This window comes from Equus przewalskii, chromosome 5 (genome assembly GCF_037783145.1).
Source record: "Equus przewalskii isolate Varuska chromosome 5, EquPr2, whole genome shotgun sequence".
Lineage (NCBI taxonomy): Eukaryota > Metazoa > Chordata > Mammalia > Perissodactyla > Equidae > Equus > Equus przewalskii.
Window position 1 is genome coordinate 73,184,150 of NC_091835.1, and position 72,089 is coordinate 73,256,238.

Genomic DNA, 72,089 nt, shown 5'->3' on the forward strand with positions numbered 1-72,089 from the left:
CCCCACAAAGAAGCCCAGCTCACCAAGCATAGCAGCTGGTGTGACCACAAGAAGAGATGCACATGTTGGTGCAAATGCATGCCTGGCCAACACGAGCACCCATAGTACTGCTGCATCCCAAAAGTGACAATACATCTTGGCGTGACCATAGGAAGAGGCAGTGGCAGAACTTAGCCCAGTTGTGATCACTTTCCCTGTGATGGGAGTGCCCAACATGCCACTGTGACCCCAAGAAGTGGCCCAGTCTCAGACCATGTGAGGAAGCCCCATCCACCAAGCACAGCAGCCAAAGCAACAAGAAGAAGAAGGAGCAGCAGATCTACATATGTGGCCTAACACTTTCCTGGCTGGCACAAGTGCCCATAGTATGCCAACAACTCCCAGCAGATGGATGGGATCAGAAACATAGCTCCCGCTTCCCCCTAGTGATAACACGTGGAATCTGATACCTAATACTATGATAAATACACTGACAAAAATTAGTTCATCAAACACCATAAGAAACCACAACAACACCTCAGACCAGAAGGAAAAACACAATTCTCCAGAAAACAACCCTGAAGGCACAGAAATTTACATTCTAACTGGCAGAGAATTCAAAATAGCTGTCATAAGGAAATTCAGTGAGGTACAAAAAAACTCAGACAGACACTTCAATGAGTTCAAGAATAACCTTAATGAGAAGAAAGAATACTTCACCAAAGAGATTGAAACTATTTCTTAAAAAAAAGCAGAAATTCTGGATATGAAGAACACAATTAATGAAATAAAAAATAATTTAGAGTCCTTAAAAATAGAGATGATTTTATGGAGGAAAGAATTCATGATTTAGAGGACAGAAATATAGAAATGCTACAGGGGTAGGAGGAGAAAGAACTAAGATGTTTTTAAAAAGCTGAAGGAATTCCTTGAGAAATATCCAATTCAATTAGGAAAATCAACATAAAGATTATAAGTACTCCAGAGGGAGAAGAGTGAGAGAAAGGAGCAGAAAGCTTGTTCAAAGAAAAAATAGCTGAGAACTTCCAAACCTGGAGAAGTAACAAGATTCATAAATACATGAAGCTAATAGAATTCTCAATTATTTCGATGATAAAATATCTTCTCCAAGGCATATAATAGTAAAAATGGCAAAAGTGAATGACTAAGAAAAAATCTTGAGGACAGAAAGACAGAAGAAAATAACTTACAACACATGAAGAAAAACATTTTTTGCAAAAGTCAATTACCATATAGAACTAAGCTTCCCACTTATGACCAGAGCCCAAATGTGATCCTTACCTCTCAGTGCACAATTCAATACTAATTTGGTATTTATCATTCCTGGTAATTTTTAATATTTGTATTTAAAAATATTTTTATTATGAAACTTTCTCATTTGTGTATTTTACCCACAATTATGATATTATAAATATTGAGAAGAAATTTGCTTGTATCACACAATGAGACAATTGAAGTTTGTCAGGAATCAAATTAATTTTTATATACAGAGTATAAAAAATATTCTATGGAAGTCATCCACATAACCAGAGGGCAAAAGAAAGCAATAAAATCTAAACAATGACAAGCAAGTAGTGGGTAAAAAGAAAGTAAAAACTACATCAGTAGTAACAAGTTCAAAAATATAAAAAATAAGAAACTGTTATATTTCTGATCTATATTTTATTATATTATCATCTACTAAAAATCAGAGAATGTCAAAATTTACTTGGGAACAAAAAGGAAAAAAAAAAAAGAAAAAACCACAGAGCCCACCTGTGCATAGTTTATAATGTTGAAAATATAACCAAATTAAATATTAAATGTATGAATAATGGGATAGGAAAAACTGTACTAGTAAATGTTCAGAGAGGTACAAGCATCTATCTTAACGTTAATACGATGGCTAACAGCAAGCAAACAACAAAGTAACAGAGGCATTTCATGTTAATGAAAGAAATGATTCCACAGGCAGATAAGTAAACAACAGAGACAATCTGGAAGCATAACAAATTTGGAAGACTTACTACAAATCTCAAGAGTTATTATAAAGCTACAGTAATTAAGATGCTGTGGTATTGGTACAATAAAAATTAAACAGTGAAATTGGCCAGTGAAATAGAATAGAAATTTCTGTAACAGATCTAGACTTATTTGATCCCCCGAATTACAGCAAATTTACAGCTGTAAGGGGAAGGATAGATTCAATAAATAGTGCCACGTCAATTGTATATTCCTCTGGGAAGAATGAAATGCAATGTAACCGCTACATTATACCTTAGTGGAAGTTAACCCAAGTGGCTGTACTGATCTATTCTCCCACTGGCAGGTTAGGAATCACGTTGGCAAACAATTGCTAGTTTTGCCTGTTTTAGCCAGGCTGGTACTCATTGATCAAGGAATGAATAAGGAGTTCTGGCAGTTACTAATGTGTCCATCCTGATTTTTAGACGCTCAAGGTGCAGAGAAATGATTACTAGGAGGGACTGTGGATCTATTGCATCTACTGCAAGATGATTAGACAGGATTCAACCAGCTGGCCTCCAAACACACAAATTCTAACAGCATTTGTGTCCTGTGTTGTCAGAGTCAGTTCCAACAGAAAGTGAAAGGTCAGTTTCAACAAACCTCACAAGACTTTGAGAGTCCCTTTTTCCCAAGTCTATGGTTACTCTGATAAGTGACCACACTTCTCTTTGAGGAAGAACTGAAAAACTTTTCTCAAAATTTGCTGTGGCATTGCAGGGTCCTTCCATAAGAAGACATGGCTTCTCCTTCAATGCTGGGTTTGACAGTTGAAAACTGGCTCACATGTGGAAACTGAGCAAGGGACTATGAATTTTCATTGTGATGGCTTCCCTCAGCCTTCTTTTTGAGACTTCTTGATTGTTTAGATCAAATAAAATCCTTTTTTGCTGCCCATTTCAGTCCTACTCTATTAGAGGTTGTGAAAGTCTTCTGTGGGTCAGTGACTCTGGATTTCCATTCCCAGGTAAATGAAAATCGGGAAAATGGTGTCCACCTTGTCATCAACAATTAAGTGTTACTGCCTGGCTTTTCATACTCGGAATCTTTCCACTGAGAGATTGCAGGCTCCCCTACCAAAACCATTGGTCTACAAACAACAGCCACCACTAAGCTCCCAATGACGCTGGTGTTGCCTCTACTAGAACATTGCCTATTTGTTTTGTGAAGGGAATTTCCTTTGAGCTCTCACAGCTAGAGAGTTCTCTGGTTTCAGGCCATAAAGCCAGTCTAGTATTCCTAACGCTTTGAGACTTTTCCAACCTTTATAAACGCCGTGTAAAGCTCTTCCAGATTCTCTACCTCATTGACTGTGGGCTCCAAAGTGTCCAGGCTTTAAGGACTCAGACTAGCAGTATATTAGGACTGGCTTCAGGTGTTTTCTTAAATACTGAGTCACTTACGAGTATCCCTATATCGATAATATCGCCCTTATTCAGCATTTTATTTAACCCTCACTCAAGTCTTGACACCTCACGATCCATTCTTATATGTGTTATCTTGATTCCTGCAGTGCCTATTAGCCATTTTGGTGAATGATTATTTTCCTTCTACAGAAGGGTAAGTATTTCCTTAGGAAGGGCATGTTGAGAGTTGATCCTAGGTGTTGTTATAGAAACCAGGATTTGAGGTGAGGACAGATGTTAAGGAAAAAAAGTATCATCTTCCAGTGCATTTGCCTCACATGAGGACTTTTTGTATATTCCCCAAGCAGGAGGAGGCTGTGATGGTCTAGCAAGGAGGAGTGGACCACTCCTTCAAGTCGGAGAGAGTAGTGGAGTCTAAGGGTGCAAGATTCTTAAGAACAGTCATTCAGATGTTTCCATCCTACTGTGGAAACTCTGGTGACGAGGGTACAATGCATGCCTCAGAGTTCTTCCACTTGTGGGTCAAGGGAGGAGGGATATTTTTACACCAATTCATCATAGTCTTTGGATCCGTGCTCCTCTTGAGGGGTTTTGATTTTAGGCACTTCTGGCCTCCCTCACAGATGGGCAAAATAGCCCTTGGTGGTCGGAAAACAAGACTTTAACCCTAGGTGGCTTCTGGTAGTTGGAAGTCAGGAAGTCATGTGGGTGTACATCACAGCAGGAAGAGTAAGAAGATACGAACAGGATACTGCAGCATCCCCTGTGGGTGTCACTTAACTGTAAGTGTTCTAACAGTGTATATGTACATGGGCATTTAGGAGCGAGACATTTAGTGCAAGCTACAGAGAAACTCTGGCCAGGAATTCCACCGGCTTTTATTTTATAGTATTTGCACATTAATTTGAGTAAGAATGAAACTGCCTCCTAAGAGAGTTTATCTCAGAGAAATTCCTAGAAACTTTTCCAGAAACTGTTGACTTATACTTCCTTCTTAAAAACATATGTAAATATTAGAATATATATACATATACAAGTACATATTCTATATTTATATTGCATCTATCTATAGTCTTTATTTTATAAATATTTATATATTTATTGCATAAACCTTATCTGAGAAGATGGAATGAATTTGAGAGTTTAAGCAATTAAAATCCTCAAGTCTTTGTTTTTTTTTTTAATAATTTCCTAGTCCCTTTCTCTGTAGATAATGAAGTATTTCCACATTTTCTTAATGAATTTTTATTATACAAGTTGAGGGCTGCTTCCTCAATGTATTGACGTATTCGTCGAAAAGAGGTATGGAGAACCCTTCTCCTAAACCTTCTAAAAGTTTGGAGAAAAGCATGACTTGTGTATGTAGAGCAGCTGAGTGACATACCTCGGGCTTCAATGAAGTCTCAACTGGTTCCCCAGTTTCCTTTCCTTGTTTTCTTAAAAAATTAAGTTAAAATTAATGTCTACCTACAAAGTCATTGTGGATATAAAATAAGATAATCAATTTAGACTGCTTAGTCCAAGGAAAGGCACAGAATAAATATACAAAATATATTAGCTATTAGCATTAGGATATTTTTTGCTCTTTTGGACAGTTTAAAAAGAATTAGGAGAACAAGTAAATGGGTCTCTGGAAGTTAAAAACGCAAGAGTTCTAGAAACATGTTTATAGACCTAACTGTTGTCAGAGCTGAGCATCTGGGCCCACCAGGCTACAGTTCCTGCAACTGCAGGATGGACCCACCTCCTACAGCACACTCAGAGATGCTTCTGGGCCCTCTTTGGTCCATGGTAGGTCAGAGGGTACCTGCAAGCTTTTAGAAAACTTAAGGATAAATTAATAGCAACAGAGTAAATTGTTGATTATAAAAAGTGCCACTTCACACCATTAGGGAACCCAGAGGTCTGTCAAATTATTGATTTCCATAAAGGTAGCCAGTCAAGGAAATGTGTGGAGTTTTGGCAAAGGAACCAAAGTTAGGGGGAATTTTGAGTCAAGAGAATTTTGGAGCAAATATATCAAAGTAGATAGAAGAAATGATAATAAAAATATTGGTGTATTGGCTATTAGAGAGAATTCTTCCTCTATTAAAAGAAGCTATCTGAGAACATGCCAAATTTCTTCCCCCCCGCCTGTCCTGTCTACCTGATTGCAACGTCTTGCTATGGGAATCAGCATGGTCCTGATATTCATAATTCCTTCACTATAATTGTTCATGGTTAATTGAATTTTCCGTACCCTTTCAAATAATGTTGGCGCTATACTGTTAGGCTCATCTCCATTCCAATCTCTATTCGTTAATATGTCATGATAATCTAGAAAAAAATTTTTAATCGTGTTGTGCTTATAGCACATAGTCAAACAAAATTACTGCTGTTTTAACAATGCAAATTTTATATTAATATGATGTATTACATTGACTGCGGCTTTCATATATTTTGTTGGTTTGATTTTCTTAATTTCTTCATGAGTACATCAAGTTTCCCTCGATTTGCTGTCACTTGCTTGCTTCCTTAAACTACAATTTGGATTTGAAGATTTAGTACTAGCTTCAGGTTTTTGGATGCTTTTTGCATTACCAATAATCACACTGATTCCTTAAACTCAATTACCATTTTTGTCTTTTTCTTTATAACTTCTTATGTCTTTTGAGAAGAGCTTTTATCACTTTCACTTAGGAAACTTACTTGTGATTTTAATAATTTCAGTATTATAGATTAATTCTGCATGATCTATACTTGATTTTCATGATTGTTGTTTTGGTTGTCTTTCATTTAAATTTTGCCTCGTGATTCCTAATAATGGTGTTGATTTATTTTTACACTTTAGGTCGACATTTCTTCTGCGATACATGCTACATGCAGGCAGGATTATTGTTGGTTTTGTTCTGCATTTCATTGAAATTATTTACCATGAATGAGGCACTCAATGAATGTATATTTAATGAATCAAGGAATTATTTGAGAAGCTATGGATAGAACAAAGTGAACACTATTATTTATTTGATTGATTGAAAATCTACATTATTAATATCCACATTTTGTTGTTCAAAAATTTTATTTGGTTTGCACCTTTTTGAGGCTGGATATGGTGTTACATTTTTGTCCTTTATAGAAAACTATGAATATAACATCAATAAAAGAGGTTTATTTTCTACAAGTGACCTTATTAAGTAAGGGAAGTGCTGGATACAAGAATGATTCTGAGAAATTTAACTTGAAAGGACTTCAGATTAGGAGGGAAAAATTATTTTAGGAGCTTAATGATATATGCTTTGGGGAGGCCAATCTCTTAAGAAAACTTGAATCATCACCTTTAGTGTTCCTTTACTTCTTGGAAGATAACATAATTCTTTTGATTGACACATTGAAGGCTTGTTTTACTTGCTTGTTTCTCAAGGTGTAAATGAAGGGGTTCAACACAGGAGCGATGGAAGTAGTGAGGACTGCCACACCCTTATTAATAGCTGCTGATTCCTTTGCTGAAGGTTTGACATAAATGAAGATACAGCTGCCGTAGGTGATAGAAACCACAATCATGTGAGAAGAACAGGTAGAAAAGGCTTTTTTCCTTTGCTGAGCAGAAGGGAATCTTATGATAGTCTTGATTATGCATATGTAGGAGAGAACTACACAAAGAAGGGTTGTGATGAAGGTCAACACAGCACAGACTATAACCATCTGCTCAACGACCCACGTGTCTGAGCATGAAATCTCCAGGAAGGGAGATACATCACATAGAAAGCCATCAATGACACTAGAGTCACAGAATTCCAGATTTTGGCTCAAGCTAAATGGTGGGAGTATGATTAACAAGCCAGCCATCCAACAGCAAAGGATGAATGTTTTGCAGACTGTGCTGCTCATGATGGTGGTGTAATGAAGGGGTTGGCAGATGGCAATGTAGCGGTCATAGGACATGGTGGCCAGGAGAAAAAATTCAGTCACTCCAAAAAGATCAGCAAAAAATGCTTGAATGGCACAAGCACAGTAGGTAATAGTCTTGTCACCTGTTGATAGGTTATATAAGTATCTAGGAACACACGTCGATGTGAATAAGATCTCTAAGCAGGAAAAATTTTGTAGGAAAAAGTACATTGGTGTTTTAAGGTTAGAATCCACTAATGTGAGTGAGACAATAGTTAGGTTCCCAGTTACACTCAATAAGTACGTAAAAAATAAAAATATTAAAAGCAGACCCTGAAGTTGTGGATCATCTGTTAATCCCAGGAGAATGAATGTTGTTGCTGTATGGTTTCTCATATATGGACTCTGATTTTTTCCAACATTCATGAAAAATCAGTTATTTTATTAGAATATAGCGATGGCAAAGTTCAGTAGTGATAAACATTGACAAGCAAAGTCACGCAGATAGCTGGTTCACTTGAAATTTATTCTTTAATTTGGTGATTAATATTGTTATCATACTGGAGGACTTAGTTTTTAAATATCCTTTCTGTAGGTTTTGAAGAGAAATTTCTTATAGATCAAACTTAACTGTGCCACGATCCAATAATTTATAGATTCTATATCTCAATTATATTTTTCAAGTTTAAGTTTTTGTCTATATTCTGGCTTGGTTTTATTAACACTGCATTGTTACGTCATCAATATTAAATTTTTCTTTTACTGCCATGAATTCTTCTCTATTTTCAAGCTGAAATCTTAAGTTCATCACCAGTCTCCTATAGTTGCTTGTAGCTTGGTCCTTGATAAAACACAATTATATAACAGATAATTTGGTCTTGCTATAGAGGCTCTCCAAAATCCATTAACCAATTATAATTTTATGTTGAACCCCAACAACAAAATAATGTTTGTGACATTGTGTGTAATGTGTATATTAACTTTGGGGGGTATGTCCATCAAGTCCCCTGATTTCACATGGAATCTTTATGTGATAATCCTTCTGTCCGTATATGTAGTAGTGATCTCTTTTCTGAAGTTCAGTTATATACAGCCACTCACATCTCATCTTGAACACATGCAAAGTTGATTTCACGGACTCTGTATTCCCATCCTCTTCTCCCCATGTGTTTCCTCTAATAAGGCTAATTGGTTACAGAAATTCAGCTCACACAAGATACCACGTGTTGTATAATAACTTCATTGGAAGCAGTTTTCTGGAATAATCCCACATCGAACCCTTTCCCCTTTTTCTACTCTATCTTTCTTTAAAATTTCTTGAATTCATTTTGAGGATACTGATTTCTCTTTGATTTTCAGCCTAAGCATTATTTCTTTCGGGAAGTTGTTTCAAACTCGGTAGCTGTCTTGGATCCCCCAACCCCTATTTCTGCACCATTGCCAAACAAAGCATATTTCCATCATGGTACTTACCCTGACAACATAAATTTGTTGAGGTTAGGAAATATGTTCTTTTACTGGGATAATGAGGGAGACTAACACATCCAAAGCACGTAGTCAATGCCTAACAGTGGTTATTGGTTGGATGTCAACGTCAGTATTTTTCTTGACACATAAAAAGCTTTCATCTTTCCTATTTTCACTTCTTCTTAATATTGTTCTATCACTGAACTTACTCTATAAAAACTTTCTATGCCCATGGTTTTCATATTTTGTGTTTTATTTACTGTTTTTTTTTTTTTTTTTGCAATAAAGTGGAGTGAAGGCTACTGAGTTAAGTCACGCCATAAAACTGCTAATATTCATTACCAAAGAAACAACTGGCTTCTTCTCCTTGTCTTATCTCCTGTGTAAATGAACATTTTAATCTCAATTTTGTTTCCTTGGTCAACTCTACAATACAAATTTTGAGTCAATAGCTCCTGTATCATTTTTTTTCTGTTATCACAAGTTAATTACAATAGCAATCAAATACTTTCAGTGTCTTTAGGGCTTGCTATTTTTCCTACATCAATGAATGAAAATAAATTTTCTTGGGAGACTCCAATTACATAGTTGCAAGAATGGATTTGATGTATTGATTAAAATATCCTCTTCTTACGGGTGGATACAGGGTCAACTCCAACCACGCGTCCAGTTCTCACATGTATGCAACTATCTCAGGGAAATTTCGTTAACTAGGCTTTTGGTTTTCTTTCGAGCTGTAACTCTGAAAGGTAGTAGGATCACACAGGGGATAACCTCAATGAATCATATTAAGATGTAGTGAAGATCCACCTCAGCAACTCACCTCCTTTGAATCTCATTATTTTCAGCTCACAGACACCAAATGCTTCACCATGGGATTAAAGCCAACTCTGCACACTTTGGAAATATTAGAGGCTCTAGAAACATAATTATCTTACTGCAATTACAAATAACATTATTCCATGAAAAAACATCTATAGAGTAGTAAGTCAAGTTTTGGAAAAATAATTGACTCTGAAGTGTGACTAACTGATGTCTTTTATTTTATCTTTCTAACGTTTCACATTTATAATGCATGTGGGGATCGCTAATATAATGATATAACTTAAGGTCCTCTTTAGTTTGAAGGTGTAGCACATGATGCTACTGCATGACAATCAGTAATATGACATTTTGATGACTTCTCTTAATTACTAGCAGTAATGATTATGACGCATCCAACGGTAATGTTCTTGTGCTTTGAAAAGTTACTCGTTGCTTCTGTTCACTGTGAAACCAAAAAAATTGTTAAGGATACAAAACTGAAAACAAATGTGAGTCTGAGACTTCTATGTGAACTTACGGACAGTATTGTAAACACATTCACACACAGCCCTTGGAATTCATGGCGTTTTCTATCTCCAGTGTCATGCAAAAGCATACCTTCAGTGGCTTTTCTGTCATTATATGTGTAGGAAGATTTTCTTCAGTATTTTCCAGTATTGTTCATTAGTGGAGTGAAAAACTTTTCAAGTGAGTAATGCTAGGAACAATGTCTTTGGGAGGAAAAGCTAATGTTTGAAATTCTCTGGATTGAGAGGTTGTTACAATACCAATTTAACATTTGTAATCTGTAATTAAGTTGAAAGATTTGAAGATATCTTATAACATAGGTTCAAAAGTTACTAACAGATCTTCCGTGTATTGAAATGTGAATAAAATCCCTAACAGTAACCAGTGATGACAGCATCTTCAGAAAGAGGAGTAAGCATCAATGACATCTGACATAGGTAGCCAGAGCAAAATTTTAAAGTTTAACAATTATTTTCATACGTTCTAAGACAGTTGGAAATTGTAACACCTCCCATTTATTCTGTGTCTGTTTTTATTGTATGGATAATTTAGAAACTAGAAAAGTTCTGTCTGATATGTAAAAAGAGGAAAAGAATGTAGAATATTATAATAGAGACAGCAAATAATTTGGAACGTATGCTTTTAGATTTTCCTCCTACAAGTATACCTATATATTATAAATAATACAGAAATATAAACATTAAATACAAATCTTGTACAACGGAATATATAATTTGTCATATGCCGTTTACCTTAAAATATCTCATAGATCTATTTGCACAATCCACTTGATAGCTTAGTCATAACACAGAAACCGAGGAACAGAAGGATACCTGGGTCCTTCTCCCTGTCTTAGGCAAACATATCATCTTCCTCTTATTGTTGCTATTTATACCTCTTCAATTCAGCTTTCAGTAAGATATGAATATGAGCCTAAGGACTTTATGTACTGAGTTTGTGCCAATAGCTCGTCCATAATTCTTTCTCAGTAATTACCAGTTAACCACATTATAATCTCAAATATTTTTAATCTTAAATCGGTGTCTATAAATTCTGAGATTAGTTAAAATCAATAAATGGAAAAGAATTTATCCCTGGAGGCCCTGACAAGATTGGAATGAGAATAGCTTTTCTTTCTTTAAAGTCTTTCCTTCTTTTAGAATGGGGAGCAGGATAAGCTGCCAGATGTGTCTAGTCCCCAGTAAAACCCCAGAGTAAACAGTCACCATCTAAAGAAGGAATACTGTTCTGGGACTTTCTGGGAACCTATGACATTCCTAGTGATTGTAGGCACACATTGGGAATAGCTAAGTAGATCAAATTAGGACGTACCGAAGGATTATCTCTACAGCCCACCTAGCCTCCTGTCAATCCCTTTTCTTCATCTTACAAGCACTTAGTGCAGAATGTGCAAACACTGCCCTGGCCACATGGAGCAGAATCCCTTCTTCTAAAATACTGGTCTTTTTTTCCAATCCTTAATCCTCTCCTCTTGTGCAAAGCACTGAGACACAAAGTTTGAGAAAATTATTGAAAGGGAATTGTAATTGACATTTCTGTTTTCTCTATATGTCTTCCAAGAATTTTTTTTTTTAGTTTTAAGAGTATAGAGGCCATTCATTATATCATTAACTTTAGTTAATGTGTCATGTTTGGAGGTAGTTTTTCATTCTGAAGCGGAGGGTGAGTTCATGTCAGGCAACACTCAGGTAATCGTCTAGATAACACTCATTGTACACTATCTTGGCTAAGCTATGTATTCAAAGGTCATGCTTCCTACAGAAAATACAAGTATGATATAAACAATTATTTTTACAATTTTTTAAATAGCTATATGCATCGCTGATTTTGGTAAATGCAAGTCAAATTTGTTCCTCTAAAGAAATCCTGATCTAATCTCTCAAAAAGTGAAATCATAAATGTATACTTACTCCTCTGTGAGTCAATTAATAGCATCCACTGGAAGTTTAAGAATAACTTTCCCTCAGAGTTCTAGGAAGAGTGTCCCTTGTTAGCCAAGGCATGTGTTTGGACTCCTGGACACTCTTGCTTATGGACCAGCACTCCCCTACAGGCTCTGGGCTCTGAGATTGTCATCTCCAACACATCGCCAAGACTTTCTCATCAAGGAATTCCTGTCATTTTAAAACCCTAATATTGAAAGTGATATAATATTTAAAGGTTTTTGGAATACCTGGAGCTCTCTCTGCTTGTAAAGGGGTTGATATTCTGATTCCTATGGGCAGAGTAAGAAGATTTACATTAACAAGATTAACAGCTGCTTTATTTGACAAAGCTAAAATGAAATGAATAAACAAAAGGGACTTCGGTGACCCAATTTAAAAAGTCTCTAATGAATCTTCTGTGTAATGAACTTGGCAGAATTCCTGAAAAACGTAGCAGTGAGGACAGTGGCCTCAGAGAAAGGAAGTTGCAACCATAACATCCAATACAGGCAGTCATACAGCATTAAAAATCAGATGGTAGAGGACATGTCTGTCTTTCCAGCATTTGTTCCACACCTCCTGTGGCTGATATAAGTTCACCAGGACCCAGCTTTCTTCCTTATGTTTTAATTAAAGGAAGTAAAAAATTGACACAATCATAAGAAAATAAACGAATAATCACTTATCTAGAGATAAGTACTTTTACTATGTCTATACCTAATCTTTCCAACTTTTCATTTGCACAAATATCAACATTTTACATATATATTTAACATTATATAAATATTTCTTACATAATTTTTATAACTTGCTTTGTCACAAAAAGCAATTAACGTGAAACTATTTTCAAATCACTAGTGGTTGGGAGTCATCATTTTGATAACTGCAATATGTCATATTTCAGGATTCCACGAGTTTTTCATGCCACTGCTAACTCTTGAAAATTTGTCTGCAATTGTTTGTTATTATCAAATAGATGAATGCTTATAAATAAGTTGTATGGTTGCACAAACTAACTTTTAGAAATTTAATTTTTTCAGCAAATCATCCTTCTACAAATATTTTTGCAAACAGTAGTTTTAGAATGTTAGAAATAAAGTGTATTCACCTTTCAAGGCTTTTATATAATATAATAGAAATTCCTTCCAAAAGGCCATATTGATTTGTATACCCAATTTTAGTTTATCAGAGTGCTCCTGTGTCAACACTCGGCTAAACATTGTGTATTATTATAATTTTCAAGTTTTCAAGAAACGCCTCTATTCTCATATATGTTGAAAATATTTTCTTTATCATTATTATTGGTCTTTAAATTTACATTATTTTAAAAATTATGGTATCTCCTATTAACCCTTGAAGAATTGTCCTTGTAATCTTAACCTATCTTATAATTAGTACATTTAAAAAGAAATCTTCTATTATATTTTTCAAATTATTTACATCCCCTCCAACAGAAAAAAGTTTGCTTCTACTCTTAGTTTGCTAAGAATTTTATTGAAAATAAATTTTAAATGTTATCAAATATTCCATATTCATTGGGATAATCAAATACATTTTCTGTTTTAATAGTTTTATTTTATTTTTAATTTTTGTTTTATTTTAGTATTTATTATTATTAATAAAAATAAATTACATATTTTCTTTTAAATGTAATCCAAATATATTCTTAGAGCAAATTCTTTTTTTTGTTCTTTTTTGTGATGAGTATACTAATATAAGATCTACTGTCTTAGCAACCTTTAAGTATCCAATACAATATTGTTAACTGTTAACTATAGTTACTATGCTGTACCCTGGATCTCTAGAACTTATTCATCTTGTGTAGAGACTTTGTACTCTTTGGCTAAAGCCTCCAGTCCCTCCCTTACATCTCTGGTAACTACCGTTCTACTCTCTGCTTCTGTAAGTTTGACTATTTTAGATATATCATACAATTGGCATCATGCTGTAGCTGTCCTTCAGTATCTAGCTTATTTCACTTTGCATATAGCCCTCTAGCTTTATCCGTCTTGTTACGGATGTCAGGATTTCCTTCTTTTTTAAGACTAATATTCCATCATATATAAACATGTCACATTTAATTTATCCATTTGCCTGTCAATGGACATTTAGCTGGTTTCCATATCTTGGCTGTTGTGAATAATGCTGCAATGAACGGGAGAGTGCAGATATCTATTTGAGATTCTGATTTCAATTCTTTTGCATATATACTCAGAGTAGGATTGCTGGATTGTATGATAGTTCTATTGTTAATTTTTGAAGAAGCTCAATGTGTTTTTCAGAGTGGCTGCACCAATTGACATTCCCACCAACAGTGTACAATGGTTCCAATTTCTCCACATCTTCACCAACACTTGTTATCTTTTGTCTTTTGGATAATAGCCATCTTAACAGATGTGAGGTGATATTCTATTGTGGTTTTGATTTGTATTTCATAATGATTAGTGATGTTGAGCACATTTTCATACACCTGTTGGGCATTTGTATCTCTTCTTTGGAGAAATATCTATTCAGTTCCTTTGCCCATTTTTAATTGGGTTATTTGTCTTTTTTGCTATTGAGTTGTAGGACTTCTTTATATATTCTTTATGTATTAATACCTTATCAGATATATGATTTGCAAGTATTTTCTCCCCTTCCATAGGTTGTGCTTTTTATTCTATTGATTGTTTCCTTTGCTGTGAAGAAGCTTTTTAGTTTGATTTAGTCCCATTTTCCTATTTTTGGTTTTGTTGTCTGTGTTTTTGGTGTCATAACCAAGAAATCATTGCCAAGAAATGTCCTATTTTCCTAAGTTTTCTTATAAGTTCCAGGTTTTTGAGTAGATTTTCATATATAGTGTAAAATAAATATCCAAAATCATTCTATTGCACCTGGATATTTCAGTTTTCCCAGTATCATTTATTAGAAAACCATCCTTTCCCCATATGTAGTTTTGGCACACTTGTCAAAGATTGGTTGACCTTATATGTGTGAGTACATTTCTGGGCTCTCTATTCTGTTCCATTGGTTTATATGTCTGTTTTTATGCTAGTCCCATTCAACTGTGATTACTGCAGCCTTGGCAAAGTGCTTGGAAATCAGGAAGTGTGATATCTCCAGCTGTGTCATTCTTTCTTAAGATTGCTTTGGCTATTGGGGGTCTTTGCGGTTCCATATGAATTTTAGGATTGTTTTTTATATTTCTCTAAAAAGTGCCACTGAGATTTTGATAGGCATTACATTGAATTGATAGAGTTTTTGGGGTAGTATGGACATTTTAACAGTACTAAGTCTTGTAGTCCACAAATATGAGACGTCTTTCCATTTATTGATGTCTGCTTTAATTTCCTTCATCAGTGTTGTATAGTTTTCAGTATACAAGTCTTTCATCTCCTTGGTTAAATTTATTTCTAAGTATTTTATTCTTTTTTGTAGAAGACTTTAAGGAGAATTGGTATTAATTCCTCTTCGAATGTTTGCTTGAAGTCACTCATGAAGCCGTCTGTCCTATGCTTTCCTGTGTTGGAAAGTCTTGGATTACTGAGTCAATCTCTTCTTCTGTTTAGCCTTACTATGCTTCTTGATTCTGTCTTGATGGGTTACATATTTCTGGGAATTTATCCGTTTCCTTTAGGTTGTCCAATTTGTTGGTGTATAATTGCTCATCATAGTCTTTCATAATACTTTACATTTCTGTTGGCATCATTTGTAATGTCTCCTCTTTCTTTTATAATTTTATTAACTTGTAACTTCTCTCTTTTTTTCTTGGTTGACTAGCTAAGGGTTTGTGTGCTTTGTTTATCTTTTTTAAAAATATCATCTCTTAGCTTCATCTTTTTTTTCTCTTCTCTATTTCACTTATTTCTTCTCTAATCTTGATTATTTACTGCCTTCTGCTAACTTTGGGCTTAATTTGTTCTTCTTTTTCTAGTTCTTTGATATGATATGAACTGATTGCTTATTTAAGATTTTCTCTTTTAATGGAGGCGTTTATCACTATAAAATTCCTACTTGGTGCTTCTTTTGCTGCATCACCATAAGCATTGGGATGTCTTATTTTCAGTTTTGTTTGTCTTGAGATATTTTTTAATTTTCTATTTGATTTCTTCTTTGACCCAATGGTTGTCAGGAGTGTGTTGTTAATTCCCCTATTTATGAGTTTTTCCATTTTCTTTTTGTTATTGATTTCTACTTTTATTCTTATTTTGTCAGAAAAGATACTTGGAATGATTCAATCTTGTTAAATTCTTAAGACTTGTTGTGTGACCTATCATGTCATCCGCCTGGAGAATGTTCAATGTGCACTTGAAAAGAATGTGAACTTTGCTACTTGGGTGGATGTTCTGTGTGTGTCTGTAAGATACATTTGTTCTACAGTGTTGCTCAAGTTCACTGTTTCCTTACTGATTTTCTGTCTGGATATGCTGTCATTGTTAAAAGAAGGGTATTTGAAATCTCCTTCTATTATTGCATTGCTGTATATTTCTCCTTTGATTCTGTTATTGTTTGCTTTATATATTTAGGTGTTCTATAGTTGGGTGTATATATATTTATAATTGTTATATGTTCCTGTTGAATTGACCCTTTATCATTAAAAAGTGACCTTCTTTATGTCTTGTGACAGTTTTCAACTTAATGTTTCTCTTGGCACTGTGCTGTGCCTTGTTGGGTGGTGTGATGTGGGTAAAGTGAACTGTTCCTCTTACCCTTTCAATGCATCTTTTTTTGTTTCTCTGCATCACCAAGATGCTGTAACCTCTCACCTGAAATCAAGCTGTTAATGGTCTTTCCATCTGTAGGTGATTGTTAAATCTGTGTATGGAGATGAGGGCTGGTACCTCCCATTCACCATTTTTCTAATGTCCATGTCTGTAACTTTGCTTTTCTCAGTAATAATTAATGATGATATATTATCATTTTCATATATTACTGGATTCAATTTGCTAATTTACTAATATTTTAACTAGGATCATTGTGTCTATCATCATGAGAAAGATTGGCCAGTATCTTTCTTTTAATGTCTTCACCAAGTTTTTATATAAAGATTATTCAGTGTCCTGCCTGGTGGCACAGAGGTTAAATTTGCACATTCTACTTCAGTGGCCCAGGGTGTGGATCTATGTGCCGCTTGGCAAGCCATGCTATGGTAGGCGTCCCACATATAAAGTAGAGGAAGATGAGCACGGATGTTAGCTCAGGGCCAGTCTTCCTTAGCAAAAAGAGGAGGATTGGTAGAGGATGTTATCTCAGGGCTAATCTTCCTCAAAAAACAAAAAAAATATTATTCTGGGCCTAGAAAATGAGTGTGTTTTGCTCTTTTTTCCATTCTTTGGACAGCTTGTATAAGATTGATAATATTTGGAGCAATCTGTTTGGAATGCCATTTGGGCTTGGCATTTGCATTACGGAAATATTTTTCTGGTATTGAAGGAAACCAAAAAGAGACGATGTAGTAGTGCAGATATAGAAACATAGGGAACCATTAATACTCCTTTGCCTGAAGGGAAAAGATGAGGAAGCAGTTACTAGAAGATAGAGAAAGAGACTCCAGTTGTAGGAGAGCTGTATTACATGAGTCTGGCTTTTGCTAGAAGGATGCAGGCAACCACAGGCAACTCCAAGAGGAATAAACAAACAAAATATGTACCCAACCTCACTCTCTTTCTAAACTCTAATCTCTTATTAGACATTTCCTTTAGTTACACTTTCTTTGAAGCCAGAGGTCAAAGGAACCTATTTATGAAATCCATAAGGAAAGTCTCCTGAGGCATAGAAAAAAATGGAAAATGGTTGAAAGTGGATCTGGATAAGCATAGAGAAAATATCCAAAATATTCTGGAGGGTCAGATCATTTGCCTGTTTGAGTACTGTTGCATGTTTAGCCAACCTCAATCATTAAGACTTTTTGGCAGGATGATAGGGCTCAGTTCCACCCAACTGTCCAGACCCTAAAATATATGTACACCTGAGGTAGTGGTGCTGGGTCTTCATTTTTTTTTAGATTCTGAATCCAACTTCTCTATGGTAGAGTAGTGTCAATTTGTTCTAAACACATCTCTAATAAATTAGGCACTAATTTTTGTTTTGTTGTGTGTTATATTTATTTTCCATCATTAAAAAATTTGTAGTATTATCTAGTCTTGGTTAAACTGGATAGAAGCTAAAGCAATTAATTATTTAATTATTAATAATAATAATAATTAATTAATTATTTCCTATGAACATATGTTTTCTGATAAAAGATGTTATTTCAATAGAGGTATATATATAAGAAGAATAAGAATTAACTGAAATTTGGGCTTTAAGATGTTTTGGGGGAGTTAACTTGAATTACAGCACAGATGAGGAAAATAAAATGATTCTGTAACAAAGAATTAAGTTTAGGAATCTCTGATCTTTTGAAAACTTGATTTCTAGATTTCAACATTCTCTTACTTCTTTGAGGGTAATGCAATTCTTTTGAATGAGTCATTGAAGGCTTGTCTCACTTGTTTGTTTCTTAAAGTGTAAATGAATGGGTTCAACATGGGAGCAATGGATGTCATTAGCACTGTCACACTCTTATTGATAGTCACTGATTCCTTTGCTGATGGTTTGACATAGATGAAGATACAGCTTCCATAGGTGATGGAAACCACAATCATGTGAGAAGAACAGGTGGAAAAGGCCCTTTTCCTTTGCTGGGACAAGGGGAATCTTAGAATGGTTTTGACAATGTACATGTAAGACATGACAACACACAGAAGGGTAGTGATGAAAGCCAATACAGCACAGACTATCACCATCTGCTCTAAAAGCCATGTATCTGAGCATGAAATCTTCAAGATAGGAGATGAATCACAGAAAAAATAATCAATTACATTAGAATCACAGAATTCTAGATTTACTATCATGATAAGTGGTGGCAGTATGATCAACACACCAGCTGTCCAGCAGCAGAGGACAAGACTTCTACAGACTCTGTTGTTCATGATTGTTACATAATGCAGAGGTTTGCAGATGGCCACATAGCGGTCATAAGACATGACAGCCAACAGAAGAAATTCTGTCACTCCAAATACATCAATAAAAAACACTTGAATAACACAGATATTATAAGTAATTGACCTGTCACCTGTTGCTATGTTGTATAAATATCTAGGAATACAAGCAGATGTAAATGCAATTTCTAATAAGGAAAAATTCTGTAGGAAAAAGTACATGGGTGTTTTAAGATGAGAGTCCATTAAAGTAAGAGATATGATGGTCAAATTCCCAGTTATACTCAAAATGTAAGTCAGAAATAGAAACACAAAAATTAGAACTTGAAGCTGAGGGTCATCTGCAAGTCCAAGGAGAATGAAGGATGTTATTGTGTGGTTTCTCATCTTTGATCTCCAGTTTTTTTTAGTATTTTCAAGAAAAATTCAGATACATTTCAAATGCATAGAGTAATATCAGAGGTAAGTAGTGTGATATCCTCTCTTGTTAGGGTGTAGAGACTCACTCTCTGTTGCTCTCACCTCTGCATCAAAAATGAACCAGATTAGTAACAAAATCATAGTCTGAAAAATTCTTTCAGAGATCTGAGGATCCAAAGAAACCTAAATGAAATAAACCACATAAAGTAATACATTCTTCACAAGAGAGAAATGATTCTCAACTACTCTCATCTATAGCAGAGAGGATGAAGGTGGAAGGATTTGCCACAGTTAAGACTATAAAGAAACTAGCCAAAATGTTAATGAACTTTTAGTGGCTGCATAAGGGCTTTTGTGACAGATTGGAATTCCAAGGTTCCCCAGCCAGTGAATTTTCGCTTGCAATTCTTTCCCACAAGTCCGCCCCAGGTACTCAAGGTAGTATATCAAAGCTTTGGAGAAGGAACAAATATGGTCCCAAATACAAGTCAAGTGTCCTCTGAATAAATTTCAATATTTCAAACAGAGAAGGATGAGGCATGGGGCAGAAAGCCGAGAGAAACCTTTCCCAAGCATTCTAAATCTACACAGGATGCAGGATAGACAATCTCCAAAGATGGGAAAGTCCAGTAGGGCAGAGAAAACCTCTGAGGATCCAGAAAGCTGGGAGTGGACTGAAAAGCAAAGAAAATTCACCAGACAATGGAATGACATCCTTATAATCCTGAAAGGAACGACAACAAAAAACTCCTTTATTCAGCAAATATGTCTATTGGATATCAAGGCAAAATAAGATGTTTTTATACAGAAAAAACTGAGATAAATTATTTCCAGTAGAGCTACACTTAAAAGAATGCTAAAAAGTTCTTAATGCTGAAAATATATGATGCTAGATGGAACCCAGGTATGCAGAAACGAAGAGCATCAGGATTTGGAAATATACAAAGCTCTATTTTCTTAGAATCTCTCTTTCTCTCTCTTCATCCATCCTTCTATCTATTTATTTATTTTCTTTAAATGATTAACATAAAGATTAGAAATAAAGAAGTACAATTGTCATTTCCCACATATAAGATCATATTTTACTTAGAAAACTCCTATGGAAGCTATACAAGAATAACTTTCTTGAATTAATAAGTGAATTTATCAAAGGTTCCAGAATGCAAGGTCAATGAACAACTGTAATTTTATTTCTATATACTAGCAACGAATAATTGGAAATTTTTAAAAAATGCTGTTTAAAATGACATCAATAACAACAAATACTTAGGAATAAGGCAAATAAAAGATATGCAAGGCTATAAATCCTAGCTGCAGAAATTAGTGAAAACCTAAAATAGATATATCATGTTCATGAATTGGAAGACTGTTTATTGTTAAGATGAGAGTTCTTTCCATATTGTTCCATAGATTTGATGGAATGTCACTGCAAAATACAGCAGGGGTTTTGAAGAAATGGACAAACTAATTCTAAAATTTTATAAGAAAATGCCATATATCTATAAGTGCTAGATTAATATTGAAAAACTGAGAACTAATTACATGTCCTTTGCTACTTTATTTGAAGATTTGCTATAAAATCAAGCCTATACTGAGGATAGAAAATAGATCAGTGGGATAACCTAGAGATTCCACATTTACACCCATGTGGACTCAGTCAATTAAGTGAGGAAAGAAAAAAGAATTTGAACAAGTAGTGCTAGAAAAATTAGATGTGCATAAGGGGAATAAAAATAAACAACTTTGATCACACTCCATTTCCAAGAGGTAATTTAGGATGTATAACAAAGCTAAACCTAAAATATGGAATGATAAACTTTTATAAGAAAATATAGGAGAAAATCTTTATGACCTCAAAGTAGGCAAGATTTCTTGAACAGAACACAAAAAGTGCTAACCATAAAGGAAAAGAAAAACACTATAAATTAGGTAACATCAAAATGATAAATTTTTCCTCCACAAAATACATCATTAAGGAAATAAACAGGCAAGTGAATTTGGGAAAATATTTGCACCTTATATATCTCACAAAAGACTGCACTGAGAATATATAAAGAGCTTCAATATATCAAATATCAAAATACAACTCAATCAAAATGGGCAAAATACTTGGGTACACCACAACAGACGACACATGAATGACTCATAAGCACATGAAAAATTGCCAACATCATAAGTCACCAGAGAAATGTGAATTAAAATCACAATGAAATCCCCTTTCACACTCACTAGCAAGGCTAAAATCTTACAGACTGGCAACACTAAATGTTGATGAAGATTTACAGTAACTGAAACTCTAGCATTTTCTCATTAGAATAGAAATGGTACAATCACTTTGGGAAACTCTTTAGTAATATCTTATAAGGTTAAACAAATACCTAACATACTGCCCAGAATTCTTCTCCGTGGTTTTCACTGAAAGAAATGAAAATATTTGCCTATAACACACTTGTACAAGAATACTCATAGTCACCTTATTCTTAATGACCCCAAACTGGAAATTTCCTTCCATCCAAAGGTGAGTGTATAAACAAATAGTGGTACATTTGTACAATGGAATATGCTCAGTAATTTAAAAGAAGAACCTACTGATATATGCAACAAAACTGGTGAATCTCAATACCATTATGCCGAGTGAAAACACTGAGTCAGAAAAATACCATATGATTCTATTTACATGAAGTTAATCAACAGGCAAAACATATCTTTGGATAACAATCAGGACAGTAATTGTCTCTTATGGGCAGGTGGGAGACTGCTGTCAAAACAGTGGCCTGAGGGAGCTTTCCCTTGTGGGAGAAGTCCATATCTTCTTTTGGATGATGAGTTGCTTTGGTGTTTACAATAGTCAAATCTTATACAAGAGAACACAATATACTTGCATTTTATTGTATATGAATTATAACTCAAAAAAGCAATAATTTAAAAACTCCAGACATGACAAGCAGTGATTAGTAAATCTAAGCAAACTTTCCCTTATAATTTCTTCTTTAAATTTCTAATTAATATTGCCTATACTGTTTGACTTAATTCCTCATTGTGCAAGATTTTGTGTAGTTATGGGAAAGATATCTTTACAGATGTTTAGCTATAAATATTATAAGGCATAAAATATAGAATTTTTTCCTTCACTATATTTCTTGCTACATATTTGCATTCTTAATGTACATCTTAGATTCAATTATTTATACAATTAGTATTGACTCACACATGTACTGTAATACCACTTGTATTTATACCCAATAAACTTCTCTATTTACTAGTTGATACTAAATCTTCATTAGCTATTTTGTTCCTGCTGGAAATTTTGGAACTTGAAAAAATAAAGCTACATGACAAATAGTTGCATTGCCATTAAACAGTCTTTCTTGATCTATTTTTAAAGTGAGGTGTCTGTTTCAGCACTGTGACCAAGATAGTTTTGTTTTCTAAAAAGGAGCATTGAGTTTCTGGCTCCCTCCTCTGCCTCTCTCTAATGGTTCTCTGATACTATATAATATACACAGAAATCATTTCAGTTCATAATTTACTTCAAATAAGGAAATATTGAGTGTGACACCTTACTAAAGAGCAAAAGAATAATTGCCTACTTCTTCATGAATTTTCTTCTTCAATAATTGGAAAATTTTCCATTTTGGTTGACTTTTTGCAATTATAAGTCTATAAATAATTTCTTATACCCTCCATAATTTAAAAAGAAGTTTATTTCAAAGGGCTTGGGGACATGGTAAATTCTCTTGATTTGTAAATGTTGATATTCTTACAATATCAAATTTAACATTTGTAGTGTTAAACATACGAATAAACTAATAACCTTATTTATATGTCTTTGGAGACCCAGATATCAAAGACATGATGAAACATTTCTGTGTTTCTCAGAGAACAGTAGGAAACCTGTTCTCAAATACAGGAGGATGCAATGCAAATAGCAGACACAAGTTCCTAGGGCAAAAAATAGGACCATATTTTTAGATGAAAGTGTAGGTTATTCTTTCTATCAAGTAAAATATTTGGAAAATTACAAGGCATCCTTTTTCTTCTTTATGATTCTACTATGGAAATAATGTGTATCATTGAAAGGCCTTAATCTCATAAGCCAAAAGAAAAAGATGTACAATCACATGGGGTAGAAATAACTAATCCAAATATTTTGGGGCATATCTTTTCCAATTTTGTCTTCTGTGATTGTACCCAGAATTTTTATACACTAAAGTGATTAATAAATCTGTAACATGTAACCGACTACATCACTTGTCACCTATTATCCTTAAAACATTTTGTGCCTCATTTACATCTCAATAGTGAAAGATATGCATCTATTCAACTTCAGGTTTTGTGTATATTTATTGTCATATTTTACAACTCATCTCCATTGTGTTTCTGTGTTTTTCTCCCACAAAATCTTCATTTTTAATGTGACAATGCACCTGGTTTTTCCACCATGACTAATTACAGTTTTTAGATTCCCCTTTGTTTTAGCCTCTAAAAATTATACAAGGAGTTTTTCAATCGCGTCTTTGTACAAACATTTCACATTTGTCATAATATCAGTGGAATTTCTAGGCCAAGAATGTGCTTAATTTTTAAAAGCTTTGAATGATGTTACCAAAGTGGCATCCATAATATTTTTTTATCAATATTATACTTCAAGTTCACTGTATGACTCTTTGATTTTGCTTACAAGAAAAACACTAATGTATTCTACTTCTTTTTTTTTAAGTTTTAAAAGGTATTGGAACTTTGGTGTAGGAATTTTCAGTGGCTCTGAAATCACCCATGAAAAAGTTACCAGTTCAGCTTGTGCATAAGATTTTCACATAAAACATAATTATTTTTCTCCTCCCTGCCTTATGCAGATAAAGTTTTCCCTAGGGAGTTTTCTCGTTGTTGTGGCCTATTATACCTTATCAAGGTACACCTTTTGTAAGATACTAATAAAAAGAAGCTTAAGGACTTTGTAAATCCAGGTTTTGGACCATAGCGGCTCCATAATAGTTCCTAGGTTATCATCAATTATTTATAATAGCATCTAATCAAAAATTTCAGTCATGAATAAGTGTCTCCAGGGGTCATGGTTTTCTTAAATTGATGAGCTTAAAGCAATTTTCCCTGGAGATTCTATTTAGTTTGTTATATGAATGGTTTTAATTGGTTACTTTAAAATGTAGCCTTTCTATTGATATTGGCCTGTCAATTTCCACTCTGTCTCTAGCTCCCATAGTTAAAAGTGCTGTTACGTTAGGGAGGGAGGACTGACCTAGGGGCATAGTTTTCTGCTGAGCTGTCACACTCCCCAGGCCACTCTGTGATGTACTTGAAGCTCCTAGCTCTACAAGCCACTCACATTCTCTCCATCATCTTGTCCTCAACCTGCAAGTTCCTAGAGCATCATGTGGTAACGTTTTCAGCCCTGAATGGTCTGGACAATATCCAACAAAGCTTTCTTTTCCTTTTCTTTTCCTTTCTTTTATTTTCAAACTTATTTAGAGGCAACGTTTTGGAAAATGATTGACTCTGAAATGTGACTGACTGAATTATATGTGCTTTATCGGCTTTCAGAGATTTTTTTCATTCTAGAAGAGCTCATGGGTCACTAAATAGATTTGAGTTAGGTAGTATATCATTAAATATCTATATCTATATCCATATTTGTCTATCTAATCAAATTATAGTATGGTGACCTATCTACACAAATATTATGCACCTTTAATGAAAACATTTTAATCAGTAAAAACTTATGACTTCTTAAAATTATTTAAACAGCTTTTTCACCACAATATTGGTCAAAATAGATCAAACCTGTTACTCAAAGGAAATTGTCATCTAGATCCCTCAAAGGGAAAAATAGTGAAATCAAAAAATCACACTTACCTTTTTGAGTACCAATAACAGCTTCAGCTGATTGATCAACCACACAAGTACTGAAAGTTAAAAAGGTGAAGAGGAAAGTGCTAACAAAAGCTTGTATGTGGCTTTCTGGTCTTTCTTATTCATGGCCTCATAATCATCTTCTCTGGTGCTCTGAGATGGCTAGATCTCTGTGAACTTTTGACTTCCAAAACATTGTAAATATTTTCTCACTGAGGCCTTTTCTGTTTTTAATGTGGGAAATATCTTGTAGTTCTCTCCCCGCTTGGAAGCAAAATACTACTCAAAAACTTCTAGATGATGAGGAACTCTCTTTGGTTTGAAGAATTGATAATTCTCATAACTTTAATTTTACCCTGATAAAATTGCCTTTTTCTGGCAAAGGGTATTGTTGACAAGACTGAAACTAGGCATATAAACAAAAGGGTTCTTGGTGTCTCAGGTTAAAAAGCCACTAATGAATCCCTTGTGTAAGTCACTTCAGCAAGATTCTTGAAGGATGCAACAGTGCGGACAATTCCTTAGAGACATGCAGATTCAACAACAACGTCAGACACACTTTACTTCAGAACAATGAAAGTCAGTTGGTAAGGAACCAATAGATCTCTATTTTGTTGTCATTCTTTACGTCAGCTAAGTGATCATAAAATATCATTGTCTTTAAAAAAAATTATTTATATTAAATTTACTTAAAATATAGATAACCAAAAAAAAGAAAGATATCAATAATTACAAGTTAGTATGCTTACTTTTAATATTTTGAATATATCTTTTCAATCATTTCAGGTAAATGTAACACTGCTTTATATGAAGGAGTTAAAAAAATATAATTGCCCTTGTTTAAGGAGAAAAAGACCCGACCACTGAGAATTTCATATGGTTCAACCTAATGTGCTTCTATATTTGTATTAAAATATAAAATACATATAAATTGACTTATTAGATATTAGACTATAAATATATAATCAATTTCTTGTTTCAATCGCATATATTTCTATGTTTATAGGACTAATAAGTGCAGAAATATATTTTACGTTTACTTTTTCATAACAATATGCCATAGTTATTTTGATGAATTTATGAATATACATCATTTTGAGTGTTTTGCTTTATGTTTCTTTGATTATTCCATGATAATTCCAAATAACTGTAAATTTTAAAATTTAATAATAATTTTCTCTATTATTAAAATGTCTTTATAATAAGTAACCAGATGGTTATACAAAGTTTTAAAATTGATATTTTTCTCATTTTTAAAAATTATGAATAAATTTCACAAAAACATTATTATAAAAATATGTTTATGAAAATCCAAATTCCCAAAGGTAGAATTTCAGTTAGAATCTACTCACATTTTGAAGGCTTGTGTATTACATTATCAATACGCCCTCTAAAATGTAATATATCCCTGTATATACAAAACTCTAGTCCATGGATTACTGCACTTTCTTATTATATATTTCAAGTCATATTAAACAATTTAAATTAAATCAAAATGTATATACAAGGAATGCACAAATCTCAAGTGCACAATTCAGTGAATATTACAGTGAAACCACCGTGTATCAGGTAAGAGGAAAGTGATATAGACGGAAATATAGATCTACACAAGGAATGAAGAGCAACAGAAATTTTAATGACATTGATAAAAGCAATATTTTTATTATTTAAAACTTTTAAAAAGATGATTGACTAGCAATAATATAAAATATATAACAATAATAGCACAAATGCTAAATTGGGAGAAATGGAATCATGTTGTCAGATTCTTATATTGCATGGAAAATGATATAATGTTATTTGAAGTTAGAATGTGGTAAATTGAAGATGTATACTATAAACCCCAAATCAACCACTAAAATAACGAAAAAAGAAAGGGTTATAGTTAGTAATCTATCAAAGGAGAAGTGGTAGATGGAGTAAATCTCCTCCCCATTCCCACCATGCTAAAAGATGCCCATTTCTTAATCCCAAAACCTGTGAATATATTAGCTTAAGTGTCAAAGGAAAATTAAAGTTACAGACGACGTTAAGTTTGCTAATTATCTGCCTTTAAAATAAAGAAATTATCCTGGATTATCTAGGTGGGCTCAAAGCAATAACAAAGATTCTTAAGTGGAAGAAGGAGGCATAAGAAGAGAGTTAGAGGAATATTTGACCAGGGAAAAGTGTTCAGAGAGATACAATGTTGCTGACTTTGAAGATGGAAGAAAGCATCCATGAGTTAAATAATAAAGGTAGCCTCTTGAACCTGAAGAGTCAAGGAAATGGATTTTCCTCTGGAGGCTCCAAAAAGGAAAACCTTGATTTTTAATCCAGTGAGTCTCATGTTGGACTTCTAGCCTACAAAATGGTTAAATGATAAACTTGCATTGTTTCAATCCACTAATTGTGTTATTTGTTACAGCAGTAGTAGGGAACTAACATAAGAGATTAAACCAAAACATAAAAAAAAATCACTTAATTCTAAAGTAGGTATAAAAAAGAGAAAAAAAGGAAACAAGTAATATATGGTAAAAATAGAAAACACTTAAGGAGATGATAGATTTAAACTGGGACATATAAAAATTTCATTAACTGTAAATAGTCTAAATACCCCAATTAAAAGGTAGAGATTATCATATTGGATAAACAAGCAAAACATTACTACATGCTATGTATAATAAATCTTTATTAAACATAAGGAGACAAATAGGATAAAACTAAAATGATAGAAATGAATATAACTTGCTAGCACTACTGAAAAGAAATCTGGAGTGGCTATATTAATATTAGGCAGACTAGATGTTAAATTAAAGTTTACCAGGAATAAAGAGATTCATTTTGTAATGATTAAAGAGTCAGTTTATTAAAATGGAATAGAAATTCTGAGATTTTATACTCTTAATAACAGCATTTCAAAGTATACGATGCAAAAACTGAAAGAATGCAAGGAGAAATAGATAAATATACAACTATAGTAGGATATTTTGATATTCCTCTCTCAATAATTTGGAGAACAAATAAACAGAAGATCAATAAGAATATGGAGGACTTGAGCAACACTTCAATAATAACCGATAGAATGAATAATCAATAGATCAACAAGGTAATTGAGGATTTATAAAACTATAAACCACTGCAACCTAATAGACATCTGCAGAACATTCTACCTAACAATCGCAAAATACACATTCTTTTTGAATGCGTAGTGGATGTTCGTCAGATTAACTATATTCTGAGCCATAAAACAAGTCTGAGTGTAAAAGCATTCAAATTCCACAAAGTGTATTCTCTGACAACAGTGGAATTAAATTACAAATCAAAAGAGAGACCTCCAGAAAAAACTCCAAATATCTATAAACTAAATAACACTTAAAACTAACTCATGTTTCAAGGAATAAATCTAGGGGGAATTGTAAAGACGATGGCTCCACTGGTGAATTATACGAAATATTTAAAGAATTAATGTCAGTCCTTCTCAAAGTCTTCCAAAAGTTTTTAGAGAAGAGAATACTTCTAAATTCATTATTACACCGTTTCCTAAGCCAGATAGAATACGTCAAGTAGAGATAACTACAAGCCAATATTTCTGATGAACATAGATTCAAATATCCTCAATAAAGTACTAGCACACAAAATTCAAGAGCACATGAAAAGGCTCATCCACTATGACCAGGTGGGATTTATCCCTGGGGTGCAAGAATGGTCCAACATGTGAAAATCAATATGTGTTACACCACATTAACAAAATGAAGGATGCACATCACATGATCATCTCTTTAGATGCAGAAAATGCATTACCAAATTCAAACCCTTTCATGATTAAAGTCACTCAACAAACTGACTATAAAAGGAAGCTGCTTCACATAAGAAAGGCAATATATATGAATCTCACAGCTAAGCTTATCCTCAATGACATAAAACAGGAAGATTTTCCTTTAAGATCAGGAACAAAATGCAACTTCTATTCAAAATAGTATTGTAAGTCTTAGCCAGAGCAATTACACAAGAAAAAGAAATTAAAAGGCATCTAAACAGAAAAGGAAGAAGTAAAAATTGTCTCTCTTTGCAGATGACTTGATTTTATATGTAGCAAACCTTAGACTCTATTAAAAACATGTTAGAACTAATAAACAAATTGAGTAAATTTGCAGGATAAAAATTTAATATACAAAAATAAGTTACATCTCTATATACTTAAAATGAACTACCAGAAATGGAAATTAGGCAACAGTTTCATTTATAATATCATCAATAAGAGTAAAATACTTAGGAATAAACTTAATTGAGGAAATCAGAGACGCATATTTAAAACTGTAAAAACCAATGGAAGAAATGAAAGAAGATATAAATAATTGCAAAGACATCCTATGTCCATGGATTGGAAGATTTACTATTGCACAATATCCATACTCCCCAAAGTGATCTGTAGATTCAGTACAATCCCCATCAAAATCCCAATGTCTTTTTTTATAGAAGTAGAAAAACAATCCTAAAATTTATATGGAAACAATTCAAAAGACCCCAAATAGCCAAAGCAAACTTGAGAAAGAATGACAAATCTGGAGCCATCACACTTTCTGATTTCAAAATATATTATAAAGCTACAGTAATCAAATATTATGCTACTGGCATAAAGACAAACACACAGACCAATGGAATGGAATAGAGAGACCAGAAATAAATTCACACATATATGATCAACTAATCTTTGACAATGGTGCCAATACACAACGGGGAAAGAATAATCTCTTCAACAAATATTGAGAAGAATGAAATTTGACCCTTATCTCACACCATATACAAAAATCAATACAAAAGTGGATTAAAGACTTAGGGATAAGACTTAAAACAATAAAAGTTCTACAAGTTTCTTGACACTGGTCTTGGCAATGATTTCTTGGATATAAAAATAAAAGCATAGGCAACAAAAATGCAAAAGTAGACAAGTATGACTACATCAAACCACAAAGCTTCTGCACAATAAAGGAAACCATAAACAAAATGAAAAGGCAGCATACTGAATGCGAGAAAATATTTGCAAACCATGTATCTGATAAGTAATTAATACCCAAAATAAATAAAGAACGCCTGCAGCTCAATAAGAATAAAAACAAATAACGTGATTAATAAATAGTCAAAGGATTTCAATAGGCGTTTTTGCAAAGTAAAGGTACCAATAGCCAACAGGTATATGAAAAGATGCTCAAAATTACTAATCATCACAGAAATGCTAATCAAAACCACAATGAGATATCACCTCATACCTGTTAGGATGGCTAGTAATAAAAAACAAAAGATAACAAGTATTGTCAAGAATGTGGAAAAAAATAGCACCCCTGAATACTGTGTTTGAGAATGTAAAATAGTGAAGCCACTATGATGAACAGTATGGAGGTTCCTCAAAACCTTAAAAATACACCTATCCTATGACCCAGCAACCCTACGTCTGGGTATATATCCAAAAGAATTGAAATCAGTGTTTCAAACAGATATCTTCACCCTCAGGTTTATTGCAGTATTGTTCACCATAGCCAAGATATGGAAGCAAATTAAATGTTTATTGACAGATGAATAGATAAAAAAATGTGGTATAAACATACAATGGAGTATTATTCAGCCTTAAAAATAAAGGAAATCCTGTCATATGATACAACATGAATAAAACTAGAGGGTGTTATGTGAGTGAAATAAGCCAGTCACAAGCACTGCATGATTCCACTTATATGAAATATCTAACACAATCAAACTTGCAGAAGTGGAGAGTAGAATAGTGGTTTCCAGGGGTTTGGAGGAGGGGAAGTGGGGGGGTTTCTGGTCTAAGGGACAGCAATAGTCTCTCTTTTGTATACACAATTTAGTGGACTTAGTATTTTTTTCTGCAGAAACTTCTTCATATTCCTCCATTGCCTGGCAGTGGAGAGGGCTGACTCAATGCATGGGTGAATTTGTTTGGTTATCTGATTAATGTCCAATTTTCAAATAGTCTGAGTTTGAGAATTCCTCATAAGAGCTTTTCCGTCTTTTTTCTAGTAGGATTAATTGTCTCACTTTGGGAGGTCCAGGTATAGAAAAGTTAGAAGTCTGACACCAAGGAGTAGCCTAGAAACCAGTCCTCACTTTTTATCCCTCTTTAAAGATGCTTTATTTGTTAATCCAGAGTATCATGCTTCACCTTTGTAGGTTAATTTTCAGTAAGCCTTGCCTGACAACCAGCAAAATACTGATACTCATTGTTTTTATTTCTTCATTCCAATTTTTAGCTCTTTCCACTCTAAATTGCGTTTTTAAGGGACATTTGCTTCTTCCTTATTGATGCATATTAGAGTGTTAGATTTCTTTATTCAATTACATATTTTAAAAATTACATAGTTTTGCAAGATGGTAAACATAAGTAATTGCAATCTTAGCATAAGTTATCACAAAAATAATGATATTTTTTATTTTGAGTACATAAATTTGTCCAGTTATAAAACTATCAACCTACATTTGTTAAAGATTTTCTTGATCTAAACTTTGTGTGTTTTAAATAAAATAAGTTTTCTTGAGATGTTCCATGAGGTAATTTTGATGATTATGTGTGCAATTCTGGAGAGGCAGTGCCATGAACTATATAAATTACAGGCCAGTTTCAATAACATGAAACAGGATTGAACCCTGGCTCCAACACTTGCTATCTACTTAACATTACCACATCTCAATTTACCAATCTGTGAAACAAAGATTTTAAACCACTCCAGGGGTCTTTGGGAGATTATCCATTTTAAAAAATATAATTTATATACTTATCTATATATGCATATAGATAATATTATAGGGATAGGTAAAGTTAGCCTAAATTGATATCTCAGTAAACAACAGCTTTTGTTAATTTTTTCCATATCTTAAAATATAAATTAAATGCAGCAGGGTAGTTAAATCTTGATTTAAAATCTCTTACAAATATATAGCAGGGCCCAGCCTTGTGGTCAAGTTGTTAAAGTTCCGTGCGCTGTGATTTGGTGTCCTGGGCTTGCGGGTTCTGGGTGTGGACCTACGCCACTCACCAGCCATGCTGCACAGGTGCATCATATACAAAAAATGGAGGGAGATTGGCATAGATGTTAGTTCAGGGCTAGTATCCCTCAAGCAACAAAATAAAAAAAAGAAGAGAAATGGCAACAGATGTTAGCTCAGGGCAAATCTCCCTCAGCAAAGAAAAGAAAATATATATACATATAGACAGAGCATATTTTACACTTGTGATTTTTCTATGATTGTTTTCCTATCAGAAATTAGTATTTTTCTTCAATATAATTATTCTCCATTTTTTCATGGGTTGTGAGGCTTTTGTATTCAATATGTTTGAAGGTAATATATTTAGCATCATTCATTTTCTAGGTCTTATATATACTCGGGTGTACATAAAATAAAGTTTTGCCTTCGTGGCGGATTTTTAGATACAGAATTCAACAAAATGTTAGTGAAATTGGTGGTACAGAAAAGAAAGCTTAAGTTAAAACGGCAGGTAGGAAGACAATTTCTCCAGATTTGGTTTGTATGTTTGTGTGGTGGGAGGAGAAAGAAACAGACAATAATTGGAAATGAGAATTAAATTAAAACCTAAATGAAAAAAAGAAGTGGAATGGAAGAATGAGGGAAAGAGCACTTTTTTACAGAGGCAACAGCAAGTGCAAAATCCTAGAGATATCAGGAGATAAACCAAAGGATGGCCAGGATGCCTTCATCCCAGAAAGAAGGGAGAACACCTACCAGTATGAAAATTTATTTAGTAGTTTTATGAGCTCCCTTGAAAAAATTGATGAACATTTTCTAGTCTTTTAATCTATAAGCCATTTATTTAATGAAAAAATTAACTATCATTTAATTATAATGTTAAATTTGGACTTCCTTTTCAATTATCTTAGATCCCTGTATATTGCAAGCTTGGTTTCCTTGATTTCTTTTAAAATTCTTTTCCCATAATACATAAAAATTTATTTCTTAATATAGCAAGATTTTGAGTTTGGATATTCAAGTTCCATTTTAGCAATTGAATATTTTTGACAATCTTAACAACTTCTTTGTTTCCTCAACTGCAACATACATTTTGACATTCTACTTATAATTTCATATCCTTTTAGAAAAGAGCTTTTCCTCACATTTATTTAAGATGTTATTTATTCTGTATAATCTGTGAATCTTTTAATTTTAAAATTTCAACATTTAATGTGTGTGTGTTTTTATGAATAACCTCCAGAATCCTAGATATCAAATTCTGCTTTCATTTAAAACATGTTTACTTGAACATGTATTTATTTTTGTTTTCTTTACTTTTAAATCATATCATGTTACTTCTTGCTAATGATGCTTTTTAAAAAAATTAGGAATTTTTTAAAAAGGATTTAAAAGGATTTTTTAATAGGATTAATAGTAAGCTAACTACGTTTAGCATATTGTTAATTAAAAAAATATATATGCCTGGAACTTGACCTGCCAAGATTTAGAACTCAATAAATTTTGATTTAATCAATTAAAATTTTCAGTAACATTTAGTTTGGAAGAGTACTTTAAATAAATCATTTTCTTGAAAGTCCAAGAAAATATATGCTAATCTATTTATTTCCCTGGTTGATTTGCACTTGTTTTATTTTTCTTCATTTCAATTTTCTTTGCTAGACTAAAGTAAAATCAGGCTTACATTGACCAGAAAATTATTATCAAGTCTTCTGATTGGAATCTTGGCCTGAAATGCATTTGTTTGGAGGATTACTGGAGTATTCATGAAGTGGAGGATGTTCATTCTGGGTTCAATAAATAAATGTTTGAGAAATTTAACCTGAATAGAGATCAGGTCAACAAGAGGCAAACAGATTTAGAACTTAGTGGTTTACGCTTAGCTTGATATTTTATTTCTGGATGTGAACATTCTCTTACTTCTTTGAGATGAGTGCAATTCTTTTGAAGGAATTACTGAAGGCTTGTCTCACTTGTGTGTTTCTCAAAGTGTAAATGAATGGGTTCAACATGGGAGCGATGGATGTCATTAGCACAGTCACACCCTTATTAATAGCCACTGATTCCTTTGTTGAAGGTTTGATACAGATGAAGATACAGCTTCTATAGGTGATGGAAACCACACTCATGTGAGAAGAACAGGTGGAAAAGCCCCTTTTCCTTTGCAGGGCAGAGGGGAATCTTAGAAGGGTCTTGATGATGTAAATGTCAGACAGAACAACACACATAAGGGTCACAACGAAAGTCAGCACAGCACAGACATTAACCAACTGCTCTATGAGCCACGTGTCTGAGCATATCTTCAAGATAGCAGATGCATCACAGAAAAAGTAATCAGTGACATTGGAGTTGCAGAATTTCAAATTTAGGAACAGAATAAGTGCAGGAGTGTGATGAACAAGCCAGACATTTGAAAGCAGAGGAGAGCCTCCTGCAGACTCTGCTGCTCATGATGGTCACAGAACACAGAGATTTGCAGATGGCCACATAGCGGTCACAGGGCATGGTGACCAAGAGAAAAAATTCTGTTACTCCAAAGATATCAGTAAAAAACACTTGAATATCAAAAGTATTATTATAACACATACTATAATTATAATAACACATACTATATGTAATTGTCCCGTCACCTGTTACTATGTTGTACAAATATCTAAGGATACAAGCAGATGTAAATGAAAGTTGCAATAATTCAAAATTCTGTAGGAAAAAGTTCACGGGTTCGTTAAGGTAGGAGTCCAGTAAGTGAGGCATATGATGGTCAAATTTCCGGTTATATTCAACATGTAAGTGAGAAATAGAAAAATGAAAACTGGAATTTGAAGTTGAGGGTCATCTGTCAGCCCCAACAGGATGAAGGTTGTTATTGTGTGGTTTTTCATTACTGACTACTGAGTTTTATTCAACTTCACATAAAATTTAGAAATATTTTATTTGAATAGAAGGCTATCAAAGCCAGATAGCACGAAACAGTGACTACCAGAGACAGCAAACTAATTAGAATGTAGTTTCTTCTATAAACTAGTAGTTGATATTACCAATATTCTGGTGGGCTTGACTGCTAAATTCTTTGTCTCATTTTATTGTTTTGGCAGTTTTGTGACAGATCTTTAAATGTATTTTAATAAACTATTTTACCATCCCATTTTCCTCTCTTTAAAATTTTAATTAATTAATTAATTAATTAAATTTATTTTGGGGGGAAGATTAGCCCTGAGCTAACATCTGCTGCCAACTCTCCTCTTTTTGCTGAGGAACATTGGCCCTGAGCTAACATCCATGCCCCCGCATCTTCCTCTGCTTTATATGTGGGATGCCTGCCACAGCATGGCTTGACCAGCAAGTGTGTAGGTCTGCACATGGATCTGAACTGGTGAACCCTGGGTAGCCGAAGAGGAACGTGTCAACTGAAGCGCCGTGCCAGTGGGCTGACCCCCCACCATTTTCCTCTTTTATTTCACTGTTTTAATCTATACCCAAGCCTGGATTTTCTCATGTGATTAGACTTGACCCACAATGTGTTGTGCTTTAACAAAATTATGATTTTTGTCTTACATCTAAAGTTTCTTCTTTATTTCAAAGGTGAGCATTTAAAGGTAATAATTTGTTTTGTTGTTCCTTGAAGGATTAGTCATGATAAAACATAAATATGTAACAACTAATCTGGGCTCCATCAGGCTTTGTTGATCCATCTGTAACTTATATTTTACATTTTGCCACTAAGACCAAGCATGTGCTTATGTCGTTTGGTTTTGTTTTGTGTTTTAATGGGCAACTTCCACATTGTTGGGTTACTCCTCTGACTCTCCTTTTGTTTCTCTGGACATGTGTAATTGACACTCAGTGTCCACTGGATACACAAGGCAGAGAATATTTCACTGCACAATTTATTTGCTACAAGTGAAGAAACGTTTGGCCTAACAATATACAGCTGGAAAAACCCATGTATTTCTTTTATGCTTTCAATCTGTTCAGTTAAGCATGGAAAACGCTTTCGCACCATGTTATCACCACGACTAAGTACAGAATCGAATTTAAAGTGCTAAATATCCTCTCCATGCACCTGGCTTTACTCTCTCACTCAGTCTTAGCTGGGGTGGCAGCACCATGTTAAGAGCAGACCTTCTGTAGCGAGATCTCTATCATTCTACAGCTGGCTTTCCCAGCCAACATCTGTTTGACCTTGGGCAAACTTCCCAATCTCTCAGGTCTTCAGTTGTTTAATCTATAAAATGGAGATAACCATAGGATCTACCATATATACTTAAAATCATAAGAAGAAGTAATATATTTACAATGAAATCTGATGCATGGTGTGTGCTTCATATATGTCAGCTGTTATTTTCTGGATTCCCACAGATAATTCATGTGATATGAGCTCAAAACTACAAAATCCTAAATGGGACTTATGCTTTGTGTAACCATTATCCTCTTCTTTCTACTTTACGTTCCTTACAATAAAAAGAATAAATTGTATTTGTTGAGAATTTACCATGTGATAAGTCTTGTAGTAAACAATTCACATGGGTTATCTATCTGGGAAATAAAAAAAAATCTCTCTTCCTATCTCCCTCCTTCCACATCCCATCCTTCCTTCCCGGTCTCCCAAATGACCGATAAAACTGTTTGTTTGTGATTTTCACTTTGAGCATCACTTCTACTGGAAAGTCATCTAAAACTCACTTGTCCGTGTTAACTGCTCCTCATTTCTGTCCCCATAACAGATAATTGTTACTTCTGTCTCAGCACTTAATCTGAGAAAGTAAATTTGTTGAAATCAGAGACTGTTGCGTTTTTTACTGGGATAGCTACCAAAACTAACAATCTTAGATTTAGAGTCAATGGTAAGACATGTTGTAAAAATACCTATAAATCTTACTCATTTGCTTACATGTTCAAACCTATCTTCTGTCCTATTTGGGTTTAATCTTGAAAGTGCTTTGTCACTGATTTTAATTATTTAAATTTTATATATATTCCTGTGTTTAACATTGAGAAGTTTTTCTTTTTTTTTTGGACTTGAAACAGCAGTTTTGCTAGTGGATAAAGTCATGCATACCAGGAAACTCTCACCCTCTTTCCTTATGTTATTACCTTCCACGCTGGCCAAACTGTTAACTGGCATCTCTTCTTTGCTTTAGCTGTCAAGTATATAAGTACTTGTATGTTTGTTGGTGGCTATTTTTGTTTCTTGAGGAAAGTGTGAGTCAGATTTAAAACTAGAGGTCAAGGAATTTGCACATCTGAATACATAATTTTTCACATGTTATTCACCTTAAAATATATTATAAATATTTTACATCTATATAAGATAAATGTATTTAATTTAATTCCATTTAGTTTCAACCCAATGTATTTGTATAACTTCAGTTTTTGAATCCCTCTTTATTTTTTAAAATTGTCATTATTTACAAATTTGATGTATATTGAAATAGTTTTATGAATGTATCACAAGTTTTAAATCAATTTCCAACACACTTTTATATATCTTCTTGTTTTCTACAATTGCGAAAATGCCTGAAAAAAGCATCTTTTAATAAAAACTATTGCATGATTTCATAATAATTCCTGGAAATAAAATTTCAAGGAAAGAGGAAGTATCTGTTTTAGAACTTTTGTCTACATTTACCAAGATATCATTATAAACTTTGTATCACGTTTTCCTTCATATCACTGTGTGACTGTGTAATTGTATCCACACTGAAATTGCTGCAATATTTCATGCCTCTTTTTTCCAGATTATTGACACTTTTATTTGTTACAGGTTTTGGGGCCGTTGGCTCTTAACTCACTTAGCACTTTACACATGGAATAGTCACCTGTTCGGTCTATACTTAAGGCTTTCATTCTTGTCTTCTGCAGATAAATATTTTTCCCCTAAATTTTCCATTTGTGTCTCTTCAATGTATATTCTCACAACATTTGAAAACCAGAATTTAAGAATTCTTCTTGCTTTGGCTTAATAGTCATTCTGCAGTTTTTCCTTGGCTAGCACACTTAGTCCTACTAACATGCACAAATAGCTTTTAGTTCTGAACTGGTATCTCCAGGATTTGAGTGTCTTTTTCATAAATGAAAGGGAAACACTTTGCTTTTCAATTTCTTAGCAAAACTCAGTTAGCTTCTTATCTGGTTTATTCCTCTAAAATATTCACTTTCTTCAGAGATTAGGGCAGGATCATCTCTCACTGTATGACCAGTTACTACAGCTAAACCCCAAGGTTACTGTCACCATCATTGGAAAGGAAAGACAAAAATGATTTTTTGAAGAACATTGATGTTCCTAGGAACTGTAGGGACATGCCATAATAACCAAAATAGATAATTTTAATTAAAGCAAAGGATACTCCTGTCAGTCTTTATACCTTCCTTAATTCATTACTCCTCAATCCAGTGGCTCCTGGGGCTATCCATGGTAACACACTCTTTCCTGCACCCTCTGGGTGGTAGCCCTTGTTCCAAAATATTCTTCACTTATTCCATTCGTTAATAATCCTAGTTTTTTTTTTTTTTAACTTTAGTTCTTTTTTTTTTTTGAGGAAGACTAGCCCTGAGCTAACTGCTGCTAATCTCCACCTTTTTGCTGAGGAAGCCTGGCCCTGAGCTAACATCCATACCCATCTTCCTCTACTTTATATGTGGGAACCTACCACAGCACGGCTTGCCAAGCAGTGCCATGTCTGCACCTGGGATAGAATCTGCGAACCCCAGGCAGCTGAAGGGAAATGTGTGCGCTTAACCGCTGCACCACCACGATGGCCCCAATAATCCTAGTTTTTAAGAGGTAAATTTTAAGAAAGTAGTTTGCATCTTTCAAAGATTTTTTTATTTTAAAAGTGTACAAGGAGAGGGGCCATCCCTGTGGCCAAGTGGTTAAGTCCATGTGCCCTGCTTCAGCCGCCCAGGGTTTCACTGGTTCGAATCCTGGATGCGGACATGGCACTGCTCGTCAGGCCATGCTGAGGCCGCATCCCACATGCCACAACTAGAAGGACCCACAACTAAAAATACGCAACTATGTACCCGAGGGGCTTTGGGAGAAAAAAGGAAAAATAAAAAAAATAAAAATAAAAAGTACAAGGAGAACTAATTTTGTCAACATTATCACTTGAGTTGTCATATCAGGTGATTTTAAAGTAGAGAAATTTTTTTTTCTTTTTAAAGAGGAAAGTGAGAGTGTGGCAGAGATAAGTTCTCACTGCATATAAATTCACAGTGCCTTTATGTAAACTATACAACCAGCATTCAAAAAATACAACTCAGAAAGTTCTGTAGATCTTTATATAATAATTCAAATATTAGTTACATCTGATTTGGGTAAATCATATCAAATTTGCTTCTCAGAGAAAAATGACATATAGATGTACCAAAGTTGAAAGTGGATGAAATGGCCACTGTACTTACTCTTTTTTTTTTTTTTTTAAAGATTTTATTTTTTCCTTTTTCTCCCCAAAGCCCCCCGGTACATAGTTGTGTATTCCTCTAGTTGTGGCATGTGGGACGCTGCCTCAGCGTGGTCTGATGAGCAGTGCCATGTCCGCGCCCAGGATTCGAACCGACGAAACACTGGGCCGCCTGCAGCAGAGCGTGCGAACTTAACCGCTCGGCCACGGGGCCAGCCCCACTGTACTTGTTCTTTTGAGAGTTAATAATAGCTTTACCTGACTCTTTAACAAGCGTCCTAAAGGCTAATTTGATGAAGAGGATCTATTAGAAAAGGTTTGTGTGGGATCTACTTGGTTCTCAGCTTGTGATTCCGCTTACCCTGACTGGTGCTCTGGGAGGGCCTACAACTCTGAGTTTTTTCATTTTCAACACAATGAGATTTTCAAACCAAGAACTTTGGTCCCCTTGATGCCCAGGAAATAGTTTCTAGCTACCTCTTGGTTGGAGGTAAAATGTTCAACTATTTCCCCATCTTGCCTTGAAATCGATATTCTGACTTCTATGGATAGAGTAAAAGACTTTTACACTATTAAGATATATATATTTGGTTTATTTGCTAAACCTGAAACTAAATAAAAAATAAGTGGGTCCTTGGTGACCTGGGTTCAAACGTCACTAATGAGTCCACTTTGTAATGAACTCAGGCAAAATTTCTGGAAGACACAGGTGTGGTGACAGTGTCCTTAGAGACACAAAGATGCATCATTAGCAACAGACACGGGTCAAGATACAACAGTAAAAAACAGGCAGCCAAGAAGTAGTACGCCTTTCCTGCATCTCTTCCTTCTCATCTGTGGAAGCTGAATGATCACAACTCTATCCTACCGGCACTTATTCTTAGACATTAAAAGAGATAAGAAAACAGGAAAATGTTAGGAAACTCAAAGAAAGTGACAATTCTTTTTAACATTCTAAATAAACATATGAATAGTGAAAAAATAATAATTATATTTCCATCTTCCCTTTTCAGCACTTCCTATGATGTGCTCATATATGGATTCATGTAGATAGTTTCCTTATAATTCATGTAAAGATATATTTTCTTTCTTTGCTGTTTGTTTTGTTTTCTTTTTAATTTTCCTTCTTTATTTTTATTGCAGTCACATTGGTTTACAACATTATATAAATTTCAGGTGTACATTGTAATAAATTTCGAATTCTGTGTAGATTACATCATGTTCACCACCCAAAGACTAATTACAATCCATCACCACACACATGTACCTAATCACCCCTTTCTCCCTCCTGCCTCCACCTTTCCTCTCTGGCAATCACTAATCCAATCTCTGTTGCTATGTGTTTGTTTGTCAATGCTTTTATCTTCCACTTATGAGTGAGATCATATGGTATTTGAATTTCTCCCTATGGCTTATTTCACTCAGCATAATACCCTCAAGGTCCATCCATGTTGTCACAAATGGCTGGATTTCATCAATTCTTATGGCTGAGTAGTATTCCATTGCGTATATATACCGCATCTTCTTTATCCATTCATCCCTTGATGGGCACCTAGGTTCCTTCTAAGTCTTGGCTATTGTGAATAATGCTGCAATGAACATATGGGTTCATGTATCTTTATGCCTTTGTGTTTTCAAGTTCTTTGGATAAATACCCAGTAGTGGAATAGCAGGATCATATGGTAGATGTGTTCTTAATTTTCTGAGGAAACTCCATGCTGTTTTCCATAGTGGCTGCACCAGATTGCACTCCCACCAGCAGTGTATAAGTGTTCCCTTCTCTCCACACCCTCTCCAACACATATGGTTTCCTGTCTTTTTAATCTTACTCATTCTGACTGGAGTGAGGTGATATCTCCTTGCAGTTTTGATTTGCATTTCCCTAATAGCTAATGATGTTGAAGATTTTTTCATGTACTTTTTGGCCTTCTATATATTTTCCTTAGAAAAATGTCTGTTCATATCTTTTGCTCCCCCCTTTTTTTTTTAAGATTGGCACCTGAGCTAACATCTGTTGCCAATCTTTTTTTTCTTCTTCTTCTCGCCAAAGCCTCTCAGTACTTAGTTGTATATTCTAGTCGTAGATCCTTCTTGTGGCGCTATGTGAGACGCCACCTCAGCATGGGCTAATGAGTGAGGCCACGTCTACGCCCAGGATCTCAAGTGGCAAAAACCTGGGTGGCCAAAGCGGAGCATGCAAACTTAAAAACTCGGCCACAGGGCTGGCCCCTTTTGCCCATATTTTAATTGGGTTGTTTTTTTGTTGCTGTTGAGATGTATGAGTTCTTTGTATATTTTGGATATTAACCCCTTATCTGATATATGGTTTGCAAATATCTTCACCTAGTTGTTAGGTTGTCTTTTGTTTTGTTGATGGTTTCCTTTGCTGTGCAGAAACTTTATAGTTCGATGTAGTCACATTTGTTTATTTTTTCTATCATTTCCCTGGCCCAGTCAGACATGGTATTTGAAAAAATGCTGATAAGAATGATGTCAAATAGTGTAGTGCCTATGTTTTCTTCTAGAATTTTCATGGTTTCAGCATTTACATTCAAGTCTTTAATCCATTTTGAGTTGATTTTTGTGCATAGTGTAAGATAATGGTCTACTTTCATTCTTTTGCATGTGGTTGTTCAGTTTTCCCAACACCGTTTATTGAAGAGACTTTCCTTTCTCCATTGTACATTCTTGGCTCCCTTGTCAAAAATTAGTTGTCCATATATGTGTGGGTTTATTTCTGGGATCTCGATTCTGTTCCATTGCTCTGTGTGTCTGTTTTTGTGCCAGTACCAGGCTGTTTTGTTAACTATAGCTTTGTAGTATATTTTGAAATCATGGAGAATGACACCTCCAGTCTTGCTCTTTTTTCTCGGGATTCCTTTGGCTATTTGGGGTGTGGTGTTCTTACATATAAATTTTAAGATTCTTTGCTCTATTTCTGTGAAAAATGTTGTTGGAACTTTGATAGAGATTGCATTTGCATTGACTCTCTAGATTGCTTTAGGAAGTACAGACATTTTAACTATGATAATTTTTCCAATCCAACACCATGGAATATCTTTCCATTTCTTTGTGTCTTCTTCAATTTCTTTCAACAATGTTTTATAGTGTTCAGTGCACAGATCTTTAACCTCTTTGTTTAAGTTTATTCCTAGGTATTTCATTCTTTTTGCTGCAGTTGTACGTGGGATTGTATCCTTTTTTGTTTTCTTTTCTTTTTTTTTGAGGAAGACTAGCTCTGAGCTAACTACTGCCAATCCTCCTCTTTTTGCTGAGAAAGACTGACCCTGAGCTAACATCCATGCCCATCTTCCTCTACTTTATATGTGGGATGCCTACCACAGCATGGCACGCCAAACGGTGCCATGACCACACCCGGGATCCAAACCGGCAAACCCCGGGCTGCTGAAGTGGAACGTGTGCACTTAACTGCTGCACCACCTGGCTGGCCCCTGTGATTGTGTTCTTAATTTCACTTTCTGCTACTTTGTTGTTAGTGTAAAGAAACACAACTGATTTTTGTATGTTGATTTTGTATGCTGCAACCTGACTATATTCATCTATTATTTCTAAAAGCTTTTTAGTAGATTCTTTAGATCATCTATTATTTCTAAAAGCTTTTTAGTAGATTCTTTAGAGTTTTCCATGTATAAAATCATGTTGTCTGCAAATAGTGACAGTTTCACCTTGTCCTTTCCTATTTGCATCCCTTTTGTTTTGTTTCCTTGCCTGATTGCTCTGGCTAAGACTTCCAATACTATGTTAAATAAGAGCAGTGAATGTAGGCATTCTTGTCTGGTTCCTGTTCTTAGAGGGATAGCTTTTAGTTTTTCTCCATAGAGAATGACATTACCTCTGGGTTTGTCAAATACGGCCTTTATTATGTTGAGGTATTTTCCTTTATACCCGTTTTACTTAGAGTTTTTATCAAAAATGGATGCTGTATCTTATCAAATGCTTTCTCTGCATCTATTGAGAGGATCCTGTCATTTTTATCCTTCATTTTGTAATGTGGTGTATCACGTTCATTGATTTGCAGATATTGAACCATCCCTGCATCTCTGGGATAAATCCCACTTGATTATGGTGTATGAGCTTTTTAATGTATTGTTGTATTTTATTTGCTAGTATTTTGTTGAGGATTTTTGCATTGATGTTCATCAGTGATATCGGCCTGTAATTTTCTTTTTTTGTGTTGTCCTTGTCTGGTTTTGGTATCAGGGTAATGTTGACTTCGTAGAAAGAGTTAAGTAGATTCCCTTCCTCTTCAATCTTTTGGAAGATTTCGAGAAGGATAGATATTAAGTCTTCTTTGTTTGGCAGAATTCACCAGGGAAGATCTCTGCTCCTGGACATTTATTTTTTGGGAAGTTTTTGATTACTGTTTCTATTTCCTTACTGATGATTGGTCTATTCAAATTCTCTACTTCGTCTTGATCCAGTTTTGGAAGGTTGTATGATTTTAAGAATTTATCCATTTCTTCCAGATTTTCCACTTTGTTGGTGTATAGCTTTTCAAAGTATTCTCCTATAATCTTTTGCATCTCTGGGGTGTCCGTTATAACTTCTCATCTTTCATTTTTGATTTTATTTGTTTGAGCCTTTTTCTTTTATTCTTGGTGACTCTAGCTAAAGCTTTGTCAATTTTGTTTTTCTTTTCAAAGAACCAGCTCTTGGTTTCATTGATTTTTTCTATTTTTTGTAGTCTCTATTTCATTTATATTTGCTCTGATTTTTATTATTTCCTTCCTTCTACTGATTTGGGGCTTTGTTTGTTCATCTTTTTCAGTTCCTTTAGGTGTGCTGTTAGGTTGTTTATTTGGGATTTTTCTTGTTTGTTGAGTTAGGTCTGAATTGCTATAAATTTCCCCCTTAGAACCTCTTTTGCTGTATCGCATAGATTTTGGCATGTCATATTTTCATTTACATTTATCTCTAGGTATTTTTTGATTTCTCCTTTGAGTTCTTCATTGACTCAATTATTAATCAGCAGCATTTTGTGTAATCTCCACGTATTTGTGGCTTTTCTGGTTGTCTTCCTGTAGTTGACTTCTAGTTTCATACCTTGGTGGTCAGAAAAGATGCTTAGTATTATTTAGATCTTCTTAAAGTTACTGAGACTTGTTTTGTGGTCTAATATGTGATCAGTCCTGGGGAATGTTCCATGAGCATTTGAAAAGAATGTGTATTCTGAGTGTTCTATATATATCTACAAGTCCATCTGTTCTAAATTGTCATTTAAGGCCAATGTTTCCTTATGGATCTTCTGTCTGGATGATCTATCCATTGGTGTAATGGAGTGTTAAAGTCCCCTACTGTTATTGTATTGTTGTCTTTTTCTCCTTTTATGTTTCTTGGTAATTGCTTTGTAAATTTAGGTGCTCCTATGTTGGGTGGGTAGATATTTACAAGTGCTATATCCTCTTTCTAGATTGTTCTCTTTATCATTATGTAGTGTCCTTCTTTGTCTCTTACAGTTTTTGTTTTAAACTCTATTTTGTCTGGTATAAGTATTATCACCCCAGCTTTCTTTTCTTTGCTATTTGCATGGAGCATCTTTTCGCATCTCTTTACTTTCAGTTTGTTAGAGTCTTTAGGTCTGAGGTGTGTCTCTTGTATGTAGCATATATATGGGTCTTGGTTTTTTATCCAGTCGTCCACAATACGCCTTTTGATTGGAGCATTTAGTCTACTGACATTTAAAGTAGCTATTGATAAATATGCATTTATTTCCATTTTGTTACTTTTTCCTGGGTGTTTAAGTAGTTCTTCTCTGTTCCTTTCTTCTTCTCTTGCTCTCTTCCCTTGTGGTTTGATGGTTTTCTTTAGTAATATGTTTGATTTCTTTTCTCTTACTGATTTGTTTATTTATTATAGGTTTCTGGTTTGTGATTACCACAAAGTTCATATATAATATTCTGTGTATATAGCAATCTATAGTGAGTTGATGTTCTCTTTAGCTTGACCTCTTTCTAAAAGTTCTACTCTTTTACTCCCCTCCTCCCATGTTTTTTGTTTTTAAAATCATATCTAATCTCTTATTAGATATGTGTCTATCCATTCTCCTCTTATCATCGAAATAAGTAATTTTAGTACTTTTGTCTTTTAACCTTCATATTATCTTCACAGGTGGTTGATCTGCTATCTTAATTGTGTTCTTGCCTTTACTAGTGATTTTATTGCCTGTTTTGTTTTCTTTTTGATAATTTTCTTATTCATATTTGTGGGCTTCTTTTTCCCATTTAAATAAGTCCCTTCAGCATTTCTTGTAGAACTGGTTTCTTGGTGATAAACTCCTTTAATTTGTGATTATCTGGGAAACTCTTTATCTCTCCTTCCATTCTGAATGATAACTTCACTGGCTAGAGTATTCTTGGCTGTCGGTTTTTTGTTTCCAGCACTTTAAATATATTGAGTCATTCTCTTCAGCCTATAGGGTTTTGGCTGAGATGTCCACAGGTAACATTATGGAGGTTCCTTTATACACTTAAAACTCTGAAATTTTTTTGTTTTTAAAGATGTGCGTATGTGTGTGAGGAATGTTTTCCCTGAGCTAATCCCTGTGCCAATCTTCCTCTACTTTGTATGTGAGATGCCTCCACTGCATGCCTGATGGGCGGAATAGATCCGCATGTAGGATACAAACCTGTGAACCTGGGCCACTGAAGTGGAACACATGGAACTTTAAGCACCCAGCCACAGGGCCAGCCCTAAAACTGAAATATTTTTGAAAGTAATTAAGCAAGACACAAATGGTAGTGGTCTATACCATATTTTAATGGATTAGAACTCTCAATGTCATATAGACCTTAATTTTCCCTAAATTGGCTTCTAAGTTCAATGCAATCTTAAAACAGCTGAAGAGAATTTTTCGCTTGTTTGCAGAAATGCCAAAGTTTTTAGAGTTTTACAAAAAATAAACGGACGAGAGGACCAATGCTAGCTTGAGGAAGTAAAACAAAGTTGTTTGAATTACACTGCTCAACATGAAAAGATGTGATAAAGCTACTAGAAATAAAACAGCATTGCATTGATGCAAAGATAAATCTATGAAGGGAATTAAATGATGAAACCTGAAAAAGATTCACTTATGTAGCAACAATTTATGATGATAAGGTTGCCACTGAATGCAAGGAGAAAAAGGCAATCTTTTTAATAAATATGCTGGATTATTTGAATATTCACATGGAAAAAATAAACATTGTCCCCTGTCTCAAACCATAGACAAAGGCAACTTCAAGGCCATCAACCTCAGTTTGTAATGTCTGTGAGTGAAACTTACAGGACATAATTACCTACTTTCATGATAGTGAGTTAAGCAAAGATTTCTGAAACAAAAACCAGAGCCCTATCAGCAAATAAAAATTAAATGATGAATTGGACTTCATTAAGATTAAGAACTTTCATTTTCCAAAGTCATCATGAAGAATATGAAAAGGTAAGACACAGGTAGAGGATAAATAGCTTCAAAACATACTTCTGACAAAGGATTAATATATAAAAAATTCATAAAATTCCTAAAATTAAATTTAAAAAAGAAATAACTCTACTAAAAAGGACAAATTATTTGAATAGGTACTTCACAAAATAGGATGCCCAATACATAGAAAGCATATAGTAAAGTTTCAACATCATTAGTCATAAGATGGCAGAAATTAATAGGTTTGACAAAGTTACATGTTGGCAAGAATACGGAGCAATTATAACATTGCTGAGAGAAGAATATTGGCACACTGTTTACAAGAATTATTTGACATTGTCAACTAAGTTAAAAATGGCCACCATATAGCCTATGAATTCCACTTCTAATTCTACATTTTAAAAATAATAGAGTATATGTCTGCTTAAAAACATCTACAAGAATATTTTCAACAGTTTTATCTATAATAGTCTCATATGGAAACAGCCCAAATACTCAGTAACAGGAAATGATTAAATTAATGGTACTATATTTATAGAATTGACTATAAATTACAAATTAAAAGAATAAACTATTGCTAACATAATAACCTGGACAATTATCACAGACATAATACTGAGCGAAAAAACCAGACCCAAAATTGTACACACTGTGTATTTCTATTCATATGAAAGTAATGAATATATAAAACTAATCTGTGGCATTATAAATCAGCACAGCAAATACTAGGAAGATATTCATCTAGAGAGGCATGAAAGAGATTTCTAGGATGCTGAAAATATGCTATATCTGCATATGTGTGATACTTGAGTACAGTTATAAAAATTCATCAACCTCTATACATTGAATTCTGTTCCTTACTATAAGTTATACCTTAATATTTTAAAAAAGTATTTGTTTTTAGAGATGCATACTCAAATATTATAGATTAAATAATATATGTATCTGTTTCAAATAATCAAATGGAATTTGGGATGATTGGACCAGTTTGTAAGTGACACAAGTTTGGCTATAAATCGATACTTTGTTGACAATGTGACGGATACAGCAGTGTGCATCATGAAATTTTCTCTATGTATGAAAGTTTAAAATGAAGAGAAATGAGGTGACTAACACGTGGCCTGGCACAGAGGAAGCACTCATACATATTTGTTGTTGACATTGAGATTTTTTAAACATTTTTGGACATTTCAGGGAATTTAGGAGACTGCTTGTTATTACCCCCAGGGCTGAAAACAGCAGGCATCTTGGAACAAGCCGTGTAGGAGTGGTCACTTCTCAGTTGGGTCCTCAGGCAAGCTCTTAGTGGGCATCAGCAGCAGGAAACTTTTATTCCTGCAATGCAGGCCTCCTCCAGCTCCGGGTCTCAAGACAGGTGAGAGGTATTATTGCAATCTGAATTTCTGGAAACTGAATATTTCTAAAAATTTAGTAGTCTCTAAGTCCACTGATCTCTATTTGGAAACACCCAAAGTTTGTCAGTTCAGGGATTCAGGACAAGGAGAATATAATACTTAGTATTGTCAGTCTGGGAGTGAGGTCATGGACTAGGCCAATTAAGGAAATGTGAGAAATTTGGGAAGAGGTGCAAAAATGATGTGGAAACAATGTCACCAGAGAGTCAGAGCTTTTGTTGCAGAGTGAAACGAAGTCAATCTGCGGAGCAGTCCATACAATGAGTTGTCAAAAGCTTTGCCTGCATTAGAAAGAGCTTCCCAAAGTCCCTGAACTATTTTACTGTGCTGCCCTTCCTGCCGGCTCAGTACTGAGTGTTGCTCTGGGAAGCAGCATTGCTCAACTCTTCAGATTCCCATTATTTAGATTAGTTTATCTATATTTAAAAGCACAACTCTTTTTTTAAGGAAAGTTAGTTATGCTAGTGGTCACAACATTTATATTTTCATTCAATAGTGATTTCTGTGATTTTTAGAGTATTCAAAATTGTAGGAGCCTACATTTTATGATTCAGCTCCTATATTAAGACAATCATTTGTAACAATTTCTCTTTTTTTTTTACTTTAACATATTCCTGTTGTTTTTGTTGTTTGTGATGTTTACATTTCCTTTAACACACTGTCACGTCTTCCTTCTAAAATGTAAGGCATTGACAGTTTTCTATTCCTACTTCCAGTGCCTGAGATGGTGCTTGGCATCAAAAACGCTCTTGAAAGCTAGAATAGAGAAAGACAATAAGCACAAATACTCTACCCAATATATACAATGAACTTGTTGATTTTACTTATTTTGTTTTTGTTGGCAGTTTTGTAAAGACTTGTTAAAATGTGAAGTGATTCTTTTGTTTCCTAGAAATGTATTATATTTCCTTTATTAATAGAGCTTCGTGAAATAGCTTCCTTGTCAAGAAAGGAATGACTTAGACGCTTAAAGATACATGCTTAGGAACTAATGATCTTTTTATGAAAATGTGATTCCTCTACATTAGTAAATTCTCTTACTTTTTTAAGAACAGTGCAGTTCTTTTGATTAAGTCATTGAAGGCTTGTTTTACTTGCTTGTTTCTCAAGGAGTAAATGAAGGGGTTCAGCATGGGAGCAATGGAAGTAATGAGGACTGCCATACCCTTATTAATAGCTGCTGATTCCTCTGCTGAAGGTAGAAAATGCCTTCTTTCTTTGCTGGGCAGAAGGGAATTGTAGAATGGTCTTGATGATGTACATGTAGGATAGAATTACACATATGAGGGTCATGATAAAGGTCAACACAGCACAGATTATGACCATCTGCTCTATGAGCCATGTTTCTGAGCATGCGATCTTTAGGAGTGGGGATGCATCACAGACAAAATGGTCAATAACGTTAGAATCACAGAATTTCAGAGTTAGGCCCAGGCTAAGAGGGGGCAGTATGATGAGCAAGCCAGCTGTCCAGCACCAAAGGATGAGTCTTCTACAGACCCTGTGGTTCATAATGGTCACGTAATGTAAGGGTTTACAGATGGCTACATATCGATCATAAGAAATGGTGACCAAGAGAAAAAATTCTGTTACACGCAAAAAGATCAGTAAAAAAAATTTGTATAGCACAATTGTCATATGTGATTGTCTTGTCACCTGTTGCTATGCTGTACAAATATTTGGGAATACAAGCAGATGTAAATGAGATTTCTAAGAAGGAGAAATTTTGTAGGAAAAAGTACATGGCAGTTTTAAGGTGAGAATCTACGAAAGTGAGGGAAATGATTGTCAGGTTCCCAGTTACACTCAACACGTAGCTGAGAAAAAGAAAGATAAAAATCACAACCTTCAGCTGTGGATCATCAGTCAGTCCTAGCAGGATAAAAGTTGTTATTGTGTGGTTTCTCATCACTGAACTTCTGACTTCTGCTGAATCTGCATTTAAAATTCAGAGATATTTGAAATGGATACAGTGGTAATTAGTAGAGGGGAAAACTCTGCAAGCAAACATATTCACTTAAAAAATTTGTTTACAAATATTATCAATACACTGGTATCCTAGGTTCCACAGTGGAATATCTTTGGTCATTTCAGGGGAGATATAAAAAAAATTACAATTGCTTTATCTATGCAATACTCCAAAATATGATGAGTGCTTCCTTCTCATCACGTTATTCCCAATTTATGTTTCATTTTGTCTGCACCTTGGATTTGATTTTCCCTTCCCATTAGATTTGACTGCTAATGTTTTGTGAAATCAAGAGTTCTTTCCTGTTCACAGACTGAATCCTAAAGCTGAATCTTAAACTTTCAGTATCCCCTTTATGTGTTTTCTTGAAGTTTTGTTGTCGCTAAAGTACAAATGTATCACAGATGGTTTAAGGCCCCCATAAAGGCTCTCCACAGTCATTACCGAAGATGTTGAACTCTGAATATAATGTTAAAAGTTTGGGTTTTCTTTAAACAACTTCCTTACTCACTCATTCCCCTAGTTATCTCTCTCATAATTTTCTGTTTAAAATTACATTCAATTCCTACTGTGGTACAGAAGACGGGGAAAGTTTTGATGACAACTTTATTGCATAGAATGATGATATGTGTTGAGCATAAAATACATAGTGATGTGAAAAATCATTACAATTTTTCTTAGTTTTCAATCTGTTTTGTTAAGGTTGAAACACATTCCAAACTGCTGTTATCAACAGCAGTAACTGCAAAAAATGTCAGATTAAACTATTAAGCACCTTCTTTAAGCATGGCTTGCTTTTACTGTGACTCAGTTTTGTCATCTATAAAATGGAAATAAAAATATTATCCTTCATATATTGAAAAATTAAATAACTTACTGTCTAGAGTACATAACGATTTTCATTTTAGTTACCATACATTCAATCATCAATATGTTGTAATCATGTTTGTGTCCATGAATCTAATGAAATAATTTATGCCAAAGTTTATCAAATACTTCCCTTTTGCTCTTAAAGTTTAGGAACTTTCTAAGTACAATGTGTACTTTTAATCTGCAATAGTCATAGCATTCTTGCATAACTTACATTAATACCATGTACATGTTTTACCTACCATCTTTTTGCTTTTTAATTTGTAGACATTTCTTTTTTTACAGGTCTCTCTTATGTTCATAGTTCTTAATACTGCTTTTTAAAATTTTTTTTTATTGCATAAATTTGACATGTAACAATGTGTAGGTTTAAGGTGTACAGGACGTTACTTTGATACATTTATATATTGCAATATGATTGCCAATTTAGTGATATTTATCACATTACATAGTTACAATATTAGTGTCTATATTCATTACACTGTGCCTCAGGTCTCAATGGCTCAGTTTTACTACTCATTACAAGTTTGTACCCATAAATTTTACTTCTGAACATACGCACTCTCTTTGGGTATTTCCTTGAACTCCTAATCCTCAAAAATGATTGCTCTTTAGTCACGTATATAACCAACTGCACTGCAAACACAAAAAGTCCAAAAGGAGGCACTTGATTTTCCACACTCTCATCCTGTGTCTTCCTCTGTCTTTTTTAGTAATCAAACTGAATCTTTGCCATATGCTAGCTATTGAAATAAACACTTTACATGGATTATCAATCTGGAATAATCCTCCCTCCTGTGCTCCGTCTTTCCCTGTTCAATCCTTGTCCCCAGTGTCCAATTTTGCTGGGATTGCACATACTCAACCATTGGTTTTAGTTTTTAGTTGCCAGGAATTTGTATGTGGGAGGTGTATTACTACATCATGACATTCAAATTATGCCACTTTTAGATGACCTCTTATTTATTTTTGCTTAAAAAGACCTTATCAATGACTATACACTATCCAAGATTAATGCACTTTAAATACGATGTTTAATTAATACCCATGTTAGGACTTCCATTACTAAATTTTGTACAGTCAGGAGAGATTCATTGATTAGATGAAAATATGATCCAAGTTTCAAAAAAGAAAATGTAACTGAAATGATAGAAATTATAATACTTACACTCTGGCGGTCAATCTTAGCCTTTCTCTATCAATTGTTTACAACTCTTCTTAGAGCTGCAACTTGAAAATGGATATGATGTCAAAAACTAGCATGAGAATATCTGGTCACTGCTGATTGAATCTGGTCACTCCCACAGGAACAGCAGTTTAGGAATGCAGAATTTCCTTGAGATTTTGATCTTTAGTCAGTTGCATCAGCTTCTTCCCGACAGGTGTGGTGCTATCACAGGGTAGGAAATATATATTTTTTTAACTTTTAATTATTGAAAAGAAAAGCAGGTTCAAAGGAACTTCTAGCAGCTTTGGAAGGGTTGATGCTCTGAACTATTTTGCTCAGAGAGAGGATTTTCCAATTTCAAGCTTGATGTTTATTTTATTTGCCAAATCTACAACAAAATTTATAAACGAGTCCTTGGTGACCCAGATTCAAAAATTGCTAATGAGTCTTCTGTGTAATCGTCTTGAATCATCTGATCTTTGGGTAAAAAACAAACAAATCTAACACAGTAACAGTGGGAGCACGGCCTTTAGAGACAGGGGGAAAGCAGCAGAATCAGTTAAGAGACTGTTAGGACAAGATTTACTCTAATTAAGAACAAAACCTAGTCCAGCTTCTTTTACCTAATTCTTATCATGTAAGGTGGTTAAAAGATGATAGATCTCCCGCTCCACTTTTCCTTATATGTGCAACGAGAAAACTGAACTGAAGAAAAAGACAAAATAGAGATAACAAGAGGTAATATTTTGAAGCATATCCTTGCCCACTTTTCCTCCTGCAAATATATCCATGTATGTCACATGTAATAATTACAAATGCATGCATATTAAATGAAAATTACTTCGAATTGGGATATACAGATGGTCACAGCTATTCTACTCCTTGACACGTGTGAACTTCCTTATATTTCAATAATTATTGATTTGCATCATTTTAAACCTATTTAATTTCAGTCCACTGTATTCATTTAATCACCAGAGTTTAACCCCAAATTTATCAATGTTGTAAATGTATGCTGTTTCCAAAGTTTCACCATTGTTAAATATCACTTTATGGAAAATTGTGCTGTTTCTACTTATCTTAAATCATTTAGCTTCTTTCATATTTTTTTTTTTGAGGAAGATTAGCCCCAAGCTAACATCCGCTGCCAATTCTCCTCTTTTTGCTGAGGAAGACCGGCCCTGAGCTAACATCCATGCCCATCCTCCTCTACTTTCTATGTGGGATGCCTGCCACAACATGGCTTGATAAGCAGTGTGCAGGTCCACACCCGGGATCCCAACTGGCGAACCCCGGGCCATGAAGTGGAATGTGCATACTTAACTGCTGTGCCACTGAGCAGGTCCCTACATTTTTTATAATTACAAAATATTACAAGCATAACCTTTGTGAAAATATTTTTATACATTGTCAGAACAATTGATAGAAGTGAAATTTCTTTAACATGCTGATATTCATATTTAGAACTCTGACATACTAGCATTATTATGAGAGATAATGTGTTCCTCAAGTCAAGTGTACAAGAGTGTCTCTGTGCAGACGCTCAAGTCAAGAATGTATATCTTCTTTTCCTTTAAACAATTATTACCTTCATTCATTCACGGACTAATATGGGTCAAGCCTGGTTGCAGATTTATTGAAGTAAGATTTACACACAATAAGTGGACTCTTTTTAATACCTCATGATAAATTTTTACAGGTATATATACCTCTCTAATCCTTACCCTCACTGTATCGATAATGACCATTTCCATCTCCCTAGAAAGATGCTCTATATCCCTTCCTAGCAAAGCCCTCTGTTCCCAGGAAGCCAGTGGTCTACTTTCTGTCATTTTAGATTAGATTTGATTTATCTTTTTCTTGTGTTTCATATGAATGGAATCATATATGGCATTCTTCCTTTATAAAGTTTTTTATATTTCCATCTTTACTATTGTATATATCAGTAGTTCATTTGTATTGCTGGGAAATTTTCCACAATTTAGACATATCACAACTTGTTTCTTTATTGAACAATAGATGGAAATTTTGAATATCTCTGGGTTTGTTTATTGGGAATAAAGCAGTTATGAATATTAATCTGCAAGTTTTTGCATAGACATATGTTTTCATTTCTCTCAGGCAAATACTTAAGTCTCACTTGTTGGGTCAAGTGCAAGTTTATGTTTGACAGACAAATAGGTTTGAAGAGGCTGTAACATTTTACATTCTCGGAAACAATATATGAAATTTCCAGTTGCTTTAAATCATCACTGATCCTTGGTATTCTCAGCCTGTTCATTTTTTTTTTAATTAAAAATTTCTTTTAGGGGGCTGGCCCCGTGGCCAAGTAGTTAAGGTTCTGTGCACTCAGCTTCAGTGACCAGGGTTCCCTGGTCTATGGAGGCATCCCACATACAAAATAGAGAAAGATTGGTATGGATGTTAGCTCAGGGCCAACCTTACTCAAGCAAAAAAAGAGGAGGAAAGGTAACGGATGTTAGTTCAGGGTGAATCTTCCTCACACACACACACAAATTATTGACATATAATCGATATACGTCATTCTATTAGTTTCAGGTGTACAGTGTAATGATTTGATAATTAGTATTTATTGCAAAATGATCACCACAGTATGTTTAGTTAGCATACATCACCACACAGTTAGAATTTCTTTTCTTGTGAGGAGAACTTTTAAGATCTACTCTCTTAGCAATTTTCAAATATACAAAGCAGTATTATTAACTATAGTCGCCATGTTGTAAATTATATCCCCATGACTTATTTATTTTATAACTGGAAGTTTGTACCTTTTGAACACCTTCACCCGTTTGGCCCACCCAACTCCTGCCTCTGGCTACTACCAACCTGTTCTCTGTATCTATGAGTTTGTTTTTTTTTTCTTTTTCAGATTCCATATATAAGTGAGATCATACAATATTTGTCTTTGTCTGTCTGACATATTTCCCTTAGCTTAATGCCCTCAAAGTCAATCCATGTTGTCATAAATGACAAGATTTCCTTCTTTTTGTGGTTGAGTAATATTCCATTTACCTATCTCTCACATTTTATTTATCCTTTCATCCATCAATGAACACTTAGGTTGTTTCCATGTCTTGGCTATTATAAATAATGCTGCAATGAACATGTTGGTGCATATTATCTCCTCAAGTTAGTGTTTTCATTTCTTTTGAATAAATACCCTGAAGTGAAATCCTTCAATGATATGGTAGTTCTATTTTTAATATTTTGAGGAACCTCCATACTATTTTCCATAGTGGCTTCACTAAGTTACATTCTCACCAATAGTGCACAAGGTTTGCCTTTTCTCCACATCCTGACTAATACTTGTTATATCTTGTCTTTTTGATAATAACCATTCCAACAGATGTGAAGTGATAGCTCACTGTAGTTTTGATTAGTATTTCCTTGAGGATTAGTGATGTCAAGCACCTTTACCTGTTCATCATCAGTAAGACTTCTTGGAAAAATGGCTATTCAGACCCTCTACCCACTTTTTAATTGGATTGTTTATTTGTTTGCTATTGAGTTGTATGAGTTCTTTGTGTATTTTGAATATCAACCTCTTATCAGATACATGATTTGCAAATATTTTCTCCCGTTTCTATGTAGAAGCTTTTTAGTTTGATGTAGTCCCACTTGCTTAGTTTTGCTCATGATGCCTTTACTTTTGGTGTCAAAGCCAGAAAAAATCTAAGCCAAGACCAATGTCAGAGAGCTTACCCTCTATGTTTTATTCTACTAGTTATGGTTTCAGGTCTTATGTTCAAATCTTTAATCCATTTTGAATATATTTTTGTGTATGATGTAAGAAAGGGGTCCATTTTCATCTTTTTACTTAGGACAATCTGGTTTTCCCAACACTGTTTATTGAAGAGAGTATCCTTTCCCTGCTGTATATTCTTGGCTCCTTTGTCAAAAATTACTTGAACATATTTGTGTGAGTTTGTTTCTGGGCTCTCTATTCTTTTCCATTGATATTTGTGTCTGTTTTTACACCAATACCATACTGTTTGGATTACTATAGCTTTGTAATATAGTTTGAAATCAGAAAATGTGAGGCCTCCAGCTTTATTCTTCTTTATCAAGATTGCTTTGGCTGCTCAGGGTCTTTTGTGGTTCCATACAAATTTTAGGATTGTTTGTTCTATTTCTATGAAAAACGTCATGGAATATTTTTTAGGGATTGCATTGAAAACGTTAATTGCTTTGGGTAGTAGGGACATTTTATCAATATTAATTCCTCCAAGGAGGCTGAGGTGTTTGAAGTCACAGGGAAGAACTTCAGGCTTCCTTGATCTCCAATCTCCTCTTCAACTCAGCAAGTTTTCTGTGCCTTAACTTGCTCTGTTCTATGTTATGGTGACTTATCTGATTGACGACTTTGAGGAAAATCCTGAACATACTTCCCTAAGGGAATTCTGGGATTTGTGATTAATCTAAGCACCAAAGAGCAGACACATTGGTGAAGAATCCCTAGATGATGTGAAGTTTGAGAAACGTTCTGGGAGCCCTGGCTACTTTTGCCCATGGCATTCTGCAAATCTTGATGAGGTGGGTCCAGTAAAGTGCTTGATTCTTTGGGTGGTGACATGAATGAATGTATCTAAAGGGTAAGGTGAGCCAGGAGTAAAAGAACCCTGACGCAGAATTTAGCTCAATTTCACCTCATCAGCTTTCGAGTTTGTTTTAAGATGCGTCCAGACTGCTAATCAGGCAACTAGCAGAAATAAAACAAATAAAACAAAAAGTTTCGTCCTAGGATGATAACATTATTCTAGCTTACATTTTTTTTTTGCAAATGATTCTCGAGTACTGTACAAGGTCCGAAACATAGATGAGAATTAACAGACATGTGAGAAGAAAAGAGACGATGTGAGTGAAAGCGAAGAAAAGTGGACAAGAGAAACAGACTCATAGTACTTCAGATAATGGAAACGCAAGATAGAGACCGCAACAAATCCATGGCTACTGTTTTCAAAGAAACAGAAGACAAGATAAAAAAAAACCATATTATGGAAATCTATAAAAAATGGCTCAGTACTTTAGAAAGATAAACAAACAGTTTTAATTCTGGAGGAACCACAAAGAGTATATAAAAAGGAATATACTGTATAACACACAAATTAATATGAAGATCTCGAAAATAAAAAAAGAAATGAAATTAGAACAAACTGAAAACACCTAACAACATGGTAGGTCTAAAAAAATTTTTTACATTAAAATAAATGGACTGAAAAGAAGCCAGTTATAAAAGCCGACGTCTTCTATCATTCTATTTATGTGAAAGTCCAGAATGGGCAAATCTATAGAGAAAGAAAATATATTAGTGGTTCGTAAGGCTGGGAAGAAATGTGGGGAGAGTTGAGTGGGGAGTGGCTGCTGGTGGGTACAAGGACCTTAGTGAAGTGAAGAAAACAATCTAAAATTAAACGATGGTGATGCATCACAACTTTATAAATATACCAAAAGATCATTGAATTATACACTCTAAATGGGTAAACTGTATGACACGTAAATTACACAGTAACAGAACTGTTTTTCAAAAATAGACTGAGTACTCCAGTCAAAAGAAAAGATTAAAAAATCTTAGATATCTTGCTAAAAATCTTACAGCGAGTAAGAGCGGTAACAGTGTTTCACCATTTAAAAATGTAGTTGTATATTTATTCATCAGTTTATTTAGTCTCTTATGAATCATTTTACACTCTTTTCTGTCTTTCACAACGGAAAAAGATCTACAAGAAGAATACTTACACAAAGATTTTTTTTTAAATATCGGCAGAATAATTGCCAGAAGTAAAATTTCTTCAACAAATTGAATGTTTATTTTTAGAACTATAATATACTAGTAATGCAGAGTACAGTAATTAAAATTTCCCTTCAGGTCAAGAACTTCAGAGTGCCTTTGGATACAGACCCATGCAATGAATTAGCATCTTTTTTCCTGTATAGAGTATGAGAAATATTACCTTAATTTAACCAGGGCCTAATTGGGATCAAAGCTGTGTTGCAGATTTTTTGAGGTATAACTTACTGAGAATAAAATGTAACCATTTTAAATGCACATTTTGATGAGTTTTGACAAATGTGTACACCTCTATAACCAGAACCACAATAAAGACAGACTATTCCCATCTCCCAAAAAGTTTCTCTTTCATGTCCATTTTTATCATTCACTCCATCTCTAGTCCCAGACAACCAGCCATCTACTTTCTGTAATTATAGATTTAGTTTATAAAAAGTCTATGGTGTTTTCTAGAATTTTGTATAAGTTGAATTATACAATATGCATGCTTTTGAGTCTGGTATATTTCACTTAACATAAAATTTTTGAAATTCACTCTTGTTATTCCATGTATCAGTAACTCATTTCTAAAATTAGTTTTATTTAAAAGGGTGAATATCATAAAATTTTCCCTTTTAAGATCTATAATTTTCTGAGGTTTAGTATATTCATGGCATTTTTCACTTATCACCATTATTTAATTGTAGAACATGTGTATCCCCCCAAAAGCAAACCGTTAGCAGTCACTTCCATTCTCCCCTACTTCTAGTCCCTGGCAACCAGTAATCTACATTCTGTCTCTGTGGAATTGTCAATTCTGGAATTTTAATTTAAGTGGAACAACAGGATATGTGGTCTTTGTGGTCTTTGGTGACCGGCTTCTTTTACTTAGCAGAATGTTTTCAGGGTCCATTCATGTTGAAGCATGCATCAGTTCTTCACCCCTTTTTTTGCCAGATAATATTCCATTGTGTTACTATATCACACTTTGCTTATCCATTCATCTGTTGATGGATATTTGGGTTGTTTTCACTTTTTGTCTATTATGAATAATGCTACTATAAGCATTCAGGATTAAGGTTTTGTGTGTATGTATATTTTCAATTCTCTTTGACATGTACCAAGGAATAAAGTTGCAAAGTCATTTGGTTACTCTATGTTTAATTTTTGACAAACTATAAAACTGCATTTCAAACTTGCTGTACTATATTATGAATATTCAGCAAAGAAAGATTGCTCCAGTAGCTTCACATCTTTGCTGACACTTATTTCCTCAGTCCCTTTCGCTTTAGCCGTCCCAGTAGGTGTGAAGAGGCATCTCATTGTGTTTTGATTTGCATTTCCTTCATGACTAAGGATATTGAGTATCTTTTCATGTGTATATTGGCCATTTCTATATCTTACTTGTAGAAATGTCTTTGTAGAAATTCAAATTCTTTACCTATTTTAAAATTGAGTTGTCTTTTTATTATTGAGTTGTTAGAGTTCTTTATATATTCTCTGTACAAGTCCCTGATCAGATATAGGATTTGCAAATATTTCTCCCTTTCTGTGAGCTGCCTTTTGCTTTTTCAATGGTGTTCTTTGAAGCACAGAAGTTTTAATTTTGACGAAGTCCCATTTATGCATCTTTTTATTTTGCCATTTGTGTTTTTGGTGTCATTTCCAGGAAACCATTGCTTAATTCGAGACCACAAAGATTTGGTGTACTTTTGTAAGCGTTCTATATTTTTAACGTCCACATTTTGGTCTTTGGTCCAATTCGAGTTAACCTTTGTGTTTGCTGTGTGGTAGGGGTCTATCTTCATATTTTTGTGTATGGATATTCAGCTGTCTCAGCCCCATTTATTAAAAAGCTGTTGCTTCTTCATTCGATTATCTTGGCACTCATTGAAAATTAGTTGACTACAAATGTCAGGGTTTACTTCAGCATTCTTAACTCTGATTTATTGGTCTATGTATTTATACCTAACCAGAATACTGTTTTGATTAGTCCTTTATAGTAAGGTTTGACATCAATGTGTAAGTATTCCAATTTTTTATTTTCCAAGATTGTTTGGCTTATTGTGGTTCCCTTGCATTTCCATATGAATCGTAGTGTTAGTGTGCCACATCTTGCAAAAGAGGCAGCTGAGATTTTGATAGAGATTGTAGTGAATCTATAGATTAATTTGGGGAGTATTGGCATCTCAGTAATATCAAGTCTTCCAGACTGTGAATATGGGGTATCTTTCCATTTATTGATATTTTTAATTTATTTCAATAATCTTTATAACTAGTTTTCAGTGTATAAATCTTATGCTCATTTTGTTAAATTTATTTCAGAATATTCTTTTTAATGTCATGGAATATGGAATTGTTTTCTTACTCTCATTTTCAAATTGTTCACTGCTAGTATATAGAAATGCAAATAATCTTTGTTATTGGGACCAGCTGGGTGGTCCAGAGGTTAAGTTAGTGAGTTCTGTTTCAGGGGCCCGGGGATCACCAGTTCAGGTCCTGGTCTGCGGACCTGCGCACCAGTAATCAAGCCATGCTGTGGTAGGCATCCCACATATAAGATAGAGGAAAATGGGCATGCATGATAGGTCAGGGCCAATCTTCCTCAAAAAATATGATAATAATATTTGTTATTGATCATGTATCCTGCAAACTTGCTGAACTTGTTTATTAGCTCAAATAATGTTTTGTGGATTTTGTGGATTTTCTATATACAAGTTTATATTGTCTGAAAATATAGTTTTGTTTCTTCTTTTCGTGTCTTTTTGTTTCATTTCTTTTTTCTTTCTCTAATTGCCCTATTAAAAATCTCTAGTACGGGGGTCGGGCCAGTGGCGCAGTGGTTAAGTGTGCACATTCCACTTCTCCATGGCCCAGGGTTCGCCGGTTTGGAGCCCAGGTGTGGACATGGCACCTCTTGGCAAAAGCCATGCTGTGGTAGGCGTCCCACATATAAAGTAGAGGAAGATGGGTATGGATGTTAGCCAGGGCCAGTCTTCCTCAGCAAAAAGAGGAGGATTGGCAGTAGTTAGCTCAGGGCTAACATTCCTCAAAAAAAAAATTCTCCAGTACAATGTTGAATAGAAGTGGAGAAATCAGACATCCTTTTACTGTTTCCGATCTTAGAGGGAGAGCAATCTTCCACCATTAAGTGATGAGGTTACCTGGTACTTTTTAGTAGATGTTTTTATAAAGTTGAAGAAGTTGTTTTCTATTCCTAGTTTTCTGAGTGTTTTTATCATGAACTGGTGTTGGATTTTGTCAAATGCTTTTACTGTGTCTCTTGAGATGATCATGTGGCTTTTGTTCTTTATTCTATTAATATAGTGTCATAGATTTGTTGATTTTTGGATGGTAAATCAATCTTGTATTCCTGGGATGCATCCTTCTTCATCATATATGGTGTATAATCATTTTGCGTGTGGGTTGTGCTGGATTTAGCCTTCAAGTATTTTGTAGATGATATTCAGGCCTGAATTGATAAGGAACATGTATTCATAAGGTCCATAGTTTTCTTTCTTGTCACATATTTGTCAGGTTTTGGGGTCATGGTAATACTGGCCTTGTAGAATGAACTGGAAAGTGGTTTTTACTATCTTCATGAGTTTGCAAAGGACTGGTGTTGATTGTTCTTTAAACGTTTGGTAAAATTCACAATTGAAGACATCTAGGCCCTTTGTTTGCTTTTGGGAAGTTTTTTGATTACTAATTCAATATCTACACTTGTTATAAATCTATTGAAATTTTCTATTTCTTCTGAGTCAATTTTAGTGGTTGATGTCTTTCTAGGAATTTGTCCATTTCACCTAGGATACATAACAAGTTTATAATTGCTCTTAGAGCTTCCTCATAGTTCTTCTTCTTGTAAGATTTAGTGATGTCCCTTTCTTCCTGATTTTAGAAATCTGAGTCTTTTCTCTTTTTTATCTTGTTCAATCCAAATAAATATTTTTCAATTTTATGGATATTTTCAAATAACCAACTTTTGTTTCATTTTTTCTAATATTTTTCTATTCTCTAGTTCATTTATTTCCACTCTCATCTTTTTTATTTTTTTCTTTCTGCTTGCTTTGGGTTTAGAGTGCTTTTCTTTTTATATTTATAATTTTTTGTGATGAGAATGTTATATTTCCTTTTTGTCCAGCTTTTTTGAGATATGATTGACATACAGCACTGTATAATTTTAAGGTGTGCAACATAACGACTTGACCTACATATTCTGAAAGTATTATGAAAATAATTTTATTTAATATCCATCATCTCATACAATGCAAGAAAAAAGTAAAAAATGATTTTTTCGTTGTGATGAGAACTCTTATGATTCACTCTCAACAAATTTCAAGTATGTCATACAGCAATGTTAACTATAGTCATCATTTTGCTCATTACATCCCCAGGACTTGTTTATGTTATAACTGGGAATTTATATCTTATGACCACCTTCATCCAGTTTCCACCTCCCTACCCCCACATCACCTCTGGCAACCACAAATCTAATCTCTTTTTCTATGAGGTCTTTTTTTTAAATTAGATTCCACACATAAATAAGATCACACAGTATTTGTCTTTCTCTGGCTGACTCATTTCACTTAGCATAAAGCCTTCAAAGTCCATCCATGTTGTTGCAAATGGTATGATTTCCTGCTTATTTATGGCTAAATAATATTTTGTTGTATGATGTGTAACATTTATACATTCAAATAGGTTTTCTTTTTTGCATTTTTGTTTATTTTTACTGAACTAGTATTAATAAAATAGACCACAACTTAATTTTTTTCACGGAGAAACAGACATTTGATATTCTATCATTGTGTAGATCTAAGTCTATTTGAAAAAAAGTTTCTTTATTTAAACCAAATATATATACCCAGCCCTCACTTATGAGTGGGATTGTATGATCGATGTTTTATTTTGATTTTTCTCCTTTTCTTGGTCTACCCATTCTTCTTTCTGATTGTAGCACTTAGTTTCTGCTTTAGATAACCTGCATTAAATTTTGTCTTCCTTTAATACTCTATGGGCTCAGTGACTATATACCAAAGCATAAATAAATGTTTCTACAATACATAAATAATCTATACATACACACATGTACATGCTCATATGAAAATTTTCCAACCAAGAATATTGATTCAATTTCTTTTGTTCTAATTATATTTTATGTTATTTTAAGAAATTTTCTAATTTCTTTATATACTCTCTACTTTCACGTTAAATTTGTTCTCTTGGGAAAGAGAATTATGGTATGACTTCACTCATATGTGGAAGATATACAAACAAACAAACACATAAATACAGAGTACAGATGGATGTTTACCAGAGGGCAAGAGACCAGGGGGAGGGCAAAAGGAGTAAAGAGGCACATATGTGTGATGGATAAAAACCAGACAATTGGTGGTGACCACGATGCAGTCTACACAGAAACTCAAATATAAAAATGTGTATGTGGAATTTATATAACGTTATGAACCAATGTGACCTCAATAAAAAAAGAAATCTAAAAGAAATTACTGTCTTGGTACTTACATTTTTATGGCTCACATGACTGAAATAATATTTTCTAATTGATTTCCTCTTATTTATTGCTGTTGCAGTCTACTCAGTTTTAAATATTTTGCATTTTTTCGGCTAGAACATCAAATTCTTTTATTAATTCCACTTGTGTCCTATTAGAGTTTCTTGAGTTTTCTAAATACGTAAGAATGTCCTCAAGGAAAAAGAATAGATGATGAATTTTAAAAATAAAATGTCTGGGCCATTTATCCTTATTTTTTTGAGATGTTTTAGAAATATTATTTTCTTTTACCTAGTTGAGAGAAAGGCAATTCTTTTGATTGAGTCCTTGAAGACTTCCTTAACTTGATTGTTTCTCAAGGTATAGATAAATGGGTTCAATGAAGGTGAAATAGAAGAAATAAGCAGTGAGACTACTTTGTTAACAGTCATTTCTTCCTTTGCTGTTGGATTCATATAGATGAAAATGCATGTGCCATAGGTGATGGAAACCACAATCATGTGGGAAGAACAGGTAGAAAAGGCCTTTTTCCTCTGCTGAACAGAAGGGAATCTAAAAATTGTCTTGATGATGCAAGCATATGACAAAACTACACAAGTAAGAGTCATATTCAGGGTCAGCACAGCACAGATTATAACTGTCTGTTCTATGAACCATGTGTCCGAGCATGAGATTTTCACTAAGGGCAATGCATCACAGCCAAAATGATCAATCCTGTTAGAGTCACAGAATTTTAGATTTAAACCCAGGCCAAGTGGTGGCATTATTACACATAAACCAGCCATCCAACAACAGATGATGAGAATCCTGCAGACTCTGCTGCTCATGATGATCACATAATGCAAGGGTTTGCATACGGCCACATAGCGGTCATAGGACATAGCAGCCAGCAGAAAAAATTCCGCTACTATACAGAGGTCAATAAAAAACAATTGGGTGGCACAAGCATTATAGGTAATGACCTTGTCACCTGTTGCTATGCTATACAAGTATCTGGGAATACAAGCAGATGTGAATGAGATTCCCAAGAAGGAGAAATTTTTTAAGAAAAAGTACATGGGTGTTTTAAGGTGGGAATCCATAAAGGTGAGTGTGATGATGGTCAGGTTTCCAGTTACACTCAGCAAGTAGGTGAGAAATAGAAAGATAAAAATCAGAACCTGAAGCTCAGGGTCATCTGTCAGTCCCAGCAGAATGAATGCTGTTATGGTACCGTTTTTCATCACTGACTTTTGACTTTTCTCCAATCTGTCTGTGATATTCAGAGAAATTTTCTTATGGATTATAGATTATTTTAACTGTTCTAAAATTTAATATATTCAGGCTTTTATATTTCATCATATGTAATTATATATATTGCATATATATTTACATTTAATGTCTATCCTGTGTTTAGGATTTTCCCATGTGACTAAATAGATTCCTCAGGAGGTGTAACTTTATGTGTGGCAATGTTTTTCAGCTTTCAAGAATTTTTCCGTCTTCAGAAACTAAATCATAAAATTTCACCCTTGATTTCATGTATGTTCTTGACACTTTGGGTCTTTTTTAAAAAAATGCTAATATAACTTGGGTCCACTCTACAGACTCTAGAGCAAAACTTGAAGTCTTTGTTCCAAAAGAAGATTTTTGTTTGCTGGTATGTTTTTAGGTTAAGAGTGCTTGATTCTAACAACAAATGTAAGCCCTGCTGCTTGCTCCCCACCCCCTGATACACAGTCCACATTTTTTTCTGAGTATGTGCATTACCCTTACTGAGTATATGTGTTACCTCTACTGCTGACACAAGTGATGACTGCCTTCTTTTCCCTCCTTCATCTTCCAGTCAATGAATTATTTTATCTTCATTGATCCTATACCAATAGGAACCCAAAATGTTTCTAGTACACAATTGCTATTTTAAATCTTGAGGTTTTCTGAGATTAATTAATAGAAAATATTTCCCCTTCTGTCCTTAGTTTGTTTTATGAGCAGATTCACTTTATTCTTTAACTTGTTCTCTTCTTACTGAGGTTGGGGCAGAGTTGCGTGTGACGATTTATCCAGTTCATAAAGTTCCCCAATATCTGGAAAAATCACTGAGGATCACGGCTCACTCAGAAGTTAGAAATCTCTTAGGAAATTTAATCTCTCATTCAAGAATCAAGTATTTATATAAAATTGAGATATAGAAGGTTATATATCTCTATCTTCCTTCCATCTTTTCTCCTAAACTGTCAGATGATATGTGCATCACTGTGAAATCATACTCAACTCTCCAAACTTTGAGCATATTCAACTCTCAAAGTATGGCTGCTTTTTTCCAAGATATTACAACTTACTCGATAACAGAAGTTAATAAACAGAGTCACGCTAAAGTGAAACTGACGCCTGTCTGTTTATTCTATCTTTCAAGGAAATGTTCAAAATGAACAAAGTCACCTGCAGCAAGATGCTCTCACTTCAGTCATTATATTATTCTTTTTGGGGCGGGAAGAGAATGGCGAGGGCTTGCTTATATACTTCTACATATACGAAGACACTTTATTTTTAATTTGAGGTTGACTGTCTATGCAAAGTTACCCTGAATATTTCTTGCATTAAGTTAGACACAGATTTGTTTACATATCTTATGCATAGAAACCACCCTTGATGACACTTATCTACAGAAGGAAAATTCATTCTAAAAAATGACATCTCATATTTATATATCTCAAATGCATTAAAATATATAAATGATCTCTGAAATCCATTTTCTTTACCAAAGACAATATAACTTAGATCCTACAAAGGGAATTACAATCAAAGCGACAAACTTTGTCATACTTACTCTTTTGTTGGTAAACCAGACTTTTGTTGGTGGTTTACACATGGCAATATTAAGACTACAAGGTTAAAGTGATATTTTTATAGAAGTATTTATGTCTTCACATTCACTGGCATGTCTAGGAGTGCATAGAGCTCCCTTTGTTTTCTGTCTCAAACAAGTTGGACAGACTTGCTTATGATGAGCTTAATGCTGTTACAAGTCTCCAAATATGTTCTTACTATCTCCATCATTGAAAAGACAATAAATTACTCTAAGGGCTGAGGAACTCTCTCCACCGGGGAAGAGATGATATTTTAAACCATCAGGAGAGAGAGAGAAATGCTTTTACAATGTCAAACATGACTTGTTAATTTGCAGGAAATGCCACTAAGTGAAAAAAACAAATGGCCCTTGGTGCTCTACAATCAAGAGTTATTAATTTATTTTCTGGTAATGAAGTGAAAAACACAAGTAACACAGGCTTCAGTGGGGACTGTGTCCTTGGAGATAGGAAGATGCTACAGCAGCCTTTGACGCAGGTCAGGAGGGCAACTGTATCACTTAAATTACATGGCTCATTTTTTTAACTTTCACATCTGGTAAAACATTTGGAAGATTGTAATTTTTTATTATATGAATCATTTGTTATAGGAATATTTTATTATCATTGGACAATTTTAATCAGATAAGCAAAATGAAATGTTTTACATAAGGCTACTGCTTACATTATGGACCTTTTCCTTCCAGATTTTTCATTCTCCAAATACATGAACTATCATAAGTATTATTCATGAATGCATAAAAATTTGCAACCACAACTTATAATTGGATACAAATGTATGATTTTAACGTTGCACAACAATATGAATGCACTTAATACATTTTACACTTAAAATTACTCAATGCATTTCACACTTAAAAATGGTCAAAATGGTAAACGTTATGTTAAGTATATTTTGCCACTATAAAAAACACACTTTTATATATTTAAACATATCTTAATTTATCACATAATATAAATTTTTGTTTTTTCCAATTATTCACTTTAATGATATTAGCTGCATGAATATTTTGGCAATTTTTAAACCAACGCCTGAATTAAATGTACAATGTTCTTTATTTTCCACAGTTATCAATCATTCTATCAAAAGTATTTTCACACAAATATTTTTGCATGTGTGAGCATAATTGGGAGAAGGGAAATTTCTAGATAAAAATATTATTTTGTTTTTGGAAAATTTATATAGTGTTATAAGAGCCATAAGATTATTCATATCAAACATTTGCCACCATAATTAGGTTTTAGTGTACATTATTTTTATTTTTATGCCTATTCATATCTTGTTCATTTAAATATGTTATATATGTATTTTAAGATTATGATAAGTCTTTAAAAATGTTAATGCTGATTTTTGGCATATATTTCATTTGTTTTACAGTCAAATCTGTCAAAAGTTTTTGCTTTTTAATTTTTAACAGGATTATTGAGTTATAATTGACATACAATCAACTGTACATAAAATGTGCAATTTGATAAGTTTTGACATATTTGTACTTCCTGAAAAGCATCATCACGATCACAGTAATAAATATATCCATCATTCCCTAAAGTTTCTTTGGGCCCCTTTTCTAAGTCCTTTACTCCTGCCCATCCCCCAGTGCTGCAATTCACAGGCAACAACTCACAATTTTTTGAGATTCATACATGTTATGTGTATCTATCTGGGGAGTCTCAGGACATTTTGTATCAGCTTGTTAACGTTGCTTATTGATAATAGTGACAATGATCATTTGCACTTGGTCTAGATGAGACCACTATAGGGTTCTCCTTTTGAGGCTATTTCATGTAGCCGTACTATTCCTACGTAAGTAGCAAAATCTAAAACTCCCCAGTTCTGACTCTATTTGGGCTCTCTGGGATTGAGTGTTTTCTGCACATATTGATGGTTTCTGATCTGAAAGAGAAAGTATGTCCAGCCATGTTCCCTACAGAGGGAGGACGATCACGGTGTGCACCTGACAGAATTAATTTTTAAATTTTATTTTGCTAAAACTTTGTTCATTAGCTCTGGGTCTTCACATTATTTTGTTCTTGTTGTGGAATTGTGATAGTACACCCATAAAGTTATATAAATTTATACTGCATTAGTATTTATATCTTTTTCTTATTTGAAACCTTATATATTTTGCTCTTTGTTTTGCATTCATCCATGTTTCTGAGAAATTTAACAATTTTCTTGAAATTTTTAAAAGAATCAACTTTTAGATTTATCTTTTTAAATTTATTTAATTTTCTTTCCTCAGTAAAATCCATGTTCTACTTGCTTTGGATTAATTTTATGGGTTTTAAAAATCTTATAATGAGCAGGAGTCGCTTTATTTTTTGTTCTGTTTATTTTACAAAATAATGAACATATTTATGGATGAATAATTCTTTAATTTCTTCTGAGTATACCTTTTTTACGCTTTATATGAATTGTTTTGAAGTATCTCTATTTCACTGCATATGTGTTTCTTAACTTCCAAAGAGTAACATTTGGATTCGCTCTTCAATTCTTTATAGGTGGCATTAGTAGATTATTTTTTATAGAATTTGGACTGTAAAAGCTCTCTTTCAGATAGACAGAGAAGTATAATAATGGTTCCCCACCCCATCCATAGTTCATAAGTCAAGAAGAAATAAAAAAAAATTCTTAGAGAACATTGGTATTTTCATGGAGTGGTCAATTTCTTTTCCTAAATTACATTTTTAAAGTCTTGACTTTATGCTATTCTGTCAGTATCATGTGTTTCACCACTTGGATCCTGATACTTCATCTCCCATCCCCATATGGACATTTGAACCTAAGCCCCTGTATCCATAATTCAAAAGCTTACATCTCTCCATCTTCCATTCTTTGCTTTCCCAGGAATCCACAAGTAATAGATGAGATGATTTATCTTCATTTCTTTTTTTCTTTTTTTTTCTGCTTTTTCTCCCCAAATCCCCCAAGTACATAGTTATATATTTTAGTTGTAGGTGCTTCTAGTTGTGGTATGTGTGATGCCGCCTCAACGTGGCCTAATGAGCAGTGCCGTGTCCGTGCCCAGGATCCGAACTGGTGAAACCCTGGGCCACCGAAGCGGAGCTCGCAAACTTAACCACTCGGCCACAGAGCCAGCCCCTTATCTTCATTTCTGATGATTCTGTATCTTTGCTAACTTGTGGTTACCCACACACTAACTGTTACTTCAAGCTATATATTCAAAAGGATATTTGTGAGATTTCATCCAGCATATTTTTCTGTTTTTTTTTTTTTTTTTTGCTGCTTTATCTCCCCAACCGCCCCCTCTACACTGTTGTATATCTCAGTTGCTGGTCCTTCCAGTTGTGGGATGTGGGACACCGCCTCAACGTGGCCTGATGAGTGGTGCCATGTTAGCGCCCAGGATCTGAACCCTGGGCTGCCACAGCGGAGTGCGTGAACTTAACCACTTGGCCACAGAGCCGGCCCCTTTTCTGTTTTGAATGTATTTTCTTAGAGTACTAGAAATGCTATTATTTTCTCTCTCAGTTGTTCCTTGTATTATTACGTAATGCCCTCATTCATCCTATTCAGTATTTTAACATAAAATTTCAATTCTTACTTGAATTTTTGTATTATTTTGTGCACATTTGAATATAAAAATCAGCAGTGTTATGCTATAAATTTTATAGAAGACTGATGAATGATTTTATTATACCATAAAATTTAATTATATGGAGTTATATTTATCTACAAATGAATTTATGATAATTATTCTTTCTTTTTATTTTCCAAGACAAATCTACAAGAAGGTGAGTAAAAACCAAAGGAAAGAAATGAGTTGATTAAAGAGCAATGTAAGTAAATCCAGGGAGGAGCTAAGTAACATAACACACCTGAAATATAGACTATTAAAAGACAAGGAGAATTCTAAGCTTCAATAGAAAGGTTTAACAGCCATTTATTTTTTATTTTAACTTTATTGATTACTTTTTATTTTACTTCTTCAGGAATGATGCAATTCTTTTAATTGAGTTGTTGAAGGCTTTCTTCACTTGCTTATTTCTCAGTGTATAAATAAATGGATTTAACATAGGTGAAATGGAAGAAACGAGCAGTGAAAGCACTTTATTGACAGTCACTTGTTTCTCTGCTGTCGGATTCATGTAGATGAACATGCATGTGCCATAGGTGATGGAAACCACAACCATGTGGGAAGAACAGGTGGAAAAGGCCTTTTTTCTTTGCTGGGCAGATGGAAATCCTAAAATCGTCTTAATTATGTAAGCATAGGATAGAAATACACACATAAGGGTCAAAATGAGGGTCAGCACAGCACAGATTAATACAGTTTTTCCCATGAGCCGTGTGTCTGAACATGATATCTTCAGGAGGGGAAAAGCATCACAGAGAAAATGATCAACAACATTCGAGTCACAGAATTTCAGATTTAGCCCCAGACTAAGTGGGGGGGCTATGGTCAACAATCCAGCCAACCAACAGCAAAAAACAAGCCTCCTGCAGACTCTGCTGCTCATGATGGTCACATACTGCAAGGGACTGCAGATGGCCACGTAGCGGTCATAGGACATGGCAGCCAGGAGAAAGAATTCTGTTATTGCAAAGAGATCAGTAAAAAAGACTTGCATGATACAAGCATTATATGTAATGATATTATCTCCTGTTGCTATGTTATACAAGTATCTGGGAATACAGGCAGTTGTGAATGACATCTCCAAGAAGGAGAAATTTTGTAAAAAGTAGTACATAGGTGTTTTAAGTTGAGGATCCACAAAGGTGAGTGCGATGATAGTCAAGTTCCCCGTTATACTCAGCAGGTAGGTGAGAAACAGAAAGATAAAAATCAGAACTTGCAACTCAGGGTCCTCAGTCAATCCCAACAGTATGAATGTTGTTACTGTACAGTTTTTCATCACTGATGACTTCTGTTCGTTCTGCATATGTAGTAATTCAGAGACTATTATATAGACTATATTATCTGCATACATTCTAATTTAATCAGATCTACCTTCACTACACTACACATCATATTTTAACTCATACTGTGAATATGGTTAGATTTATATGCTAATGTAGAATGGTTTTATGGGTAACAAAAATGTCATTTGGCTCCCCAAAATTCTCCTCTATTGGGAGCTAGGTTAAAAAAACACACAAAAACACATTATTAAAGTTATGCTGTTGGTTAATAATTTTGTCCTTGTCAAAACGTTAATACATCATATGTAATTTGGACTCATGCTAAAGAGTCTTGCCCAGAACTTGTAGTCTCTGCTCCACCTTTATAATTAGATTATTTTCTTTGTTTTTTGAGAAATAAGTTTATTTTCTCCTATGAACCATGCTAAGCCTTACACACAAGACTGCATAGAAGTTTACCCCCTTGTTTTCCTTCTACATTTCTCTTTTCTTCTGCCTTCCTTCTGCATTCTCTGTCAAGGTGTGAACTGCTATGCAGAATACAGCATTTTAAATACAATTATTTGTATTTATGTTTATGAAGTTCTTTGATAAAT

General features: G+C 34.2%; 4 protein-coding genes and 2 pseudogenes across 4 annotated transcripts; all 6 read right to left on the minus strand.

Moving 5' to 3' along the window:
- Positions 1-6,698: 6,698 nt before the first annotated feature.
- LOC103551479 (olfactory receptor 6C2-like) lies at positions 6,699-7,634 on the minus strand. Its single transcript, XM_008521014.1, has one exon. It carries the CDS (start codon positions 7,632-7,634, stop codon positions 6,699-6,701), a length of 936 nt encoding a protein of 311 aa, XP_008519236.1.
- Positions 7,635-18,396: 10,762 nt separating this feature from the next.
- Positions 18,397-19,332, minus strand: LOC103551480 (olfactory receptor 6C2-like). Its single transcript, XM_008521015.1, has one exon. The coding sequence runs from the start codon at positions 19,330-19,332 to the stop codon at positions 18,397-18,399; it is 936 nt and encodes a 311-aa protein (XP_008519237.1).
- Positions 19,333-34,127: 14,795 nt separating this feature from the next.
- LOC103551512 (olfactory receptor 6C2-like) lies at positions 34,128-35,093 on the minus strand (annotated as a pseudogene).
- A 14,393-nt stretch (positions 35,094-49,486) lies between these two features.
- LOC103551481 (olfactory receptor 6C2-like) lies at positions 49,487-50,358 on the minus strand (annotated as a pseudogene).
- Positions 50,359-64,046: 13,688 nt separating this feature from the next.
- On the minus strand, positions 64,047-64,982 carry LOC103551482 (olfactory receptor 6C2-like). The gene has a single exon (XM_008521018.2). The coding sequence runs from the start codon at positions 64,980-64,982 to the stop codon at positions 64,047-64,049; it is 936 nt and encodes a 311-aa protein (XP_008519240.2).
- Positions 64,983-70,550: 5,568 nt separating this feature from the next.
- LOC103551483 (olfactory receptor 6C2-like) lies at positions 70,551-71,486 on the minus strand. The gene has a single exon (XM_008521019.2). The coding sequence runs from the start codon at positions 71,484-71,486 to the stop codon at positions 70,551-70,553; it is 936 nt and encodes a 311-aa protein (XP_008519241.2).
- Positions 71,487-72,089: the final 603 nt, after the last annotated feature.

Coding starts and splice junctions, on each gene's coding strand:
- LOC103551480 (XM_008521015.1), bottom strand. CDS start 19,332: ATGAGAAACCACACAATAACATCCTTCATTCTCCTTGGACTTGCAGAT.
- LOC103551483 (XM_008521019.2), bottom strand. CDS start 71,486: ATGAAAAACTGTACAGTAACAACATTCATACTGTTGGGATTGACTGAG.
- LOC103551482 (XM_008521018.2), bottom strand. CDS start 64,982: ATGAAAAACGGTACCATAACAGCATTCATTCTGCTGGGACTGACAGAT.
- LOC103551479 (XM_008521014.1), bottom strand. CDS start 7,634: ATGAGAAACCATACAGCAACAACATTCATTCTCCTGGGATTAACAGAT.